We start from the raw sequence: 72,089 nt of genomic DNA, 5'->3' as shown, positions 1-72,089 counted from the left end.
AATTCAGGTTGTCTTCACTCTTCCATAATTGCTTCCAGATACATTTGCTCACAATTGAGTTTTCTCACCCTGAAACTTTAAACTCGGTTATCAAGGCATTGTTTAGGAATTGTGTAAGTTAAAGTCAAGCAGAACCTGTAAGCCTAAGGGGATGTGTAGGCTGCAAATGGCTGTGCGCCTACTCTGTACATTATGTGGTGTTTTCAACATTTCAACAATCTTCATAGTGATTTGTCAGAAGTTTGAATCGTTTGGTGCTGAGATTCCCATTGATCCCTAAAACGAGGGGACAGAAGCATGGGGTTTTACAGACTGATCCTTTATCTCCACTCTAAACAGCTTTAAAAAGTGGTATATGAAATTATAATGGAAGTATATGGGGCTAATCTAGACTTTAAAGGAAAACTCAGGGGTTGATTAAAAAAAAACTGAACTGAAGCTCCAGTTGGTGACTTCCATTTTTCTTCACTTCCTGGTTGGGGTTTCCCATGATGCACTTTGTCTCCTGTGATGTCTGACTCTGTAAAACTGTTAGATGTCTTACAACTTGTTCAGCCAATCAGAGCTGAGCATCTTGAGTCATCTGACAAAGGGAGGCTGGCTTAACAGGACTTAGACCAGTTTCCCTGATGATGATGATGATGATGATGATGATGATGATGATGATGTCATTGTTACAAAATGTCTGCCACAAAGCAGCCTGGGGTCAACAGTCTTTAGGTAAGAAGGAGTTTACTTCACTTCCTTGTAGGGGTTTGAGGAGGGAAAAATAGGGAAGGAGGGCAGATGGGTGATTGAAGCATATTACAAAGTTATATAACTTTGTAATGTGTTTCAGTTACTGGGGAAAAGATTTTAGCCGGATTATCCTTTTAATTATAATTCCGTATATTTCCCATTATAGTTGTTCAGAGTGGAGGTGAAGGGGCACAGCTCTTACAGCCAGATCACTAGGCATCTCAGCACCATCCCCCACCAACAAAAAGAGAAGCTTTGTTCCTGCCCAGTTTGAATGTTTTGACAAAACAGGAATAAACAGAATTAGTTTTAGCCATAAACTAGGACCATAGCTATTGGTTGTTCAGAGTTGGCGCTCTGTACAAGCAATAATGCGATCACATGTTCATTGCCTAGCAGGATGTAAAATAAAAGGAAAAATTTTGAAGTAAATATTGTAAAAAAAAAATTATAAAGACATTTTTTGACACCAGTAGGTTTGAAAGTTTTATTTATTTATTTTTTGCTGTATTACCCCTTTAAAGGAGAAGTCCGACGATTTATAAAATCTGGCAGCCCGCAGGGACAAGAGAGAAATTGATTGCAAGTACAAACTTACCTCTCCCCATGCCAGAGGTGAATGACGGGACCAGCCTTGGGACCCCCACCGGAAGCCATTTTCCCATGAGTTGTGATGACGTCACAACTCTGGGGAAAAAGGCTGTCCTGGCTGATTGACTGGCCGCTCAGCCAGTCAGTGACTGGAGTGGCGTCCCGCCCTAGTCACTGAATGGCTGAGTGTCCAGTTCATCCTCCAGTTTGTGGCGTGTCAGCACCGGAGATCCCGGAGCCCGGCAGGGTCCCGTGGCCGATCCCATGGCTTACTGCGCGGGGAGAGGTAAGTTCTTGTAATCAATTTCACCCCGCCAGCTGCCCCATTTTATAAATCGCGGGACTTCTCCTTTAACAACCTGTCCATTATAGGTGAGAGGGTTGGTGGAAAACTATCCTGGTCTCTCCAGATAGGATTTTTCACTTTACTGTACTCACTGAGGAAAAACGTGAAACTGATCCCTCTCCCTGTGGGCCATATGGACCACCTCTATGTATCATTCCTCTTGGATAATATTGGAAATGACAAGTTGAATCTGTATGAATATAGATACCGACTCGTCATCATAACCATCAGTAATTTCCAAAAATAATAATGACAGGAGATTCGCTATGGATTAGACTCATTATAAGAATGATCGAAAGTATGAAATATCCCGGCATTTGTTTTGATAGGGTGGAGGAAAGTGCTGGCAATATGACATTTACCAAACAGCTGTCAACTTTTACAGAATGTTCAGGAACATAATTATTAGCAGATTTTTACCCACCCAACGTAATTTTTTTATTTCTTCATTTTCTCTAGAATTAAGCTCAAAGTGTTGTATTTCAGCTTCACGGATCACTTGTTTCCCTGCATGACTAAGCGTTGTCATGTTTTGTACATCTGTGAGCCTTTATGATTGTTTCCTTTTTCCCCAGTATTTCTAGATATTGATCATTTCATCGGTTTATTAGTCCGCCCTACAAACAAGTGTACAAAATGAGAGCGAGTACAGAAACCTGCAGTCACTACTATACTATGTAGTTGGTGCGTTAGAGGAGGGACTTTTTTTTAGACTTTGAGGCTATGTTCACACACTGTACTAACAACGGCCGTTATTTGAAATTCAAATTGCATTGAAGCCTATGGACAATGGCCGGAAATTATTGACATGATCATTATTTTGACGGTCATAGCAAACAACGGCTGTTGCTCAATACATTGTGTGAACAATGGCCGTTGTTTGCATTGACTTCAATGTAAAAAATTTAATTAAGAAAAGAACGGTCTTTGTGTAAATTGAAAACAATGAGCGTTCTTTTCATAAAAGATACATTGTGTGAACATGTACTTAGGCCGTTGTTCACTTCGGGTGTGGAAGTAATTGACTTATCAATTATTTCCGGCTGTTCTGCATTAAAATCAATGCAATTTTTACTGCAACAATGGTCGTTGTTTGATGCTCACAACAACGGACATTGTTTCTGAGTGCTGAACAATGGCCGTTGTTCTTGTATTGTGTAAACATAGCCTTATTTTTTTTACTTTTTTTTTTTTTTTTAACACTTTTTAGGTCCCCTAAGGGCAGTCTTCTCCAATTCCAATCCTCCTATGTTTTGAGAATATTCCATGTAAATACATCATCTGCGAGATACTAAGGAAATCCTCAAAACTTGACCTGTTGGTGGGCCATGAGGACTGGAGTTGGAGAACAATGACGTAGGGGTCATTTATATACTCTTGCATTTAAGTGTCCCAGCACAGGTGTGTCTAGTTTTCTATGCACCTGCACAAACTAACTCACTCAGGTGCTCAAAGTGTGATGTAGGAAAAATGTATTGTTTGTTTTTCCCTACTAGGTGTTGCTGTTGTATTCTTTGTTTATATTATATTGAGCACAGCTGGAGGAAGCAATGGATTAGAGAGGACAAGACACACAGCAGTTCCTGCTGCAGTAAAACCAGGGGCTGGCTCAGGCCAGGACCATTGTCAGGGACCAAGAAACAGATATCTTTCTATGCTGTTAACCACCACTAGCATGCAGTGCTAGACCCCTCAGGAGGTAGGACTTCCTCTGAGGAGAACCTTGTTGATGTCAAGAATAGCATCTACATTACAGAGGGAAGTGTACCTTAGGCTAGGTACTTACCCCAGCAGGACAAAGTTGCAGTTAAGGCCTACGTATCTTACTTTAACGCATGGTATTCTGGGAAGTCTTGGAAAGTCTGCTCAACTTAGCACAGGGACCTGGGACCTCGTACTACACAAGCAGGACGAGTAACCCGAAAGTATAGGGCATAAGGCGGTCAGATTACAGATCTATATGTAAGTCCAAGTATATTCTTCCTCTTTTCTTGTCTACATCGCTATTCCGGCAGATTACACAGCCAACTTGGACAAAGCCCTTAAATCGCTCCTCTACTCTACTTTTACCTACAAAGTCTATTACAACTATCTTTTGTCTGCACCTTCATTTCAAAGTGTTATTATTGTCTTGTATTGCACTGAACATTTTAAGTAGACAGAAGTTATTCTTTTTAAGCTATTGGACTCTGGTCTATCATTCTGCACCTGTACCCAGGGCCGTTTTAATACATTGGTGGGCCCGGAGCACAGCCATCAAGAGTGCCCCCCTTTTCCCTTTTGGCACATGGTATAATGTACTGAATTTGCCCCCACCCTGTTTTAATAGCCCCAATACATACAGTAGTTACTTGATAACACTATTTCCACCATACAGTGATTACATATTACATGAAAACTGCACTTAACAAAACAAAGATATCACCAATGATACCATTACATAATACCTCCACATCATGACCCCTTCACTATAGACCCCTATAACAGAGTTCAGTTACATCCAGTGACTCACCAGGGACATCTTCTCCGATCAGAGCCTGTCACCTTTTCTTATTTTCTCCATCCAGCCTGGGCCACCTTGAAGTCTTCTCCTGGCTGTGAATCTTCTGTCCACAATCTGCTAGACAAATATTTTAGACTTCAACACATACAGTAGTTAGGTTCCTTGTACCACTATATAGTAGTTACACCCCTCCGTACCCCTATATAGTTACACCCCTCTGTGCCTCCATAGTTTTAAGTTGTCCCTGTAGTATATAGACCCTCGTGTGGTCCTCTAGTTATATACAGCCCTCCTGTGCGCTCCCCCATTAGTATATAGACCCCCCGTGTGCTCCCCCAGAAGTATATAGCCCCCCTGTGCACTCTCCCCAGTAGTATATAGCCCCCCTGTGCGCTATCCCCAGTAGTATATAGCCCCCCTGTGTGCTCCCCCAATAATATATTGCCCCCTTGCTGTGCACTCCCCCAATAGTATATAGCTCCCCTGTGCTCTCCCCCAATAGTATATAGCCCCCCTGTGCTCTCCCCCAATAGTATATAGACCCCTGTGATCTCCCCAATGCTATATAGCCCCCTTGCTGTGCACTCCCCTAATAGTATATAGACCCCCTGTGCTCTCCCCAATAGTATATAGCCCCCTGTGCTCTCTCCCAATAGTATATAGCCCCCTGTGCTCTCCCCAAATAGTATATAGCCCCCCTGTGTTCTCCCCCAATAGTATATATACCCCTGTGCTCTCCCCAATAGCATATACTGTATACCCCCTGTGCTCTCTCCCAATAGTATATAGCCCCCTGTGCTCTCCCCCAATAGTATTTAGCCCCCCTGTACTCTCCCTCTATAGTATATAGCCCCCCTGTGTTCTCCCCCCAATAGTATATAGCCCCCCTGTGCTCTCCCCCAATAGTATATAAACCCTCTGTGTTCTCCCCACAATAGTATATAGCCCCTCCGTGCTCTCCCCCATAGTATATAGACCCCCTGTGATTTACCCTGGCAAGTACAGGGAGACTTCAGGGGACCTCCTACTGCCTTGATTACAGCTCGACACCCCACAATGCAGCACTTATCGATTTACTTTCTTCGGGCCATGACTGCTACCGTATGTGACATTTTTAGGGTTAAACCACTGGGACTTTTTTTTTGTGGCTTAGCATAAGGTACATTTGGTTTCTGTAACCCGCTAAAGTAATACAATCCCATTTGATTCGCTAATTTGACTTATATGGAATGACCTTGCTGACCAGTTGCTGCCTGCCACAACCTCTTGTTCAACCTGGCTGCGTGTTCATTAGCTCAGCTGCGTGTATCATCAGCTCAGTTTCACAACAGTACTTTCATTTTGCTTAAAATTTTACCAGCAATTTGGATTTGTTTGAAATGAAATTTTTGGTAGGCAGATGCGGCGTAGAAGTATTGACTCCTGTCGTTTCCTGTATACTGAGCAACAAGGCACATACTGATTGCATATTAGACAGATGCATCCATCAAATTCGTTTAGTCACCCGGAAGTAAGGTCAGTGCCCCACCCATATAATGTTGTGTGAATGGTTAGTGTGTTCCTCGCGGCTTGTTCCCTGCAGGACTAGGAACTACTGTAAAAGACAGAAGTCCCTGTTTCTGTGCATAGCTTTCATGGTACCCTATTCTGCTTACCATTTGCCCAGTCCAGCAAACATGTATGGTAGCCAAGAAGGTAGGCAGCAGTATGGTGTTCATTGCCACTTGCATTTTACAATGGTTAAGCTGGGCCCTCTGCATCAATCCCAGAAAATGTTCTTGCTGGGATGTACTTGAGACTTTTTAATAAGACTTAAGTTTTTTAAATTGAAGTAAATTACAAATCTGTATAACTTTCTGACACCAATTTTTTTAGCCTGAGTACCTACATTGTACCTTGTTGCTAAGCGTGCAGGAGCAGGGACGCCTGTCTTTCAACAACAGTCCTTTCTCCTCTCTAAATCTAAATTGTCCATCATCTGGATCAAATTTCATGGCCAGTTTAAGCAGAGAAGGACATTTTGGGAGCTTGACTTATCTCTATCAGTGTGCTTTTCGAGTAGAGGAAGAAATGCTAAATACCCAATATAACTCTAGACAAACACAGGGAGAACACATAAACTCCATGCACATGGTGCCCTTGGCCAGATCCAAACACAGGCTATCAGTGCTACACGACTAACCACTGAGGCATTGTCATGTCCATATTATATCTATAGGATTTTTGCTTTAAATTAAAGCCATATTGTATTCTAAGGGCAAGTTGTGTTAAGCCAAAAGTGTGAGCCTGGGATTAATTATACAGGCCCATTCTAACCACCTGTTCATCCAGTTGGTACATTTGGAGCTACAACTGCAGACAATTATCTACGTTTTGATAAATAGGGGCTGTAAAGACCTAATTACATGGAGACCACAAAGAAGAAACATCTGTTAATGCTGACACACCTAACACCATCAGCTACAACTCCCCACAGGCCTTTCAAAGAAGATGGCTAGACGGACTTACTGAGGCTCCTAAAACTAATGAAAAAGAGTCATCTGTATAGCCGGTGAAAATGAGTAGATCAATACGAGAAGAAAACCTGTAAAGATACAGTGCAATGAACTGGGGATATGGGAGAATTTATACAATGAAGTGTACTGAGTTGTATATAAAGTGATTTTCTGGACTGTAGCTGCAAGAGTCCTTGTGTAGTTCCACCCTTACCTATAGTCATAGAAAACCATAGATAATATACTACTATATCATTAGGAAGGAATCTCTATTACCTTATAATGGAAACGTGGAGGCGTAATATTGTACTGTACTGTACTGGGTTTAACCTTTGCAGTTGTTCTCTCTTCCATTCTTTTCCATCTATCCCAGTTCTTTCAGCCAGGACTCTTCTCCTTGGAATCTGCCAGATAGACACCTTAGGCTCCCTGCAGTTCCTGCAAACTACCCATAGTGCCACAAATAGTAATAATGCCCCCTTTGCCCCAAACAGTAATAGTGCCCCCATGTACTAATAATGCGCCTTGTCACAAAATTAAAGAGTTACTCCAGCAAAAAGATTTTTCCCAGTAAAAAAAAAAAAACACATTACAAAGTTATATAACTTTGTAATATGCTTCAATCGCCTATCTGCTCCCCTTCCCTATCTCCCCCCCATAAATCCCCCACCAGGAAGTGAAGTAAACTCATTCTTACCTAATGACTGTTGACCCCAGGCTGCTCTGTGGCAGCCATTTTGTGACAATGACATCATCAAGAGGGAGGTGGGTCTAAGCCTTGTTAGACCAGCCACCCTTTGTCAGATGACACAGATTACTCAGCTCTGATTAGCTGAACAAGATGATAGCCATCTAACAGTTTTACAGAGTCAGTTAGACATCACAGGAGACAAAGTGCATCATGGGAAAGCCCCAACCAAGAAGTGAAGTAAAAATGAAGCCACCAACTGGAGCTTCAGGGACCTGCAAACAGCGGGAAATTCAAACGGAGACAGACTCTGGAGGGATGGTAAATGTAAAAACTATGTTTATGATTAGAGATGAGCGAACCGGGTTCGGGTTCGAGTCCATCCGAACCCGAGCGTTCGGTATTTGATTAGCTGGGCCTGCTGAACTTGGATAAAGCTCTAAAGTTGTCTGGAAAAACATGGATACAGCCAATGACTATATCCATGTTTTCCACATAGCCTTAGGGCTTTATCCAACTTCAGCAGCCACCGCTAATCAAATGCCGAAAGCTTGGGTTCGGATTGACTCGAGCATGCTTGAGGTTCGCTCATGTCTATTTATGATTAACTGATTGTTTTTTGTTTTTTTTTTTATCAGCGCCGAAGTACCCCTTTAAGGTGCAAAAGGTAATAGTGCTCATATACTAATGTTGTCCCGTTTTGTGATCCATTACAGTAATGTTTCCATTTTATGACCCTATACATCTGTAGTCCTTGTTTGTGCCCCCAAACAGATACATAGGTGGGATAGCTCTTATAATAGGTTGGTAGGTCCCCATTTGGTGGGTAAGTAGGCAAATGAATAAACCCCCTCATTAGGTAGTTAGGTCCCCCCCACTCCCTTTATATTACCATCTTTGTACCAAGATGGCAGGTAGGTAGGTAGATATGTCAAATTTAGGCAAAACTTTCCATAATAACACACATATTTAGTTGGTAAGTAGCTCACTCATATTAGGTTAGTCAGATCCTCTGTATTAGGTGGGTAGGTAGTCCCCATATGTAGTAAATAGTTAGGTAAGCTCCCTCTATATTAGGTAGGAAGTTAGGCCTACATTCTCCCTTTTATTTTTTGGGGGATTAATATTTTATTAATAATTTTTCAATTTTACAGTAATACAAACACAGCCGAGGGGAAGTCGGCCCACACAGACATGCAACTAAGCAGCAGTACAGTGCCGCTTAGATTTCTTGGATTTGCTTGGATTTCTCCAAGGGAAAGGATGGAAGCCAACTTCCAATTCAAAGCGATGGCATTCCTTGCGGACATCAACACGTGTAATAAGACTGTCAGGTCTTGATGGGGCAGATCATCCGTGTCTAGGGATAGCAGGGCTAAACTGGGTCCCTATGGTAACGGGTAGTGCAAGATTGTTCGGAGAAAGTCATGAATGGTGTCCCAGAATGGTGTCCTACCAGATATGCATGAGCGTGCCCAAGAGACCATTGCATCTCCAGCACACAGGGGAGCAGGTAGGGAAGATTCTGGCTATTTGTTGAGGTGTCATGTACCACCTATATAAGAGCTTTCTAAATGGCCTATGTAGCGTGATACTTTTGAGGGGAGGTCGAATAGCACTGACCACTGGTTGGGTGAAAACTGTCTTTTCAAGTCTATCTCCCATTTTGCAATGAAAGGTAGGTCAATGTCCTGTGATTACGGGGTTTTATAGGCTAGCATAATGCCTTTGGCTTTACATGATGGTTCTGTGAGGAATACTTCAAATTTAGATTTACAGTCTTTCTCTACAAATTTTTGTCCAGCTAAGCAATGTCGCAGTTGCAAGTATTTGTAAAAGTCTCTGTTAGAAATGTCATAGGATTTAACCAAGTCCTCAAATGCTTTTAAGGTACAGTATGACCTTCATATAAGTCTGCCAGTGTGTTTACACCCTTAGCTTCCCAGATGCTATAATCAGAGTCTGGTTCTAAAACTCTTATGGGGATAAGCAAAGTACAGGTAGATACTAATTTGGACTTGACTAAATCCTTATTAAATATATTAAGAACAGCAGTTATAAGAGGGGTTATGTTGGGGGGCCTATAAGAGGACAATCTAGAGGCCCACAAAAGGGCAGAGAAATTGTTTTCAGGAGAGAGGGCTGATTCCAGACCTAACCACTTCTTAGGGGGCGTTGGTACACACCACTGTCGCAATTGATCCAGTATGGACGCATAGTAATACATAACAATGTCTGGGCAGCCCAAACCAACGTGGCTAATCGGTAAGCAGAGAACCTTAGCTGACACTCTGGCCCTTTGGCCTAACCACACATATCTGTTAATAGCCTGTGGCAAATGTTTTAATTGTTCTAAGGGTAGGGGAATAGGTAAGTTCCTAAAGAAATAAAAAATCGTAGGAAGTATCATCATTTTGATGGTAGAAATGTGTCCCACCCACGAAATGGGTAAAAGGGAGTATTAACTTATTTCTTTATTTATTGCATCTAGAAGGATATTATAGTTTGTTGCTGCCATCTTTTTCAGAGGGAAAGTCAATGTGATACCCAGATATGGGACAGCATTTTCAGGCCATTGGAATGGAAATTGCTGCTTAAGTCACTAATTGAGGGGGTAACCCTAAGTTCAGTACTAATGATTTTGTGGAGTTGACCTTGTAGTAGCTTACATTACCAAATTCTTCAAGTATTTTCATAGTGGCTAGTAAGGAAGTTTCAGGGTTGGACAAAGCTAGTATTATGTCGTCCGCAAAGAGACCTACATTCTCCCTTTTAGTCCTCCCCCCGCCATGTGCAGCATAAAATGTTCAAATAAAAAAAAAGCCTACACATAGCCACTCAATCCAATCTGATGAAGACGGTACAACGATATAATGTCCTCACACTGTCTAAGCTGTGTAGCCTTAGAAGGACTCAGACGTAAAGCAGGTGCTAGTGCTTATTAAGAGCTATATTGAGCACATAGCTCCTCACCTACCCCAGAAAATGTAATCTCTAGAAAACTAGCCCACTGGAAATCTGCCCAGCTGCATTGTCATTCTAGGCCTAGATGTCAGAGGTGACCCTCAAATTTTTAAATTTTGATTTCTTAACTAAAATTTTGATCTAAGACAGTGGGGTAAAGAGAGTTTTTATATATCCTTTTCTTGACTTCTACCTTTTGAAAATTAGATTTTCTGTCCAACCAAGTGCTTGTGCCATTGCACAAAATAACCAGTAAAGGATTTAACCTTACCTCTTTGGTCAATGTATCTATATCCATGGGACCCACAAAGCTTGGGTTCTCAACTACAATTTTGATCTAAGACAGTGATGTCACCACTTTGGTCCATTTATCTATTACCATCAATACCATAGGTGATACCCCAGAGCTTGATCTCACTTTACTCCATATATTTAAATCCATTGATACAGATTATTCTATCTTTGTGTAATAAAATAGTTTTCCATATACTGTAACAGACATGTCTAAAGAGCACCAATATGAACCTCAGCCTATCTTGCATTCTAATTCATGTCTCCGTCTGGATATTTTAGGACGTCCAATAGCAAGGGTAGTTATCTAGCTGCTGAGAACATGCAAAGCATTTTTATTGGGACTCCTATCAATTGAGAATTGCGGTTCACTTCCCTTCCCAGTGTTTAATTCATTAAATTTCCTTGAAGACACCGAAGACAAGTAAAGAGCCCTGAGGTGCGTCCAGGAGACTCGGTGTTAACATTAAAAACGGCAACAATGTGCTTCTAGCAATCAGCTGTCACTAACCGTTCAACATGACTCAAAGGCAATGTGATTCTCTCTTAAAGCCCATACAAGACTGAACAGCGGTGTGCGGTTGGTTTTAATCGTGCCCTGCGCTGGGTGGTCTGGGGACTTATCCTACTTCCTATCTAATTTGCCTGCAAACGCCTTCACCTTGTCAAGGCCAATAATTATCCAGTCGGTGATGCTCAGAGCTGCCATTCCTTAAGATTGGATTAGATTGAAGAGGCAGCGGTTTGGTTCCTCGGCGTATTTTCTCAGTCAGTTAGTGTATTCACCAGGGGGTTTCGCAAGGCCTACAGCAGAGCTACACTAACTTTCTCTCCTCTTTCTTATTATGGAGCTTAATAACAGCAGGCAGTGTATTAATATGTAGGAGATCAAGAGATTATTGATTAGAATCACTTCCCTAATATCCCCTGTCTGTCATGTAGTTCAACAGCCCTTTCATGATTTTTTGTGTCAAGCCATTTAAATATTCATGACGCAGTTGCTTTGTACCTCCACGGCTGAATTTCTAATTAATCTGTCAAAAGAAATACAATATGCCCCTAAGCCTTATTATTATAAGGGTCAGCTGAAACAAAGGCGGCCTGGCTAGGCCTAAGGGGTTATTAATTATAACAATGCAGTGTTTACCTTGGTTGGTACCTGGCGTATAAATGAGCGCCGAATTAGGCTCCGTGCACTTCAGACCGTGTTTGAAGCCTTTTCGATATGCCAGACTACCATCATAATGATTGGGAGGAGAGAGCAGAGAGCTGATACATTGTAACAACATAATCAGCAATTATGGCTGGGAAACCGAGAGAGGGGGGGAGGTAGGAGGTGGAGGTGGGGGGCGGGGGGGCTGATCTCATTAGAAAAAAAAGCGTTTTTTTTTTTTTTTTCCCAATTTCTGTCAGCAGCTCCTTTCTTTAGAATTCAAATGATTCCGACTGTAAAGGTGAGCGATCGGGAATCTAATTCTAATGCAGAAAGCTGGGGCTAATTAGTAAAATAGGTTGGCTAAAATATGAATGACATTTGCTCCAGCTTGCAGCGGCCTATTAATAGAGGGTGTCAGAGCGAAACATTAAGTGTATCATTCCTCTGTCAATTTATCCGTGTCATTATTGTTGCTTTACTTCCTCTGCCACATTACGGTCACTAATTTCTTTTCCTCTTTTTTTTTTTATTCCTTTTTTTTTACGAGATTTCTAATGCAGCCCTTTAATGAACTCCAAAAACTCAACCACAACTCTAGAATTAAAATACTAGTCTCCTGTCAGTGTGACACCACCGGAGTAAAAAGTTGAACAGTATCATTCTCCTGTCAAATTATTCCTGTCATGATTTTTCTTTATACCCTGCCACATTATGCCCACTAGTTTAATTCCGTTTTTATGTGACTTGTTAATGCGAATTTTAGGTGGCTTTTAATCACCTCCAAATTTGTAGAATATCACAATAAATCATAACTGTGTCCCCTCTTATGACAATTTATTTCTATCATTATTTTTTATTTCTCTTTCCTTATTATAAGTTTTACTTTCATCTCCTCCTCTGTGACCTTTAGATTGTTGCATTTTAAAATGAAGCATATTTAAATTTTGTTCTGTGCACTGGAAAAAAAATATATACATCCGTGAAAGCTGTAGTCAACATCTGGAGAAAACAAATGGACATTACTCTTAATAGGACCTCATATGGTTGGGGGGGGGGGGGAGTAATTTGATCTGTCAAGAAATAAAAGGTTGAATGGGGTTGTCGACAAATGGTAAAGTCAAGTTTAAAAGTCCTTCTTATGAAGACAACTTTTCTTTAAGGTAGGCACTAGAGATGAGCAAACCGATTCCCGCTGTCTGCAGACTCCGTAAAGAGGGTGGATACAGCCGGAGGACCGTCTGGAAAACTGGGATACAGCCATAGCTATAGGCTGTATTCCAGTTTTCCAGGCGGTCCTCCGGCTGTATCCACCCTGTTCACGGAGCGGGCAGACAGCGGGAATCAGAAACTGAGAGTTCAGGTTCATGCGAACCCGAACCTCGGCAGGTTCGCTCATCTCTAGTAAGCACCACTGCAATCACCTGAACACTACAATTATGTGATCATTAAGTGATCATCTGTTCTATCTGCTGTCAGAGGCATAACTTGAACCTCATGATTGCCAATGCAAAATCAGTAACAGTCCTCCTCCGTCCAGGCCTTACACACTCTGCACCATGAATATGGTACTGCTACGTTCGGTGCTCCCTGAATACAATGCTGCCACAAATTATGCCACATAAAAACAATTGTTCCATACAATTGCCAATTGCCATTATAGGCTTGTTCAGCCAATCAATGGCTGCAGTGATTGGCCGAGCAGGACTATGATGTCCCAAACAGCCAAAATATAAAAGAAGGGACTTGAGCTTTATAATGCTGGTATGGGAGCGAGGAAGGAAAACGTATAGAATGTGTGTGTGTTTTCTTTTTCTTTTCTTTTTTTCCACCTCACTTAGCTTAATTAAAAAAAGATGTTCCTTAGATAACCTTTTTAATATAATACTGCCACATACTGCACCTCCTGAAAACAATAGCTCCACACACTGTGCCTCCCGAATATAACACTGCCACATACTGCACCACCTGAAAACAATAGCACCACATACTGAACCTCCTGAAAGCAATAGTTCCGCATACTGTGCCCCCTGTATATAACACTGCCATATATTGCACCTCCTGAAAAAAATAGCTCCACACACTGTGCCCCATATATATATATATATATATATATATATATATATATATATATATACATACTGCCACATACTGCGCCTCCTGAAAACAACAGCTCCACATAATGTGCCCCCTGTATATAAAACTGTCACATATTGCCCCTCCTAAAAACAATAGCTCCCTATACTTTACCCCCTGTATATAATAATGCCACAAGCTACACCTTCTAAAAATATTACTGCTACATACTATTTCCAGAGAATAGCAAAATTCAAGATGTTCCAGAAACAAATACAAATCTGCACATTTTCCTCTAAAATGATTAATAATACATACCTCGCCCCCTGAAATTCATTACAATGCCCCGAATATCAGTGATCATTGTCTGCTCAGTCCCCCAGCCAGTGATGGGACTGAGCAGGAACTTCCTCCATGTCAATACGAAAGAAGGAAATACTGCTTAGCCAGGCTTGCCAGTTTGGATGGAGATTAGGGCAGGTGAGTATTTCTGTGGGGCTTTCTTTTTTGCATTTTTATCCCATGTGGGACTACTGTTTTAATAATATTTGCTATTAATATGCCATATTAAACTATGTATAATTGTATTTACTTAGTGCCACCTGGTGTTCAGAGTGTATAACAATGTGCATGTCCACCTACTAAGCTAAATACTGGAGGACATGCATGCTGTCTCTCGCCCCACTGCTAAGTCTCTACTTTTTGATCATTTGTTTACTGCTTGATTGTCAGTAAGGGACTACAGTTTCTACAGTAGCATGGCAGTATACCTGAGAAGAGTGCTGCTGGGGAAGCAGTAGGAAGCTACTGTATACAGTCAGCTGCCAGAGGGAGAAGGAGTCTAATGCTTTCCAGAACTCACATGTTAACCCAATGTAAAAATAAAGACAAATAATGGCCATCTTTTGATAATGACAGCCGTAAATGATCATGAACATGATTTATGGTTGTCTTTATTTAAAAAAAGGGCCATTTTACACGTAAAAAGATGGTGTGTGAACAAAGCCTTAAAGTTAGAAACACTCAATTACTTCAAAACAACTACCAATAGCCTTTTCTGACTTTCAGAATAAAAATGTAGTCAAGAGAGGTGAGCAGGTATGAACACCTACAGTATATGTCTGTTGGATTCTACAACTATAGAGCGCCAAAACCCATCTGAAACCATTCTTTACTAAAAATGTTGTATCAGAGAGATCTCCAAAAGAAGTGCTAAAAAGATCGGAGGAGGTTCAACCCTATTGCTACGGAAATCAAAGGTCAGTGGAGCTCCATTGTTGTTATTGCTAACAAAAATCTATGACATGTCAGAAGACCCATTCTTGATGGATTTCCCTTTTAGGAATTATTTATCACTTACACAGCTTGTATTCATGCACAGGTTGTCAAGGGTTATATGATTAGGCTACCACTCCATGTATGTCAAGGTTTAGGTCACACACTTAGAAAGCTGTCTGAAAGGCACCCTCTACATTGCTTACAAGTATCATGAAGTGGTTCATCTTTTTCACCACTTTTCTATGAAGTCATAAGCTTTTACCTATAACTCTTCAGGAGTCTTGCTGTACTACACCTAGTAAAGCCCTTCTCTTTTACATCTATTCTAGTGAGTGTTGACAGAAAGAACTTCTTAGTATAAATTTAGAGATGAACAAACTTAAAAAGTTTGACGAATTTTAATGTGAAGTTTCGGTTCATCCAAAGCAAACTTTAAACAAGACAGCTAAATGATTCAAGGTGTATGACTGTTTTATTGTTCAAAGGATTCGCTTACCTATACCTGTTCGTGTTACCCCGGAGTCCTTCTCTGGTCCTTTCTTCTCTGGTGACAGCCTGCTCAGCCAATCACTGGCTGCTGGTGCTGTCCCGTCCCAGTCAGCAAGTCATTGGCTGAGCAGGCTTTCACCCTAGAGGCATCTGAAGACAGAGAAGACCCAATAAAGAAGAGTGTGGAGAGGAGTGAAAATCTATTTGCCTTTTAGATGTGCGCCAGCCATCTTCCCAAGCTTGTTCTGAACTTTGCAAAAAGTTCATTTCAGAAGCAAAACAAACTTTTTGCAAAGTTTGGAACTAATCTGGATTTAGGAGGCTCAGCTCGCTCATCTCCACTTTTCAGTTTCTGTACATTTGCCAACCACATCTGCTGAAAGTTTATTCCATGTGCCCACTACTTAAAAAAATATTTTCTCATCTTGCTTCTGATCTTGCCCCCAAAAAACCTCAGATCGTGGTCCTTTTTTTTTCAGATTCTTTTTAAAAACCTTATTTAGGCCTAACATATGTAACAGTTTCGATCATGTACCCTATTTGCCTTCTTTCCGCCAGACAGAAGTTTTATGGCTCACATCCTCCACCATTTTGTAGCTATTTTGTTCTATTTTATCAATATCCTTTTTTAGGTGAGCTCTCCAGAACTGGGCACAGTATTCCAGATGTGGTCTCACCAGAGCTCTATACAGCGGATCCCAATCTTCCTCTTCCTACTGGTTATACCTCTAGCTATACAGCTCAGCATACCATTATATTTATACAGCCCAGCATACCATTATACAGTCATGGAAAAAAGTTTTGAGAATTATACAAATATTAATTTTTACAAAGTCTACTGCTTCAGTTTTTAAAATGGCAATTTGCATATACTCCAGAATGTTATAAAGAGTGATCAGCTTAACAGCAATTACTTGCAAAGTCAATATTTGCCTAGAAAATGAACTTTATCCCCCAAAACACATTTCAACATCATTGCAGCCCTGCCTTAAAAGGACCAGCTAACATTGTTTCAGTGATTGCTCCATTAACACAGGTGTGGGTGTTGATGAGGACAGGGTTGGAGATCAATCTGTCATGATTAAGTAAGAATGACACCACTGGACACTTTAAAAGGAGGCTGGTGCTTGGCATCATTGTTTCTCTTCTGTTAACCATGGTTATCTCTAAAGAAACACGTGCAGTCATCATTGCACTGCACAAAAATGGCCTAACAGGGAAGAGTATCGCAGCTAGAAAGATTGCACCTCAGTCAACAATCTATCGCATCATCAAGAACTTCAAGGAGAGAGGTTCCATTGTTGCCAAAAAGGCTCCAGGGCGCACAAGAAAGACCAGCAAGCGCGAGGACCATCTCTTAAAAGTGTTTCAGCTGTGGGATTGGGCTACCAGCAGTGCAGAGCTTGCTCAGGAATGACACCAGGCAGGTGTGAGTGCATCTGTACGGATTATGAGGCGGAGACTCTTGGAGCAAGGCCTGGTCTCAAGGAGGGCCGCAAAGAAGCCACTTCTCTCCAGAAAAAACATCAGGGACAGACTGATATTCTGCAAAAGGTACAGGGAGTGGACTGCTGAGGACTGGAGTAAAATGATTTTCTCTGATGAATCCCCTTTCCGATTGTTTGGGACATCTGGAAAACAGCTTATTCGGAGAAGACGAGGTGAGCGCTACCACCAGTCTTGTCTCATGCCAACTGTAAAGCATCCTGAAACCATTCATGTGTGGGTTTGCTTCTCAGCCAAGGGAATCGGCTCTCTCACAGTCTTACCTAAAAACACAGCCATGGATAAAGAATGGTACCAGAATGTCCTCCAAGAGCAACTTCTCCCAACCATCCAAGAGCAGTTTGGCGATCAACAATAAAAAACAAAAAACAAAAGGTGCAACAGCAACCCACAGGTGTAAGGGCTTACCGTATATCCTCCTCCCAGTGTACACACAGCAAACACCCACTCTGTAGATATTAAGAATTAAAATATAATTTTTTTTATCGTAGAGTCATAGATGTGCTGCCAAAATTTCCCCTTTTTTCTGGCGATCAACAATGCCTTTTCCAGCATGATGGAGCACCTTGCCATAAAGCAAGGGTGATGACTAAATGGCTCAGGGAACAAAACAGAGATTTTAGGTCCATGGACTGGAAACCCCCCAGATCTTAATCCCATTGAGAACTTGTGGTCAATCATTAAGAGATGGTTGGACAAACAAAAACCAACAAATTCTGACAAAATGCTAGCATTGATTGTGCAAGAATGGACTGCTATCAGTCAGGATTTGGTCCAAAAGTTGATTGAGAGCATGCCAGAGAGAATTGCAGAGGTCCTGAAGAAGAAGGGTCAACACTTCAAATATTGACTTGCTGCATTAATTCATTCTGTCAATATAAGCTTTTGTTATTCATAATATGATTGCAATTATATTTCTGTATGTGATAAAAACATCTAAAAAACACGCATAAAAACCAGAGGGCAGCAGATCATGTGAAAATACAATATTTGTGCCATTCTCAAAACTTTTGGCCATGACTGTATATACATATACAGCCCAGCATACCATAATATTTTTACAGCCCAGCATACCATTATATATATTCAGCTCAGCATACCATTATATATATACAACCCAGCATAGGATTAGCCTTCCCTCCTGCCAGGTTACACTGGTGAATCATTTTAAGGCTGTCAGAAATCATTACCCCTAAATCCTTCTCTATGTTGAGTTGTCAACACAGATCTGCCGATATGATACTTGGATAGAGGATTCCTTCTCCCAAGGTACATTATTTTACATTTGGAAATATTGAACTTCAATTTACATTGTTTTGACTATTTACCTAGTGAAGCTAAATCATTTTCCATATTACTGACACCTCCAGGAATATTAACCCTATTGCAAACCTTTGTGTCATCAGCAAACATACAAACCTTACCAACCAAACCTTCTCCTATGTCACTATCCTTACCTACCAAACCTTCTCCTATGTCACTATCCTTACCTACCAAACCTTCTCCTATATCACTATCCTTACCAACCAAACCTTCTCCTATGTCACTATCCTTACCTACAAAACCTTCTCCTATGTCACTATCCTTACCTACCAAACCTTCCCCTATGTCACTATCCTTACCCACTAAACCTTTTCCTATGTCACTAACCTTACCTACCAAACCTTCTCCTATGTCACTATCCTTACCTACCAAACCTTCCCCTATGTCATTATCCTTACCTACCAAACCTTCTCCTATATCACAAATCCACTGAACTATTCATGAATAAAGTCCAATTGTCACTAACTTCTCAATCAGTACTAATTGGGAAATGTATCAAAGGCTTTGCTAAAGTCCAGATAGGCGATATCAACAGCACCACTTTCATTCAACACTTTTTTGACACAGTCAAAGAAATGAATTAGATTGGACATGATCTGCCCTCAGTAGAGACATGCTGGTTTAGATTCATTAAGATGATTTTTAGATGATCTATTGACATCTTTATTATTTATTTATTTATTTATTTATTTATTTATTTATTTGTTATTTCCATCCTTTTCCCTACCACAGATGTCAGGCTAACTAGCCTGTAGCTACTGGCCCCAACTCCCATTCTTGTGAATAGGTACAACATTGGCCATTCTCCAATCATCAGGGCCATTTTCTGCTATGAAGGGTTTCTTATATAGATCTGTTGTGGGGCAACAATCATATATCACAGTTCTTTAGCCCCTTTAGGTCAGCAAGGCGTTTAAATACGTTCCTACTGCCGATGCCTCATGCAGTAGGTATGTATATAAACGTTCCTGCTGTGAAGGGGTTTTAATGTGTGCAAGGCTGTTTCAGTGTGAGCAGCTCTGCACACAATTAATGTTCCTGGAGCCATACATAATTTCTGGCAGCCGCAGTTACTCTTTAACCCCTTAAGGTCCAAGCCAATTTTCGTTTTTGCGCTTTTGCTTTTTCCATTTTATGTTTAAAAGTCCATAGCGCTTGCATTTTTTCACCTAGAGACTTATATGAGCGCTTATTTTTTGCGAAACCAATTGTACTTTGCAATTACAGGCATAATTTTTCCATAAAATATGTTGTGAAACCGGAAAAAAATCATTTGCGCTGTCAAATTGAAAAAAAAACGAATTTGTTTTGATTTCGGGGAGTTTTGCATTTACGCCGTCCGTCCTATGGTAAAACTGACTTGTTATGCATGTTCCTCAAGTCGTTACGATTACTATGATATATAACATGTATAACTTATATTGTATCGGATGGCCTGTAAAAAATTCAAACCATTATTAACAAATATATGTCACTTAAAATCGCTCCATTCCCAGGCTTATAGCGCTTTTATCCTTTGGTCTATGGGGCTGTGTGAGGTGTCAGTTTTTGCGCCATGATGCGTTCTTTCTACCGGTACCTTGATTGCGCATATACGACTTTTTGATCGCTTTTTATTACATTTTTTCTGGATTTGATGCGACCAAAAATGCGCAATTTTGCACTTTGGGATTTTTTTGCGCTTACGCCGTTTACCGTGCGAGATCAGGAATGTGATTAATTAATAGTTCGGGCGATTACGCGCGCGGCGATACTAAATATGTTTATTTATTTATTTATTTATTTATATTTATAAAATGGGAAAAGGGGGGTGATTTGGACTTTTATTAGGGGAGGGGATTTTTTATTAATAAAAACACTTTTTTACTTTTTTTTTTACATGGACTAGAAGCCCCACTGGGGGCTTGTATATACATAGCACTGATCTCTCATAGAGATCAATGCTGTGTATATACACAGCAAAGATCCATGAGATCGGTCATAGATTGCTATGGCCTGCTGCAGGCCATAGCAATCTACTGCCGAGCCGGGATCAGCGTCATTCCGACGCTGAGGCCCGGCACGGCCAGAAGAACGGATCTCCCCCCCCCGCGATCGCATCGCGGGGGGGAGATCCGACCCACTAGACACCAGGGATGTTGTGCATAAAGCACTTCAATGCAGCTGTCAGGTTTGACAGCTGCATTGAAGTGCTTAATTAGCCAGCGCGGCAACGGAACCCACGCCGGCTAACAGAGGCACTGCCCGGCTGCACGTGTCAGCCGGGATCAGAGCCGTTCAGAGCGGGGTCCCGGCGGGACCCCGCTCTGAACACCCCCCGCGGCGCCATGACGTATCAGATACGTCATGGGTCGCTAAGGGGTTAAACACTGATCTATAGAACTTGTGGTATTTAAAGATCTCACTGACAGCATAGCTACCTGTGACTTGCCTGACTGCGGGGTCATCCAACCTGCTGGATCAGCAATATTCTCATAGAGTCTACCTTTAGTCAGACTCTATGGGAAGATTATCGATAATAACATAGCAAAAACATAGCACTGATCAGCATTCGCAATGATCCCTACAGGGACTTAAAAAGTGTAAAAATAAAAATTTTAAAAGTTTAAAAAAAACCTACCCCAATAAAAGTTTAAATCACCCCCTTTTCCAATACACAAAAATATGTATGGAAAAAAAAAACATTCTTTTTCACCAATGTGATACCAATAAAAACTATAGATCATGGAAAAAAAATTATGCCCCAACCAGCCCTTTAGATGGAATAAAATAGGAGTGTTATGGCTTTTTCACAGAGATTTAAATTGTTCAGATGCTTTGCCTAGCATGTACGACTTGCAGCAGGAGATCGGCTCCATAGAGTTACAAAGGTGCCCATCTACCTGCATGCCAATCAAAACAAGTCTATTTTGAAATGTCTACATTAATCCAAAAAAAAACAACAACAACAACAACAACAAAATACATTTAGTGTAAACATAGATTAGTTAAGCATGACGATCTGCATAGGTTACACATCTAGTTATGTCTATTCTTGAAGTAATGATTTTATTATATAATATACTGGATATACAGTAACAAGGCCTACTTTTGTGTTGCAGAATATGATCATAAAATATAGTTTGCATTTCTATATAATCATTCGTATGGTCATCGGATATAGAATCTACATGTATGACCTCTACATTGGCCTTAAGAGACAAAAAAAGGAGTATTGGAGGCATTCAGGATTGAATCTATTAAGTTAGAACAGTACTTCTGGTAATGTTCTAATATTCTGAACGGGCAGATGTCTCACAGATGGCTGAGTGCTGTATGTCCTTCAACCTAAGTGACCTTGGGTAGACTTTTATGTTTTCTTGCCTATGAAAAAAAGAACCAGCTTGTGGAAGTAGAATATACGGCACCTCTTCCCGTACAGCCTGGTTGTGAATTAAAGTTAGCAAATTACCAAAGGAAGCTTCTAGAAGAAACATGACATTGTATTTCCTTTTTCTGTCTATTATTTAAAAGCTGACAAGAAATATTACATCTTAAAGCTCTAGACTGCAATTAATTAGTTAGCACTGTATTGTCTGCATATGTAGAAAGAGCTTAACGGCTGTAAGAAAGAAACATCCTTTTGAAATGAACCTAGTAAAATTTGATATTGGGAATGTCCTCTATCCTTAGTGTACGTTGTCAATCGTCAGATGCTCGAATGTATTTTTTTATTTATTTTTTTTCCCCCAAGCCGTAACAAAAAGTCATCTTCTGATCGAGGGTTTTTGCGTTATCTTAGAGGCCCTGATCTTTCTTCAGGGTTCTCAGTCGGAAATTCTTAAAATTGTGGCTTTAAAAGAACAATGGTTCAAAAAAGTGTAGCGTAGAGGTAGAGATGGAACGTCTCTTATGGCTTCGAAATAAGTTGTAACATGAGTTTCATTTGATTATGTGACACAGTGGGAGTTATACGCATGCTTTATAAGAACTAAAATGTACGGGAACAAAATATATATCTTTGAGATGAAAGTTAAAAAAAAAGACCAGTTGGGAGCAGATGCTGCTACATCATATGGCTGCACACAACAGAGAAATAGAAAATGTAAAAAATAAAATAAAATTCATGACTTGTTGTGGAAGGGTTGAACTACCAAAAAGTATCTCTACGGGGTTCATATGTTCACTTGGTTGTCTGCTTTGTTCTAGTGCCCCAAAATATGCTGCTCGATCCAGGGTCAGCCTTAGAGTTGTATGTCTTATGTGGGTAAGCCATCAATGCTTAAAGCGAATGCACCATCAGGTAAATCATTTTAGGTTTTTACGTGAATAGACCGGCACCGATGCAGGAATGTCAATGCTACAGTCTTTTTTTTTTTTAACCATGGCCCAGTTCCCGTGCACGGCACTGGTCTATTCCCATGCCGCATCACAGAGGGGAGATCGTCATGGGAGGGGGGGGGGGGGGGGGGAGTTGAGCCAGTGCCTGGGAATAGACTGGTGCTGTGTGCTAAAACCAAGCTGCTGTTCAAAAAAAGCACTGCGGCACCAGCTTCCTTGGTTGGCACTGGTCTATTCATGTAAAAATTTTAAGCGATGTACCGGTACATTTACTTTAAAAATGACCCATTGTTAATTTTTTATGTTAAAAATATTTTTTTCTCTCATTTTTCGTTGTTCTATATTTTAAATAATCATTAAAGTGAGCTTGTACCTACAATCTGCCCACCCCAAACCGCTTGTACCTTCAGATAGCTGCTTTTAATCCAAGATCTGTCCTGGGGTCCGTTCGACAGTGATGCAGTTATTGTCTTAAAAAACAACTTTTAAACTTGCAGCCTGTGCCAAACTGGCGTGGCCTAGAGTTTTTGTGCATTAGGCTGGCACAACCTCTCCGTCCCTCCTCTTCACCCTTCTCATCATTAGGAATGTTCCAGGGAGGTATTCTCCTATTCATCAGCTGTGAGAACACGGCACATGGGCTAGATCGTTAAGGCACCTGTGCAGTGTTCACTGCAGAGGAATAGGAAAAATCTTGCCAGTGCCATTCCTAATGATGAAGAGGGTGGGGAGGAGGGATGGAGGGGTGGTGCAAAGTTAGGGCACAGATACTCTTGGCCACGGCAGTTTGACACAGGACTGCAAGTTTAAAAGTTGTTTTTAGGACAATAACTGCATCACCTGTCGAACGGACCCCAGGACAGATCTTGGATTAAAAGCAGCTATCCGAAGGTACAAGTGGTTTGGGGGGGACAGATTGTGGGTACAGAGTCGCTTTAACTCATACAGTTGCAGTTTCCATTCTGGCCACTAGGCCACCAAGCTGAAACTTTCTGTTCCAAGCAGTGCCCTCCTTATTGACACACAACAGGAGTACAACAAAGGTGAAATCAGTATATAGCTAAAAGAGGCAAAAGAGGAAACAAAACAACTCAGTGTCCCCCTCTCTGTACAGTGGTACTCTATTTTGATAAGGTAGAGCACCACAGAAAGTGCATATGACAGCAAAAACCCCTGTCAATGACAAGAGTCTCTGTTTGTATAGATAGTTTAAATGGCCTCCTATGCCAATAGTGCAGAGTGACACCTATCCGTATCACACCACAAAAAGCTTGTACACCTATTGGTATTGCACCCACTTGGTGCAAAGATGTGCTTGGTGAGTGCAAATAGAATGCTGCACTGGTGGTTACATCTGTATGGCAGTAATGATTTATGCATTGCTCAGTCATTCACTACATTAGCTCAACAAGGCCATCGGCACCTGGTCAAGCAAATGTGTATAGTGATAGACACTTTACACTATTGAGGTAGGGTACAAATGACAATGCCAGTGTATGCATTGAAACACACACTACTGTGCACATGGTCCAGCTAATGTGTATGGTCTTTTCAGTCTACATAAGGTGCCACCATGTAAAGTACGTACTGTAGACAGCAGTGATGGGAGTGTATTCATTGTTTCTCACTCACTACTGTACATTTGCTGGTGCTAGTACATAATTTGTGGTCAGGGCTCAAGATATCTCAATGGGCCGGGTATTCCCCAGTCCTCGTTCTTAGAATTAGATAAAACAATATACTGTACATTCAAAGGATTGTAGTAAGTATTGGGGAAAAATTTTCAGTCCAGATTTATTATGTTCAATTAAAGTATTTAACATTCATCTGTCTGTCACCCATTCTGCTTCTCTGTAATTTATCTCTCTAGGTTTCTTCTACATGACACTTATAATTTGTTCTCCCTCCTAACTTTGTACTGACTTATATGACAGAAGTAATTTGTTCTCTATTTTCACTCCACTAACTTAACTCTGAAAATGTCTACTAATAACTTACAGGACGTGAAATATGACTTTTAGGCTTCAAACACTTTTTCTTATTGAGGCATGCTCCATAGGAGGTTATAGTATGGAACAATTCTCTTCTTCACCCATTGCTTATGGGGGAGAGTAATGTGTAGAGCATAGTCAGTATGAAGCATTATAAGGCAAAACGTGGGGTGACTATGACTCCATAGCTGCCAATGTACAGTTTCATGCATGCAGCCTTTGGCTGAGAAATAACGGTCATTGTTATGAAGTATGGCCGTTGTTTTTACATAGTGTGAACCTATTATCACAGCAATGGTCCACAACAAAGGAACACAAGTACGAAGAGTCCTCAAAAATCAATATATTCACAGAATAATCGTCCCTAATGGGTGCACCACTCTACCTCTTCTTACTCATGGAGTAGCGGGGTGATCGCCCTAAAAAGTTCTACCCCTGACGTCTTCTCCTCTACACTAACCCTACCTATGCTCCCGACATGTGTTTCGTCAATGCGCATCAGGGGAGTACGCATCAGGCGGATAATCCTGGGGTAAACAAACTATAACGGCAAAAGAATGAAGGGTATCAATCGCAGCGTCCTGACAGTGGTCAGGTGACGCTAGACTCACGTGGCCCGGTAGCCAGGTTCACATATGGCAACAGCGTATGGCTCCAGCCAAGACTTCCCACGGTGAGGGTCAGTGAGGATAGTGTGAACCTAGCCTTTAAATGCGAACAAGGCCTTACTTGAAATGTTCTGTTTTCAAGATAAATATATTGTCAGGATATTTCAGTTTCGCAGTTATGTCCGTCATTAATACCTAGTGGCGTCTCATCATTTATGGATTATGGAAGTCCGGGAAAGTAAAAGAGAGAGACATTATTATTAATAAGAGGAATGATTTCATAGTCAATTGTACAAAGAATTAAACTAGAACTCCCTGATTAATAAATGGTTACATCAGAAGTCACTATATACAGATTAAATATACATGGAGTGCAGCTCAACTTTGGTTCTTGATGTCTTATCCTCTCTGTTTAAAGTAGGAATGGGGAACCTTTGGCCCTCCAGATATTGCAAAACTATAACTGCCATCATGGCTGGACAACCGAAGGTTCCCCCTCCCTGGATTAAAGGTAAGCCTGAAGCTTCCGGGCCCCTGTGCAGTATCTATAATGGCACCCCCACCTACCATGTGCCATTTATAATACTGCTGTCAACAGACAGAGGAGCCTTCGGTTCCCTTTTAGGTATCAGTTTAGCCGTCAGCTTATATGAGAATGTCTCAAATCTTTAGTGTACTCTGTTCTGGCATTTGATTTACTACCACTGTCTTATTTATAGACAGTAATAAACTTAGACCAAATAATCCAAAAGTGTCAGTGTTGCCGACTTTTTGGTAAATCTGTTGCATTTGTAGACTCTGTAGTGTGAGTTTAGAACAGCTATTAGTGACCAGCAGAAATTACAGGAAGTGAGGGCAGGGCTTAGCATGTTCTATGTGCAGGAGAAAGAGAAGCTGAGAAAACCTTGGCTATGTACATGCAGGCTGTCTGCTCCAGATGATCCAAACTGTTCCTCAAAAGTAAATCAAGGCTTCTATCTCATCTTTCTTTACCTAAAAAGCTGAGGGCAGCTGTCCCTTTGGTAAATACCAGTGTACCTACTACTGTATGTTCACAGTGCTCAAGTGTTATCTCCTCTCCATCCTTCATTTTGTCCTCAACATCAGCAACATCAGTTTAGTTTAACATTTTCCTTTCTGTAATGCTGCTGCTCTTCTTTCCTTATTTGCTCACATGCCACCTTGCAAACTGAGCACATCAGTAACCCCTTCTCCCTCCCCATGCCATTTATAGTACTGGACTATGTAAATCATCACCTCAACACAGTGCTGGCCTGTCCCATGCAGATTCACCAGCACTTTTTCATGGCATAGGAGATAGGAGTGAATTCTTTGTTGTGATTGGACAGATAAATAAGGGAAAGGAAGTACTTATGACAAACAGTCCAGCCCAGGTCCCACCCCCTGAAATGGAGAGAATGATAAATAGTTGTTCACTAGGACTCTGGGTGGCTTAATAACAGCAAGGAGAGCGCAGCTCTGAAGGATTAATCTAACAAACCCCAAGAGGTTTTTAAAAATCTTTTGAAATTGACAGGTACACTTTAACATGTCACAGTCGGTGTCTTTGAAAGAGGTCATGCTCTAGAATGTGTTCACTCCTTAAATTCCCCGAAATGGTAATGTTGGTCTTCAAGTGGAATTCATAAATTATCACTTAGCAAAGGACTACAATCAACATAATAAATGTATCTGTGGAAACACAAAGCTTGCATATAATAAATTAACTATTGCTACGTCCATGTCATTTAAATATAAATTAACAGAGAAAAAAAAAACGGCTTTTTATTCCTGACTATACAATGCATAGTGCCTAAATACTTAATTAGAATGACACAGCTAATTAATAAGTTTTTTCCAATTATAAATTAACTCAGGATCAGAACTCTGGCTTTGCATGTAATTTCCTATAATAGCAAAAGCTAGAGAAAAACATGTCTCCTACCAACCGTAACTTTGAAAAAAAAAAACATACTCAAGTTCTCAGTGGGTTTAGACTTTTCAGTAAATTATCTCTGTGGGGACTTTTTATTATTGTTTATTCATTATTTTCCATTATTTTCCATTTTTCTTTCGAAAAAATAGGCTGGAATAACGTTCCTTTATCTGAATAAGTGATTGGGAAAAAATATATATATTTCTAAAGTAATGCCAAGGGAAGAGAGCTCCAGAGCAGGGCCCCCACATCCTCCAACCTCTGTCCACTTCGTATTACAACCAAGGTCATAGTGTTGTACTAGAGTATCAAAGGACTCTTCGATGGGTCCAGCGCTTTACACTATAAAGAGTAACCTGACCCTGAACATCCAACAGAAACAACCCCATGTGGAACTGAATTAGCAACCAATCTCTTGGGCCTTCATGTTATGACTTGATGCCAATCTTTAGGGCCTTCGTGTTATAACTTGGTTCCCTTGATCAAACCATATAGACCTAACTAAGGATATATCCTACGGTGTGCATTGATCATGGTCCAAAATAGTGGATGTCCACATAGTTACATAGTTACATAGTTACATAGTTAATACGGTTGAAAAAAAACACATGTCCATCAAGTTCAACCAAGGAGGGGATGGATACAGGGAAGGGGGAGGGGCGATAGGTTCTATACATATGCATTTATATTATTTTGCTCTAAGAACTTGTCTAGGCCGGTTTTGAAGCCCTCTACTGTTTTTGCTGTGACCAGATCCTGGGGTAGACTGTTCCACAGATTCACAGTTCTCATGGTAAAGAAGACTTGTCGCCTCCGGAGATTGAACCTTTTTTTCTCTAAGCGGAGGCAGTGCCCTCTTGTCCTTTGAGGGGTTTTTACCTGGAACATCTTTTCCCCATATCTCTTGTAGGGGCCATTTATATATTTAAATAAGTTAATCATATCTCCCCTTAAACGTCTCTTCTCCAGACTAAACAAATGTTCATATTTTCTACATTTCTGACCAATGGCAGCTTCAACTTCCCAAGACCTCTAATGGGACTGTATGGTGTCCGGCACCAAGACATTGGCTGCAGATCTCTTAAGTACTGTAAGTTGTGAGGTTTTCATGACTTAGACTTGTTTTTCCATATATGTTCATTAGGATTGAGATAGGGATGGTCCAAACCGAGTTCGGTTCGGGTTCGTACGAACCCGAACTCTCGGTAATGATTCCTGCAGTCTGCCCGCTCCGTGCAGCTCGCGGATCCAGCGGGAGGACCGCCTGGAAAACTGGGATACAGCCATAGCCATAGGCCGTATCCCAGTTTTCCATGCGGTCCTCCCATTGTATCCACCCGCTTCACGGAGCGGGCAGACAGTGGGAATCTGATGCCGAGCGTTCGGTTTCATACGATTGAGATTGAGATCTGGGGAATTTGGAGAACAAGTTATCACCTTTAATTCTTTATCATGTGCTTTAAACCAACAGGGTACATTATCTTATTGAAAGAGGCCACTGCTACTAGGAATTATGACTTTATGTCATAAAGGGGAACTTGAATACAATCAAACCGTTAGAAGAGAAATGCAGCGACCGGAACAACCTGGTTTACATTGAGTATTTGGCAACGCTGTAACGGAAACCCCAATGGAAGCAGGAGAATAAGTAAAGATGAAATCAACCAGATAAAAGTCACTGGTAATGTAACAGCACTAGAAATGAGTGAACCGGGTTCAGGTTTGAGTCCATTCGAACCCGAACGTTCGATATTCGATTAGCTGGGTCTGCTGAACTTAGATAAAGCTCTAAGGTTGTCTGGAAAACATGGATACAGCCAATGACTATATCCATGTTTTCCACACAGCCCTAGGGCTTTATCCAACTTCAGCAGCCACCGCTAATCAAATGCGGAAAGTTCGGGTTCGGATCGACTAGAGCATGCTCGAGGTTCGCTCATCTCTAACCAGCACATAAGAATAGCGGCACTCACCAGACTTTCTCTTCAATCTTTATTGTAGCCAAAGACACATGGAGTTACACCAGGCAAAGATACAGGTGAGGGAGGACGTACAAAGGTACAATCAGCGACAGACCTTTTGTGTGCAAGGGCACTTGATCACGGCTTTATTTGGCTTGCAACAATGTTTAGGTAGGTGGTAGGGATAAAAGTTTCTCAGGAGAACATTTACCGCAGTAATATACTTTTTCCGGCTTGTCTTCTTCCCAAGGTTCCTATGGTACGATATTCTTTTTTTTCCTTACAAGAATGGATGAACTTTAAGCATCTACAGTATAACCCTGTCGTTTACTTACCAGTTGTCTTTCTCTGAGCCATTTTTGGTGGATACTAAGCAATTCCTACCAGTAAAACCCCACAAGACTTTGTTGTTTTGGAGATGCAGCCTTTGTCTAAGTTGCTCAGATTCTTTCAACATCAACTTCAAGAGCTGCTTGGTCACTCACTGCCTAATATACGCCACCATTGGCATATATTAATTGGCTGATAGGTATACATAGTATAGATGTGTTTTAAGCACTATGGGGGGGAGCACTAAGAGAAGGTATAACAGAAGACATATGACGTATGCCCTTGCATACTATATACATATACATAAATAAACAAAAACAAAACAGAAAAATGATGGGATGTTCCCGCACTGCGCTGATTTATACAATTTTACCCAGACAGACACTTATCTCTTTAGCAATAAGCCACTGTAATTAAAGGTGGGGATGTGAGAGAGTTCAGTCTCTGGCAACATGTCACATAGCTGGCTGCCTAAATTCCTTGGTGGTTTATCAAAGACCGTTCCTTTAATATGGAGATTACACTTATGTACTTGTCTGAACTTGAAAGGCATTTTCCTAATTTACTTATTAATGAGATGTTAATCTATTTGTACGGCACGTCACAAGTTTGGAGCGCAAAAAATAAAAAAATAAAATTATTTGCAATTTACCCAGCCAATAAACCCAATAATTTAAATGAAAAATAATAAATTTGGCTTTTCACATCCGTTCTGTTAAAAATTGATACAGTCTATGTTAAATTTATTAATATTGCTTGCTGTCATTCAGTTTGCAGCTCTAACCGAAATATAACTTGACAGCGGCCGCATTAAAGATGTATGCCATTGTATTCAACAAAGATTAATGAAGCCCAGTAAAAATAGCTGTAAAGGAGAAAGTGATCCGAATGTAAAATCAGTGAATTAAATGAGGCCTTGCATACCATTTGTTAATATGCATGAGGAGGGAGTCAGCAAATGAAAATGTCTTTCTGCGAAGTTCATTTGGGAATGTTGCAATATTGTCTGAATATCAGCCAACTATTGAACAGCAGCTTAATAAATCTCAAGTATGGTTACGAACTGTGCATGTTTTTCATGAAAAAGCTCTCTACTGTTCATTTAGAACCAGCCAGGTCTTAGCCAAGAAAAAAAAAAAGAATTTTTAAAAACTTATTCCCCAGTGATTTTTTTTTTGCCTTCTTTTTTTTTTTTTTGCCACCGGCGCTCAATGGCTTTACACAAAAGAACTCTTCTTTTTGTCTTAGGTTATATTCAGAATTTAGATGAAAAATAATTAACAGAAGGCTTGTGCTAAACTGCTGGCTAAGGATTTGATGATATCGTTGGTTTTAATGGAATGGGAAACAGCGTTGGATGAGAATGTTTGTTTGTGTTTACTAAGTTTGAGGATAGTGACATGAAACTTCCCCAATTCAAATGAGATAAAAATTATAGAACAGGCATGTTAGGTGACGTGTTCAATATTAATTATGTAAAAAAAATTGTTAAAAACTTTGCAGATAGGTTGCGCTTTAGAAGTAACAATATTTTATTTGGGCTTTCAAAGAAGCACAGATAATTTTTTTATTTCTGAACAGAATGGCCTCCATGCTCATGTGATCTCACCCCATGTGACCTTTGGTTATAGGGTTTCATGAAGGACCACATTCATCGTGATTGGCATCAGTGTCAGATCTGAAAGACAGAATTCACTGGCATGTTGTATTGATTAAAGCTGAATCTGTGTCAAGGAGTGGAAAATATGGGTTTAAAAATATTTAGTGTTGTTGAAAACCAAGGGGGGACATTTGAAGCATTTGCATAGCTACAGCACCACCTATCAGTAACATTTTGAACAAAACATTTTTGTTCAAAAATAAGCAAAAAGTAGGGACAGATTCTTATGTACTATGGGTATTCTTACCTAGAGGCAATGATCCTTGGGACAAATGGCTATATAGTAGAACAATGCAATTGAGCATGTAGTTATCTCCATCAAATTCACCCTTTAACTTCACTATGGAAGGCAAATGAAGGCACAGAGGACTTCACAGAGGAAGGAAAAAAACATTATAGGGCAGAGGCAAATTGCCCAATACTAATTGGGCATATTCCCAATCCAAATAGGATATATAATATAGGATATCCACACCTGTTCAGATTTCTGCACCATCTTCCCTCCGTAGGGTATGGTGAAGGAGGGGTGTTCAGCTATGATCTTGTACTTTTTTGGTTTCTTGTTGTATTTTTTTCTGAACACAGCTCTATTCCTTCTACTGTAGTAATTGAATCTCCACCACACCCATCTCTTTCATGGCTTAGTTCCTCTGGCCTTAAAATAGTTACCACTTTTGTTTCTCCTGTTCCGTCCTGTGTGTGGCTGGAATATAAGCGATGGGGCCAAGCATGTCTTGGGCAGGTTTCTGACATCCAACAAACAGTTCCAGACTCTAGTGCTCGCTATTAGTCTCATTTGAGCGGTTCCTTCTGTATGTAAAATCCTGTGTATTCTGACCCTTTGCCACTGACGTAGCTACCATAGGGGCAGAGAACGCGGTCGCTATGGGGCCTGGTGTAGCAGAGGGCCGGGGCCACCTTGGGAAAGCAAGTGTCCCACTGATCCCCGGACTGTGACAGTATGTCACAGCACGTACCCCCCCCCCCCCCCCCCGAGAGGGGCAGTGCGGGTCAGCCGGAGGAGTGGCGGAAGTAAGCCGTAGGTGGGTGGTGTGGGGTGCGCGGCACAGGCACGCTGGAGAGGGGTAGACGTTGGGTGGGCAGGCTGCAGAGGGGTAGTGTGGTGCCGGCGGCCTACAGCCGCTTAACAGCGCCGCCGCTGACCTGCCCCCGCCCCTTCCACTAAGCGTCCCATTCTCCCCCCGGCAAGGCATGGAGCTCCCCGGTCTCTGGAGGCGGCCGCAGGGACTACAGGAGAGGGTGATCGCACTGCTGCAGGTTCTGGAGCTGTACAGCGGGATCGCGAGGTTCAGTGCAGACCCTTGATCCTACTGTACAGCTCCCGGACCTGCAGCGGCGCGATCACCTTCTTCTGTAGTCCCTGCGGCCGCCTCCAGAGACCGGGGGCTCCATGTCTGGCCGGGAGGAGAACATGTGTGTGGAGGTGAGAGGAGGAGGAGGTGTATGTGCCCTCCTGCTCCAATCACCCCTAGCTGCCCCAGTCCCCCTCAATGTCCCTCCAGTCACCATATTCCCCCTCAGTCACCCCAGTACATTCAGTGTCCCCCCCAGTCCCCATATTCCCCCTCAGTCACCTCCAGTCCATTCAGTGTCCCCCCCAGTCACCATATTCCCCCTAAGTCACCTCCAGTCCATTCAGTGTCCCCCCAGTCACCATATTCCCCCCTCAGTCACCCCAGTCCATTCAGTGTCCCCCCCAGTCACCATATTCCCCCCTCATTCACCCCAGTCCATTCAGTGTACCCCCCAGTCACCATATTCCCCCCTCAGTCACCCCAGTCCATTCAGTGTCCCCCCCAGTCACCCTAGTCCATTCAGTGTCCCCCCAGTCACCCTAGTCCACTCAGTGTCACCCTTAGTCACCATATTCCCCCTCAGTCACCTCCAGTCCATTCAGTGCCCCACCAGTCACCATATTTCCCCTCAGTCACCTCCAGTCCATTCAGTGTCCCCCTAGTCACCATATTCCCCCCTCAGTCACCCCAGTTCATTCAGTGTCACCCCAGTCCATTCAGTGTCACCTACAGTCACCATATTCCCCCCTCAGTCACCCCAGTCCATTCAGTGCCCCCCAGTCACCATATTTCCCCTCAGACACCCCAGTCCATTCAGTGTACCCCCAGTCCATTCAGTGTCCCCCCAGTCACCCCAGTCCATTCAGTGTCCCCCCCCAGTCACCATATTCCCCCTCAGTCACCCCAGTCCATTCAGTGTCCCCCCCAGTCACCCCAGTCCATTCAGTGTCCCCCAGTCACCCCAGTCCATTCAGTGTCCCCCCAGTCCCCTTCAGTGTCCCCCCAGTCCCCTTCAGTGCCCTCCCTCAATCTACAACTACACCGCTCATCCACTATACCTCCACTACTACTACTACACCGCTCATCCACTATACCTCCACTACTACTACTCCCCTCATCCACTATACCTCCACTACTACTACTACACCCCTCATCCACTATACCTCCACTACTACTACTACTAATACACCCCTCATCCACTATACCTCCACTACTACTACTACACCCCTCATCCACTATACCTCCACTACTACTACACCCCTCATCCACTATACCTCAACTACTACTACTACACCCCTCATCCACTATTCCTCCACTACTACTACTACACCCCTCATCCACTATACCTCCACTACTACTACACCCCTCATCCACTATACCTCAACTACTACTACTACTACACCCCTCATCCACTATACCTACACTACTACTACTACACCCATTATCCACTATGCCCCTACTACTACTACTACAGCCCTCATCCACTATACCTCAACTACTACTACACCCCTCATCCACTATACCTCCACTACTACTACTACACCCCTCATCCACTATACCTCCACTACTACTACAGCCCTTATCCACTATACCTCAACTACTACTACTACTACACCCCTCATCCACTATACCTCCACTACTACTACTACTACACCCCTCATCCACTATACCTCCACTACTACTACTACTACACCCCTCATCCACTATACATCCACTACTACTACTACACCCCTCATCCACTATACCTCCACTACTACTACTACTACACCCCTCATCCACTATACCTCCACTACTACTACTACACCCCTCATCCACTATACCTCAACTACTACTACTACACACCTCATCCACTATACCTCCACTACTACTACACCCCTCATCCACTATACCTCCACTACTACTACACCCCTTATCCACTATACCTCCACTACTACTACTACACCCCTTATCCACTATACCTCCACTACTACTACACCCCTCATCCACTATACCTCCACTACTACTACTACACCCCTTATCCACTATACCTCCACTACTACTACACCCCTCATCCACTATACCTCCACTACTACTACTACTACTACTACTACTACACCCCTCATCCACTATACCTCTACTACTACAGTCTACCTAGTTAGAGGCACAAACAAGATCTACTATATTAGCCCTACTATCAAGTTGCATAATTTGTATGTACACTGTCACTTTCCCTATGGTCTGATGCGTTTAGCTGTTGCGTAACCCAGGGCAGCTGTGGGGCCCTATACAAAGAGCTGACACTCCACTGAGGTCCCCATCACCTGCAGCCTAACAAGCCTAGCCTAGCCATATGTATATAATATTCTCATATATACTGTACATTATACACTCACCGGCCACTTTATTAGGTACACCATGCTAGTAATGGGTTGGACCCCCTTTTGCCTTCAGAACTGCCTCAATTCTTTGTGGCATAGATTCAACAAGGTGCTGGAAGCTTCCTCAGAGATTTTGGTCCATATTGACATGATGGCATCACACATTGCCGGCTGCACATCCATGATGCGAATCTCCCGTTCCACCACATCCCAAAGATGCTCTTTTGGATTGAGATCTGGTGACTGTGGAGGCCATTTGAGTACAGTGAACTCATTGTCATGTTCAAGAAACCAGTCTGAGATGATTCTAGCTTTATGACATGGCGCATTATCCTGCTGAAAGTAGCCATCATATGTTGGGTACATTGTGGTCATAAAGGGTTGGACATGGTCAGCAACAATACTCAGGTAGGCTGTGGCGTTGCAACGATGCTCAATTGGTACCAAGGGGCCCAAAGAGTGCCAAGAAAATATTCCCCACACCATGACACCACCACCACCAGCCTGAACCGTTGATACAAGGCAGGATGGATCCATGCTTTCATGTTGTTGACGCCAAATTCTGACCCTACCATCCGAATGTCGCAGCAGAAATCGAGACTCATCAGACCAGGCAACGTTTTTCCAATCTTCTACTGTCCAATTTCGATGAGCTTGTGCAAATTGTAGCCTCAGTTTCCTGTTCTTAGCTGAAAGGAGTGGCACCCGGTGTGGTCTTCTGCTGCTGTAGCCCATCTGCCTCAAAGTTGGAGGTACTGTGCGTTCAGAGATGCTCTTCTGCCTACCTTGGTTGTAACGGTTGGCTATTTGAGTCACTGTTGCCTTTCTATCAGCTCGAACCAGTCTGCCCATTCTCCTCTGACCTCTGGCATCAACAAGGCATTTCCGCCCACAGAACTGCCGCTCACTGGATGTTTTTTCTTTTTCGGACCATTCTCTGTAAACCCTAGAGATGGTTGTGCGTGAAAATCCCAGCAGATCAGCAGTTTCTGAAATACTCAGACCAGCCCTTCTGGCACCAACAACCATGCCACGTTCAAAGGCCCTCAAATCACCTTTCTTCCCCATACTGATGCTCGGTTTGAACTGCAGGAGATTGTCTTGACCATGTCTACATGCCTAAATGCACTGAGTTGCCGCCATGTGATTGGCTGATTAGAAATTAAGTGGTAACGTGCAGTTGGACAGGTGTACCTAATAAAGTGGCCGGTGAGTGTATATGAGGATATTACTGTAAATACATATGGGAGAGGTATAAATGCATATAGGAAGGTATTATATACACAGTAGAGGGGTAATATACCCTCATATAAATCCCTCTCAAATGTATATATATCTCCTATACAGTATGTATATCCTGTAAGGATATTAATGTATATACATAGGGGAGAGGTATATATGATGGTATTATATGCATATATATATATATATATATATATATATATATATATATATATATATATATATGGGTATAATATACATATGAGAGGGGTATATATGAGGGTATATTATACCCCTCTAATTTGTATATAATACCCTCATCTTTGCATATAATACCATCATATATACCTCTCCCATATGTATATACAGTAATATCCTCATATATACAGTATATAAAGATTTTATAAACTTTTGAGAGGGGTAAATATGAGGGTATTATATTCTTATTAGATGGGTATCTCTAATATGCATATATACCCCTCTCATATGTATATAATACCCTTATGTATATCCCATTGCATTGTAGCACCTCCGCTAGAAAGATCCTCCCTCCCCCACCCTGGGACGCATCTGGGGGGGGGGGGCACACAGTTTTTTGCTATGGGGCCCCATGAATCCTAGCTACGCCCCTGCCCTTTGCTATTGCTATTGGACCACTCTCCTAGTTCTTATTTTGTACTTTGTTGCCCGATCTGACCCATGGCTTGATTACCACCTGTATTTGTTTATCTTGTCTGTGTTTTGTTTTCACCTTTGGTGCAAGAAGAGCATGTCGCTCTACCACTTAGGGTAGTTGTGGCAAGTAGGTTGGGATAGCTTTATTACCCACTGTCCTTGTCTTCCCCCTTCCTCCTGGTTGGACTGCAACAGCCATTGGAGTAACAAATTACCCATCAAATTGTCAAAAATACTCTATATAGGCATCATAGGGAGCTGGCGTGGAGCCTATGGGGGCAGCTTAGGAGGTTTCCATGGATATTCCTAATGGGCAGTGTAAACTTATGGTAAGTGCTTCCTATGGGAGCCATCACAAAAAAATATAATAATAATAATAATAATAATAATAATAATAATAATAATAATAATAATCTGACATTAATCTACCCATCTAAAAGGATCCTAGCTAGGATCCAAGGGGGCATCCCCCCTACTCCCCCACCCAGCCATCTTATAAAAAAAGAATAGAAAGTGTGGGGGGGGGGGACTCAACTGGCATACTGGTTCCTTTGATGTATACATTATCTGATTTGCACAAATCTAGAGGATCAAGGATACTACGGCAAGTAATAATAATAAAAACAGCTTGTTATTTAGATGCACTCACGTTTTCTAAATCATCTTTACAGTATTGAGGATTCCTTATAGTCATTATAGGTTCATCTAGCTTACAGGCCTTGTGTATGATCTTCAGTAGGATTGTGTAAAAACAAGACTTAAAGGAGTCACAGCAGGGAAGTTGCCTGTAATATGTGTCAGGAAACACAATTTGTGCTTGTATTATTAAGAAGCATCAGGTTGCCTCTTGGATGTCACCGTTTCTTCTTAAAAGCAGCTCAACAGCAAATTGATATAACCTTTCATATAGGCAGACTATAAAGAAACCACCAGCAGTACGTGTCTATAGTATTTTAATGTGCCCTGTTTTTTATGCTCAGTTTATGGTAAATGTTTTCACAGCTATTTTACAATAAATAGTATGGCAAAAATGTATTTTACACATATAGAGGTGTCTATCTGTATCTTTCTGCAAATGGAGGTTAGGTTAGGAAGGTTACAATATAGAGTTGACTTAGAGTAATTGTTCCCTTCATGCCAGACTTATAATAAAGCCCAAAACAGTAGAGCAGGCAGTCCCATAGTATAAGATGGGTAACCCATTAAAATGTTTATTTAATCCAAAGACTAGGGGAAAAGTAGCTGATCACTAGGGGCTTAAACACTAGGGCTCCCCTACTGGGAGACCCAGTTTTCCATTAGAATAAAGTAGTGATTCACCAATGTACAACACCGCTCAATTAATTTTATATAGGAGCCATGTAAACAGTGTTTAGCTGTTTCTGGCACCTTCCATATCGAATGAATGGAGTGGTGGCATATGTGCACATCCCAATGGTAGAATGGGGCCCCCATTCTCAAGATCATAGGAAAGACCATGATCCGCTAGTTATTCCCTTTTCTCTAGATATGGAAAAAACTAGGGGAAACCCAATTGAAGTGCCAGGTTCTGTTAACAAGGCTGGAAAATAAATAGAACAATCAATAAAGGATAAAAGGAGGCACTTACCAGCAGTGTGTTCAGACCATCCGGCTTTTATTGCTGTGCGCAGGGGGAGCGGGGGAGACAAGGTGGGTGACCGCAGTTTCGCGGCTTTGTGCCGCTTTGACGAACCCTCTATAATTAGATAGATGTCCTGAGATTCTAGATTAAATTCTAGATTAAATGTTTTGACTCCTCCATAGAGATGAGCGAGCACTTTCTAACAAGTATACTACTCACTCAAATATCGGGCTACTTCAAAGTGCTCATTGCTTGAGCGAGTACCTGGTGCTCCACTCAGCCAATCAATGGCTGCAGCTGTGTCCCTCCTCAGCCTTTCCCTGGCTGAGCAGCAATAGTGAAGATAGCTAGCAGTAAGTATACGTTTTCTGCTTCCCTTCTCCCCAACAGAGCACAGTCTGGCCCCCAGGGGGTTAAGTTAAGCCAGAATATCACTTTCAAGTTTACCAAGTACCACCTGCTCTGCTGAGCAGGATGCACCTGGTTAAATGCTTGAGTGGTGTCCCATTGTTTTCAATGGGGTGCGTTACTCAAGTAAAAGACAAACATTGAAAAATGCTCGACTCAAGTAATGATCACTAGAGCATTTTTGTGCTTGATCAACTCAACAAATTTTAATATTGTGGTTAAAGGCTAACATGCAAAGTTCATTCTCTTTGGGGCCACTAACTTATCTAAGGCAAACGTGAGGCTGGACACATCTGTGAACTTTTAAAAGGGTTTTATTGCCTACAAGGAATCTCCTAACTGATCACTCTTCTGCATTTGTAACTCTGGGACAAAGCTATTTTATTATAGATTTCCTTCAAGATGTAAGACACTGTTGTCATGTCAGAACTTGGAACCGTGTTTACAACAGAACAGCTCAGTTCATTATTTCATTATTGCTTCGACTAATATATAACTTCTTCCATTTTACACTGACATCTCATTACAAATCCATCACCCCTCCATGAATAGAATTTATATGTTTATTGTAATATGTGGCCAATATATTTCTAGATTTCATTACAGAATAGCAGCAGAACTCCGGAATTGTGAATCTTCTTACTTCCTGTGATGTGAAATTCTCACCTCTTACCATTTATATGCTCAGTTGTTGCCTAGCTTAAAAATTGACACCTCAATGGGAGTCCTGAAAAAGAGAGACAAAACAATATTAGAGGGTGTCACCTACCTAAGTGGTGCCAATATATGGATGACAAATGATGAGAAACAGCCATCAGACTACATGCTGAGCCATGGAAATGGGATCCTCACTTCCTTTTAAATGTGATTCAGTATCACTTCACATGCTTTATTATATAGTAATATTATTCTAATCTTCATTATAGCCCAATCAATGATACATTAACCTAAGAACCGTACAGTAATTTGACTTAATATAAAAAGTATGAAAGTATCAAGTAGAGACTGTTTTCACATTATTATGAGGTGTTCCAAGTGCAAAAAAGGAGAGAATTCTTAAATAGATTAGAAAGTTTTATGATGATTCATAAAATGATTACTTTATAATGTAACATTTTTGGGTGTATAAAGAATGACTGTTTTTTTGTTTGTTTGTTTGTTTGTTTGTTTTATAAATATATAATTTAAATATATAGACAAAAAAAATGAAAGTGCAACAGTATATATACTCCCCCCAGCATACACACAATAAAAACCTGCTCTATGGATATTAGATATAGATTTTGATATAGCTTTTTAAAAAAAAATATCTGTAGATCAGGTTTTTATTGTGTGTATGCCAGGGGATTTTACATGGTAAGCACTTGCACCTAAAGGTTGCTGTTGCAATTTCTGTTTTTTTTTTTTTAAAGTGTACCTGTCGTTATAATTTTCAAAATCTAAATCAACAGTAAGTCTAAATATAAAGCAAGTTTGCAATACACATTCATTACACAGGAATAAACACAGGAATTCCGGCCAGTACAGAGAGTCACGCCTCAATGTGTCCGTCAATCACATGACTGCCTTCTCTCTGTGGCCTGGGATACACAGGACTTCCTGTTTTCTGACTGTTTTCTGAGACAAAAAAAGTCAGAAAACAGGAAGCGCCGTGTTCTCCATAATAACTAAAAATAAAATAATGAATGTTAATTGAAAACTGTCTTTATATCACATCTACTGTTGATTAACGTTTTGAAAGTTTTAATGACAGTGACAGAGGCAATATGAACAGAGGCATAGAGGTGCGGCCTATTTTTCCTTTTCTTCTGTTGTATGTTGGGAGTGTGGCTACCTCCTGTTGGCTTGAACTCCACCCATGTCTCATGGATGTTATACATTTGGATTCTATCTGCCCAGTTGTGGGCTTATTTAGCCACGAAGAGGCTATTGTTAGTGTGAATTCTAGAGTAGGACCATGTCTCTGGCAACACTTTAACGTGGTGACATGGTACACTCTGATCAAATAATTTGCTTAGATCCTCATTTTAATACCTATAGAGCAGGTTTCTATTGTGTGTACACCGGGGAGAGTATGTACGGTATGCACTTGCCCGTGTGCGTTGTTGTTGCGCTTTCTGTCTTTTTTATATGTACTTAAGCCACATGCAGCGGGCAACCTGTGAACAGAGGCATAGAGGTTTGTTTTTTGTTTTTTTTTTATTTATTTTATTTTATATACCTGAGCCATTTAACCTTTATTTAATTTGGGCAAATAGTAATAATAATTTCCACATATTTTGTGTATTGCATTTCCAACTAGATTTCGCGTTTATATGGTTGAGAATTTGTGATTTATACTATAGGTGATTTCTTTATGTTTGAATGCTCCCTCAATGAACCAGCCTTAGAACTGTCTGCGTAATGCAGATACACAAGGGTGGGGTGAGGAACCATGGGGGGCTACGACAAAAGTTGAATGCTTCTGAGTAGATATGAGCGCAACTAGAGCATGTTGAGTCGGATCACTTGGCAGTTGAATACCAACAAAGTTAAATGCAGCCTTAGGGAGTCCAGGAAAACATGGATACAGTCTTCTGGCTTTTTATATGTCCTTCTGCGCTTCTTATAAAAAATACTTTTATTCGCTGAGGCAAAGTGCCAAAGGGGTGTTTCCATGCTGCTGAACTGCTGAGGGCTGTAACACCTTCTCACTCCCCTTCCATACCTGACCCTGCTTGGTGTTTGGCTTCCAGATGACAGTCAATAAAGAAGGAATAGGGATAAGAAGGGGAGCGAGTAAGCATTTCTGTTTGCAGCAGTTCAGGAGCTTGGGAAATCTTCTTTGATACATTATACCAGAGAATAAAAAATTTTTTCTACATTATGGAGGCACAGACAAGTATTTGAAGGGTTCCATATATCACCTTAAGAGCTATCTAACTGTGTTAGCCATTTGGAATGTGAATTGCAATAAAATTATTCTACCACTTCATAAAGCACTGGTAAGTCTACATCTAGAGTATTTAGTCTAGATTTTGGAGAGCCAATTCATATAGAGTATACCAGGGAGCTAAAGAGAATTCAAAGAGAGACAACAAATACTGGAGCTGTATAGAAGGTCTTTATATATATACTGTATATATATAAAAAAAAAAAACTTTTTTTTCAAATTAACTGGTATCCGAAAGTTATATAGACTTCCATTATATAAATTACTTTGTAAATTACCTCTACTTCTCCAGTATTCCAGTAAGTCATGTATTCTTTCCAGTCTGACACAGTGCTCTCCGCTGCCACTTCTGTCTGTGACCAGAACTGTCCAGTGCAGTAGCAAATCCCCATAGAAAACTTTTAGTTGACAGCAGAGAACAATGTGTCAGACTGGAAAGAATACATTACTTCCCCAGGACATACAGCAGCTGATAAGTACTCGAAGACTGGAGATTAAAAAAGAAAGAAAAAGTAATTTACAAATCTATATAACTTTCTGTTAGTTGATAGTTGATTTAAAAAAAAAAAAAAGAAAAGAAAAAAAGAAAACAAATTCTGGCATTCCCCTTTAAATAGTAATGCCATTCGCTTTGCAATTGAGGATTTGTACAAAGACAAATCAATGGGTAATACAACTTATTTACATTAAATACATAAAGTACAGATCCTCAATACAAAATAAGGGATCATTCGCATCACATTATCCAACGTTGAGCTAAATCTATTTTTATATACTGCAGAATTTTTACGGTAATAGCTTACAGAGTCTTTTTGAATTAAAGCTGATGTATCCCTTTAAAAATATATAGCAATATTAGATGTTAGAATCTTCATTGCACTCCATTGTAATCCCATAGACAAAAACATGTGCACAGAAGAATGGTGCAAGTTGGATTTTAGAGCGTAGATAAGAGCGAATGAAGGAAAAGTCTAGAAAGATTATATACAGTAACACGTACATCATGTACATTGAGAGGGATGAGGCTCTATTGATTCCAATGAATAGTGACTGACAACTTTTACAAACAAGTACAGATTGACACAGTGGATGTCCACTGGTCCTCACGGGGGCCTTGACAAGAATAGAAGCCTAATGATGATCTTGTCATTACCTGTAAGATACTCAGTGGGAGTGATTAATCACTTTCTCTATAGAGTTCCTGAAGAAACCTTACAAGACAGTTTTCACTGTCAAGATTCTTATTGAGTCAACTCAATGGATAAGACAAGAAAAAAAAAGAAGAAAATGCCCATCAATCTATTACAGTCCTATTGTCGCAAATATTTTCAGATAGAAAGTGTCCAGAATTTGGTTATAAACCAAAGTGATCAGCATTATATATATGTGGCTGCACAGTCATTTCAGAGGAGCAGAAGTCTCCATAGTACTTTACTTGTGTATAATCCTTTTTAAATTATAAAAATAAACTGGTTTAAATAAAGTATATTAACCTTAAGTTATAAGATTGGATTTTCTTTTTAGTGGAAAAGTGATAACAGTGAGCAAAAGAAGTCACAAGAGGCAAAAAATACGTACAACATAAACAACGGTTAAAAACCGATTGTCAAAATTTTGTGGTTTTGACAGAGCTTTGTGTTGAAGTTTAGCCGGTTGTACAATTAAGTGAGTCAAATGTAAGTACAAATTTAGATTTTCATAAAAAAAAAAAAAAAAAGCCATTTATAGAGTACCTGTCACCAAAGCGAGAGTGCAACTGCAGCACCATCCACTCCCTGGCTGGCCACTTATTCTGAGCACGTAGTGTCATAGACTTATATGGTCTTAAAAAGATGTTAAGGATATACAGCCGAGGAGTACTGTATATGGCAAGGCTGTTTCACTCTCTCCCCAGCTACCCACTGTGATCAATACATTTTGACATGTCTGGTGACATGACATGTCAAAAGTTATTTTTGAAAACAGGTACTCTTTAACTGATCTCATGGCTTACAGAGAGCTGTCAATACTAGTGATGAGCGAATAGTGAGATATTCGAATATTCGATATTCGTACGAATATCCCACGAATATTCGAATATTCGATTGAATATTCGATCCCATTAAAGTCTATGGGAACAAGTATTCGATTAGTGAAAAACAACTATTTGACCATTTGGAGGGTAAAACCAGAAGCTGGGGGATTTGAACGCTTATCGAATATTTATCCAATATTCGCGGGATATTCGTATGAATATCGAATATCGAATATCTATTCGATCGAACAGTATTCGCTCATCACTAGTTAATACTGTGTGAGTCATGGGTGGAAGAAGCAGAACTCACAGGATTTCTCTATGTACGAGCAGCATTAGCAGGACTCACAGGCTTTATGTATGAACAGAGTAAGCAGGACTCACAGGCTTTCTCTGTGTAGGAGCAGAGTAAGCAAGACTCACAGGCTTTCTCTGTGTATGAGCAGAGTAAGCAGGACTCACAAGCTTTCTTTGTGTATGAGCAGAATAAGCAGGACTCACAGGATTTCTCTGTGTATGAGCAGAGTAAGCAGGACTCACTGGCTTTCTCTGTGTAAGAGCAGAATAAGCAGGACTCACAGGCTTTCTCTGTGTATGAGCAGAGTAAGCAGGACTCACAGGCTTTCTCTGTGTATGAGCAGAGTAAGCAGGACTCACAGGCTTTCTCTGTGTAAGAGCAGAGTAAGCAGGACTCACAGGCTTTCTTTGTGTATGAGCAGAGTAAGCAGGACTCACAGGCTTTCTCTGTGTATGAGCAGAGTAAGCAGGACTTACAGGCTTTCTTTGTGTATGAGCAGAGTAAGCAGGACTCACAGGCTTTCTCTATGTAAGAGCAGAGTAAGCAGGACTCACTGGCTTTCTCTGTGTAAGAGCAGAGTAAGCAGGACTCACTGGCTTTCTCTGTGTAAGAGCAGAATAAGCAGGACTCACAGGCTTTCTCTGTGTAGGAGCAGAGTAAGCAGGACTCACAGGCTTTCTCTGTGTAGGAGCAGAGTAAGCAGGACTCACAGGCTTGCTCTGAGAATGAGCAGAGTAACCAGAGCTCAAAAGCCTCAAATTTACCATATTGAAAAAAAATCAATATACAATGATACATTGGCAGTAGAGATGAACACAACTCGAGCTTGCTAGAGTCCAACTGTTTGGCATTTGAATACCGGTAGTTGAAGAAGTTGGATGCAGCCCTAGGGATGGCCTACAGCTATAGGCCATAGGAATCATCAATTGCCAGAGCAAGCCAAGTATAACATCATCTATCTTTGGAAGCTGTCAATGTCCACTGCTGCTCCATTCAGAGAGCAGCTTCAGAAGTCCGGTTCACTAGATAGTGATGGATAGGACCGCCACAGTCATACAATTTCCTGTATTCTCTGGATAGAGGATAAGTGTCAGTGGTGGTAAAGCTCTTTTATCCTGCCCTTGTATCCGTAATTTTTTCTTTTTCAGTAATTTGTTATAAATTTAGTTTCCTTTTTATTGAAAGGCTGCTCTTAATGGGAGTGCCATCTTCCATCATCTTCCTTATCAGGATGATTAAGAAGGGTCCCAAATGGAGGGCTATCCTATACGTTATGCATAGGCGCTGATAGGGCTTGTAGACAAGGGATGTCTTGATCATAACCTGCTGGGATTAAGAGAATTTCTGCTTTTCAATGTTTTTTCTCTGTCAGTTTATGTCTGTAGTCTCCTGAAAAGCCTTCAGGAAATTATAATTCTCCATAACTCTGATAGCTATTAGTACATTACTTTTGCAGATAAGGCAAGCATCTCCTACAATAACAATATAATATTCATGTAATGTCTTCCTTAAATATTCCCTAATATTCCTTAAAGTGACACCATGAAAAAAATGTATTCATTAAAAATTAGTGTAAAAAAGTCGTAATTCTCGCACCACGCTGTAAATTTTTGCTTAATTCTCTCAAGTTTTTGAAAGAATTAGGGATAGTCACACATCTTTGAGCAAAAAAAGCTATTTCTTTAAAAAAAAAAAATTAGACAATTTGACATCAAAGCCTGCACAAAAAATAATTGATAAATTTTAAGAGCTCCCTCTTCGGCTTCAGCAGCTGGACAGCGCAGTTCAGGGATTTTAATGGGGCAGCCAACAATGAAGCACAGTAAAAGCTCTGGGGATGTCAATGCTAAAATGAGTGTACTGCAGATTAACCTGGGCTGTGTTTGTCAGATGTAGCAGAGCTCAGTTTGTTATATGGTACTATGATGGTATTTTGGCATTAAATAACAAATTCAGCTCAGCTACATCTGTATGGTTGCATACTCCGTTTTTTTTCAGAGCTACAGAGCTTCTTAGCCTTAATAAAGGAAGGGAAACAAAAGACGTATTTTCATCTCCTGCGTCGCCTTTTGAATATGGAGACGGATATAAAGCATGAGGCAGCATGTCAGAATCTCTCACCGTTACCATTTAAATACACAACAAAGCACATGTGTTGAGAGGCAAAATAAAAAAATAAATGATCACTTGCAAATTAGATATTCTTATGGCCGCCTAGAATTATACTTCAGGACGGAGGGCTCAATTTCCCAATCTCAGGTGTATGATTAAAATCAATTAAATCAGTCTTCCAATGTCAGAGGCAAGATTCTCCTGACAAATGAAATTATGCAAAAAAAGTGTTCTCTTCACTCTCCTCAGCACCAATCACATCCACAAATGAGATTAAAATTCTCAGCTCTGGGATTTCAAAGTGATATTTTCTATAAGAACATGAAAAGTCCCAGGAACTTTGTAGTCTGTGGTGGTGAGATTTTGATAGCCTGTGAATGTTAGATATGTTCATTTCATCACTATCTAAAGTGAAAAGTTAAACAGAGAAGTTTAACTATGCCTGAGTCATATACATTTTATAGGAAATTTGCATTTTTCATGGCAGGAAGCTTTCCACTTTAGAAGCAATGGAAAAAAAACTACAATATTATTCTTAAACAGATAAAAATATTATCGTTATGATTTTTACATTTATTATTATTATTATTATTTTCTATTTTTATTATTATTATTACTGTTATTTTATTTGTATTATCAGTAGAATTTGGAAATAATAGATAAAATGTTTATAATGCGCTGTTTTTTTAAGATAACTTTAAAAAAAAAAAAAAAATAACGTATTTGAGTATTATAAGGCTATGTTCACACAACGTATATTTTCCTAAAACCACAGCTGTTGTACAATGGCCGTGATTTATGAGAAAATATACATGACATTGCTGCCTATGGAATCCTGGCCGGAGTGTATACACATAGATCCCTAGCAGCGCCATAAACAACTGATGTCAGTTTTCTGCGGCCGCTATTCATTGAATAGCGGCCACAGAAAAACCGCAAAAAGATAATCCGGCCGGTACTGCAGTACTGGCCTGGATGATCTTTTCAGAGACCAGCTGTTCTGTGACCCGGCCGGTCTCTTACTATGTATGAACATAGCCTAATATAATAAGGCTGGGGCTACACAGTGACTTTGGCAACAATATGGTTTGCACAGCCACAGATCGTCATGTCTAACTTCAGTAATCATGTGGCATTACAGATTAGTGATGAGCAAGCACTAAAATGCTTGAGTGCTTGTTACTGGAGCTGAGCATTTTTCAATGTATGAGTACCTGACTTGATTAACGAACTCCATTGAAATCAATGTGAGACTCTAGCATTTTACCAGGTGCCCCCCCTTCAAGGGATGAAATATACAAAAGATTAATAGAAGAAATTAGTGATGAGCGAATAGTGAGATATTTGAATATTCGATCGAATATTCGATCCTATTAAAGTCTATGGGAACAAGTATTCGATTAGTGAAAAACATCTACTCGACCATTTGGAGGTTAAAACAGGAAGCTGGGGGATTTGAACGCTTATCAAATATTTATCGAATATTCGCGGGATATCCGTACGAATATCGAATATTCGAATATCTCACTGTTTGATCGAATATCTATTCGATCGAACAGTATTCGCTCATCACTAGAAGAAATGCAATAGGTTACTGCGGCGGGCTGGAGATATAACCAATTATTCGGAGGCAGTTACTGAAGATGTATTGCCACTTTTACCCGAGGGGTGCTTGGTTGGTTGGTTCTAAAGAGCAATCTCTCATTTGAGACCGCCAACAATTAGCCAGAGCACAGAGAAGCTACAAAGGGTGGGGAACTCTCTTTCAGGTATACAGCATCTCCATGGATTATGTGGACAGCCCCTTGAAGCAGTATTCCACCCAAGAGTTAAAAAATAAAATGCTACCAAACCTAGCTGGTTTTACCAAGTTCCCCTCAGCATTTTGAGCTATCTCTGCATTAACATTTTTTTCATAGCAGTCTAAATTCAAGATGGTGCCGGTGGGAAAACATTTTCCAGAATGTATTGCACCTGAAACCAACTGTCAAGTATCCGCCTCATCTTTTAGAGTCTGCTCATCATTGGCTTAGTCTGCTTCTGCTTTAGGCTATGTTCACAGGCTGTACAAACAACAGCCTTTATTTGGCACTCAAAACAACGGTCATTGTTTTGAGTATCAAACAACAGCCATCATCTTAAATGCAAATTGCATTGAAGTCTATGGACAACGTCCGGAAATAATTGACATGATCATTATTTTGACGGCTGTAACAAACAATGAATGTTGTGAAAATTGAAAAGAATGGCCGTTCTTTCATAAAAGGTATGTTGTGTGAACATAGCCTTACACTGTAAACAAAATATCTATCTATTTATCTATCTATCTATCTATCTATCTATCTATCTATCTATCTATCTATCTAGATTAGAAAGAAAGAAAGAAAGAAAGAGAGAGATCAAACAATTGTGTTTTCTTTCTCCTATACTGCTCAGGAGGCTGTTACTGCTACAAATGAGGTGTTACAGCTTGACTGGCAACAGACCTGACTCCCAGAGCTGTGCGGGCTGTGGCTGCTAGAGAGGATGATGGCAGAGGGATGCTCAGTGTCCCTCCAGTGCCCTGTGTCCCTTAGTGTCCCCCTGCCATTATCCTCTCCAGCAGCCACAGCCAGCACAGCTCTGGGAGTCGGGTCGTGACATCACCATTTTATTCAGGAAGTGAAGCCTTGATGCAGTAGTAAGTGCAGGGGAAAAGAGCACTTTATAAGCATTTCCCGTAATATGTGTATGTGGTGTCCTACCACGGGTGTTACAGTTATATACACCCTTCGCAAAAGTCTGTACTTATTGTACTTGTGTGGTGATGAAAGCAGTACTAAAGTTTCACCACTAGATTTCACTGTGTTATATATGTGCATTTGGAAGTTGCACAGCTGAAGGATGTAAAGAGTTATTGTTTCTTTATGTGTTATATGAATCTACACACCAGTAGGAATCTGTCTTTCTTCTCTCCTATCAGCTCTCTCCTTATTTCTTCTGTTGCACTCTTCACCCACTCACAGCGCACATTAGTTACATTAGGGAAGTAAGTCACATGGGTGGAGAAGGTGCAGAGGTCTTTCGTGTTGGGCATTGTGGAGGAAGGATGCAAGCTAGCTAGCTCTCCACAGTGGTCTTATCTGGGCCCTGACCCTCTGCCAGGTCTCTGTACCCCTCAAGGGTTAGTCTTAGCTAGAACCTTGTATGGGAGGGATGGCACTCAGTTTTCTTCTCAGTAACGCTACACAGCACTATGCACTGTTAAACCCCTCTTAGGAGAGGACAAGCCAGAGACAACCTAAACCCACGCCATGGACTAGGAGAAGTAACAGAGCAGGACAGTCTCCACTGAAGCCAAAGAGCTAGGAACTGATCTAGATAGAGCAAAGTTGCAGTAAGCCTATGAACTCTATCTCGCAGCGCGGGTGTCAGCAGGCAACCCTCAGCATTCCGCTCATGCCAGGTAACAAGGTCTGGGGCCTGTGTAACCCTCTAGGAAGGTTCAGCCGAGTCTAGTGGGCATAAGGTGGTGTGAAGACTATTCAAGGTCAATACACGGGCACAGGTGTTCTTAGTTCTTAGTAGTGTTCTAAGTATTCTACCTAATCCTCCAACAACCAGGCAGAGCACAATACTGCCTGGGTTGGGACTCTCACAGCATCCTCCTCTCCAATACTCTGCTTCTTTGTATCAAACAGAACCCTACTCAGTCGGCACGACTATATCTTATACCATATCCCTACTACAGATTTGGTTGCTGTATTGTCAAGTATTTGTCTGGAACTATTGTCAAGTATATTATCAAGTACTTTATCAAGAGAATCTTATAACCTACTGCAAGCAAGCACATTCTAGTAAACACCAAGCTTATTTAAGTTAACATGACTGCGATTTTTCTGTTTCCACTGACACAGTACACACCATAACCTTGGGACACTTCCCCTTTCTGTGGGTGGCAGTTCTGGAGGGTCACTACACCACTCTGGCCATCCGTGATCACTCTAACCCAATGGACCCTGTAGCAACCTGGCAGGACACTGACCACAGGATAAAAAGGTACAACCGGCCTTGTAAGTGGAGTCACACTTCACCATCTAGCAAGTGACACAAAAACATCACCCCCGTAGGCTCACACCAGGGCCGTTTCTAGGTAATTTGAACTACAGGGCGAACTTTGCTAAAAGCGCCCGCCCCCCCTATCACGTGATGTTGGGGGGGGTTACTAGGAAGAAGCAGTGTGGGTATTATGGCATGTAGAAGTGTTATTCAACCCTTTTCAGCTGGGGTAAAGAAAAATCATTCAGTGACTCACAGGTGACGTTGTCTTCTGAGGCGTCATTTTCCTTTTCCTCTCCTTCTGACCCGGACCACCATGATGATCTCTTGCAGCTACGTTTCATCTCTTCTGAACCTGCCAGACAAACATCTTAGGCTCCGCACTTTTACAACTTCCACTTTTTTGTGTCATGTGCATTAAAGTCAGTAGGTATGTGGGTTTCCCCTATTACTATATATGGGGGCACTACTGTTCCCCCATATAGTAATAATGCCTCCTGCTGTACCACTATGCTACCCCCATAGTAATGATCCCCCTGTGCTCTGCCCCATATTAAAAATCCCCCCTATGCTGTCCCCATATCAATAATCCCCCCTATGCTGACCCCATATCAATAATCCCCCTGTGCTGCACCCCCATAGTAATAATCCCCCTGTGCTGCACCCCCCTAGTAATAATACCCCTGTGCTCTATCCCCATATTAATAATCCCCCCCTGTGCTCTATCCCCATAATAATAATCCCCCTGTGCTCTATCCCCATATAAATAATCCCCCCTGTGCTTCCCCCATATTAATAATCCCCCCTGTGCTGCCCCCATATTAATAATCCACCTGTGGTTTGCCCCCCCATAGTAATAACCCCCCTTTGCTCCCCCCATATCAATAATCCCCCCTGTCCTCTATCCCCATATTAATAATCCCTCCTGTGCTCCCCCCATAGTAATAAACCCCCCTATGCTCCCCCCCTTAGTTATAACCTCCTGTGCTCCCCCCATATCAATATTCCCCCCTGCGCTCCCCCGCCCCCAATATTAATAATCCACCTGTAGTCTGCCCCCATAGTAATTAAATCCCCCCTGTGCTGTCCCCATAGTAAAAATTCCAACCCCCCCCATGCTCTGCTCCATAGTAATAATCACCGCTGTACTGCCCCCATAATAACATTACCCCCCCAGTGCCCCCCCTTCATCGCCTAACACACACACACACACAAAAAAAAACATTATACTCACCTTAAAACATTCAGAGAGTCCCTCTCTCCTCTTCTCTTTCAGCCTGCGAGGAGCAGGCCGCCGTACACATCTTCTCCCTCCAGCAGGCACAGGGATATGACGTCACTGCGCCTGCTAGAGTGAGATAATGTGTGAGGGGGTGGCAGCGGCAACCTGACAGGTGATCAGTGCTCGGTTAGAGCGCCTTCCGGGGGGCTGCGGGACAGGTGAGGGGGCTGGCAGCCGCGCAGTCTGGGGGGGCTGCGGGCGTTCGGCTGGTCGGGCTACCGGTCGTCAGGACAGGTGAGGGGGCGGGCTTTCGGCCAGTCGGGAGGCTGGTCTGCACAGGTGGTGGTGGGCCGCGGGGCGCACGCAGCAAAGTGAGGTGAGGTCTGGGGGATGCCACCAGCGCCCCCAAGCTGTCGGCGCCCCGTGCGGTCGCCCGGCCCGCCCGCCTCTAGAAACGGCCATGGCTCACACCATATGTATATTGGTGATTTGTATAACTTTTGGGGGGCAATACAATACTTCAATAAAAAATTTCGCCTGACTTCTCCTTTAACACACTGTGTGCATCAGACCGCCGTCATTTTATTGAGTTCAATGCACTGCATTGAGGTTGATTGAAATGCGGTAATAACGGATGTCATTTTGTACTCTGTGTGAACATAACCTAAAGGGAAAACAACATATGTTTAGAAGACTCTAATTTTACCCTTTCAGTAAATCTTAATTGTGTTCAATATGCAAATTAAGGGTTTTGGGGCACTGCTGCAGGACTACTGCCCTCCGCCCTAATCGCTGTTGAGCACTACCCCTAAATATCTGTAGGAGAGAGGGGTATTGGTGCATTGAGTGCAGTAGAACTTTTTTTTTTTTTTTTATCACAAAGGCACATCTCCCAAATTGTATATGTTCTCCTACAAATGGTATATTCAAAAGAATTTTGAGAAATACAATTTAAGAATTGAAAGCTGAGCTGTGATTGCTCGCTATAGGCAACAAATAGACTCTTACTATAAGACAGCATGATAAATTTCCTCCCACAGATCCCAAATATACAATATAAGGCTATGTTTACACAATGTAAGTAAATTTAAAATTTTAAATTTTAAATGTGCTGCAGGCTAAGGGAATCCCAGCCAGAGTGTATACACATAGTATACACTCCGGCCGGGATTGCTAGCGGCGATGAACAGCGGCCACAGAAAACCCTGTCAGTTCACGCAATGGAGCGTGCGGCTCCGGCAGCACGCTCCATTGTGAGCAGCAGGAAACTTGGATGCTGGAGCATACGGATGCGTATTTATTAGGTCAGACACAATTCACCTATGTTCACACTACGGGTGACAGAAGTGAGTAGCATGGCTCCTTCTCAAACCTCCCCCCCCCCACCACGGTCTGAATGTGGCTGCTAGAGGTGGCCAGAGGGCCATAAACAGCCAAACCAGCTGTGTTACACAATTTGTGTGACTGGCATTCAATTTAATTGGTGTTACACAGTTGGTATAGACTAGAGATGAGCAGACTGAATTGCACAAAGCAAGATTAGTTACAAACTCTGCAAAAAATTCTGTTTGTTACAGAACCAAACTTTTTGCAAAGTTCGTAGCAAAGAACCTATGCTTGCCTGTCCACACTCCCCAAGTGTCCTCCTACGGGTCTCCGGTGTCCTCCACTGATCAAAGACACCTTCCTTCCTGAGACGAGAGTGACAGCTCCTCAGCCAATCATTGAGTGACTGAGACAGGACAGTACTGTGGTCAGTGATTAGTAAGCGGGCTGTCACTCTTGTCTCTCGTTAGGAAGTGGAGCCGCTGGGGACACTGGAGACTTGTAGGAGGATAGCCGTGGAGTGTGGACATGTAAGTAGACATAAGCGAACTTGCTAAACCACACTAAAACAGCAAAAGACCTGCAATTGTTTAGCTGTTTTGTACGGTTTATTTAAGGCATGGGTCTCAAACTCGCGGCCCTCCAGCTGTTGCAAAACTACAATTCCCATCATGCCTGGGACAGCCAAAGCTTGCTTTGGTTGTCCCAGGCATGATGGGAATTGTAGTTTTGCAACAGCTGGAGGGCCGCGAGTTTGAGACCCCTGATTTAAGGTTCACACAAACCCAAACTTTGCTTCGAAGTACGGCGAACCTGCCGACCCGAACTTTTAAAAAGTTTGCTGATCTCTAGTGTAAAGCACCCATGAGCAAGGCTTTCTGCACGCCTCCCATTTAAGTTACCATAGCTGTCTTTTACTTCCCCTAGAGGTTGCAAACTGACTAGAGAGGGCCAAGACCCGTGTTTAGAGAAGATGGAAATACCCCTTGAAGAAACCTTGCATGCTGTGATACTCTATGTACTGTTGTTTGGAATAATGTAGTTGACCTAAGTTTTCAGTATGGGAAAAGATATACAGTACTGGCATACTACTAGTGTTCTATGGGAAATGCCTGTCAGCTCATACACACGAAACCCTTCCAATAAATGCCAACTTAACATTTTCACCAGGTTTTCCCACTATGGGGAGTATTAGCATATTGCTAGTGTATGCCATCTTCCTAATTGGTGAAGGGCCAACAGCTGGGACCCCCACCATCCTCTGAATATAGGGACTGCAATGCTAAGTGCTCATACTACTTCACTGATTTTTCCCTGCACAGTAATGCCACCAGCCATATGCAGAGATCTACAACACAACCTCATTCACTTGACATCTGTCCCTTCATTTTTTGAATCAGTGAACGTTCCAGAGGTCGGACCCCTATAGATCAGAATTATAATGGGAATACACTTTTAACCCCTAGAGGACAGGGCCAAATTTGACTTGAAAGAAATATATATATATTTTTTTCCTCTTTGGATTCTGGTGGTTTGACATGTTGTATTAAATATATGTAGATTATTTTAAATTTATTATTATAAAACTGTGCATTTGAGTTGTTGGATTTTTTTTAACCCCTTAAGGACCGGGCCAATTGTCACTTTTGCGTTTTCGCTTTTTCTTCACCTTTTAAGACCCATAACTCTTTCATTTTTCCACCTACAGGGCCATGTGAGGGCTTGTTTTTTTTTCAGGAGCAGGTGCACTTTGTAATGGCATATTTCAATCTGCCATAAATTGAATAATGGAACCCCCAAAATCTCAATTATGGGGTGAACTTGGGTCAAAAAAATGTGATTCTGCTAATTTTAGGGGCTTCCATGTTTACATAATGCACTTTACGGTAAAACTGACGTTTTTTCTTTATTCTATAGGTCGGTCTGAACACAGCGATATGCAGGTTTACTAGGTATTCTAACCTTTTACTATTTTTATTAGCAGTAAAACAAAATTTTTGCAAATAGGCATATTTGGAATGGCCCTATTGTAACTCATATAGCGCATTTATATTTTCACCTACGGTGTCGTATGGAGTGTAATTTTTTGCGTCATGATCTCTAGTTTTTATTAGTATAATTTATTTCTAGATCAAACGTACTGATCGCTTTATATAAATTTTTTTATCCGTAAAATGTCATTAAAAAAGCGTTTTTTTACCGCTTTTTGTTCACGCCGTTCACGGTACGGGAAAATAATTGTTTTATTTTAATAGATCGGACAATTACACAGACACGCTGTGAGGATCCCGAGCACTATATGACCGGCGATGCTCCGGTCACTTATACTTAAACGCCGGGGTTAACCTTGATGGTTAAGGGGTTAATGGCAGGCGGCCGTGCAATCGCAGCAGCCTGCCATTGAGGGTGAGGGGCTGGCTGCAGATAGAAGCCAGTCCTTACCAGTTACGGAGCGAGCTCAGCTCTTGAGCTTGCTCCATAGCCCAGGACCCCAGCAGGGCGTACATTTACGCCCTCCTGCGTTAAAGCTCAGGCAGTGGGGGTGTAAATGTACGCCCATGGTCATTAAGGGATTAACATAAAGTAATTTTTTTATGTTCGTTATAGTCCGACAACCATGGGGTCATTTAATTGAGCCCTGGGTTTGTCAGCCCATGCCACGTATGAGCCCTAATGGGGGATATAATTACAGGGATGTTTCCATGTTGACTTTGGTATTTAAAATATAAAAACAACAGAAATCAATGGTTTACCAATTTCTGCCAAAATTGCAGAACTGTGGTTATGTATTGCAGCCACAGCCCTATTCTCAATTTCAAGGATATCGTACTAGTGCCTGTGTGATCAATATAATCTTACTACTGTCTACTACTAAAAATGATCATCTCGGGTAGATTCACCAACATTGACTTACAGACTTGACTTAAATATGATGGCTGATTTGGATTTGTACAGGAACAGGGACATTGGGCAGCAATACATGATATGCCTTGTCTCTAAGATAACATACAAGGTGCCGAACACCAGGTCCAAGGATTGTAGTTATTGTAAGCTAAATTCATTTACCTCTAGGTGGTTATACATGTTCACTGGGCGGCAAGAAATACTCCTGCCATTTGACGTAATCCCTGCTCCTGTACATACTTTCTTTGGTGCCCTAAGTGATCGGCTGCAAAAGTGAGTAAGCAAATTGCTTTTTACCACCTTGCAACCTCACACACAAGTAAATGTTAACTGAGCAGCAAGGAATACGTATGCTTCATCCATATGGTCACACTTGTCATAAACTGGCAAGTAGTTAAAAGGGTTATCCAGGCTTAGAAAAGTTCCATTGAAGTAAAAAAAAAGTACCACACACAACCTTAGGACAGGGATGGCGTAGTTGCTCTGTTTTTTCTAATCCTGGATAAAGCCTTTAAGGCTCCGTTCACACAGAGTAAAACTGGCGGAATTCTGTGGCGGAGAATTGTACATGTTCATTCTTCCGCGTGGAGAGAGGAGGCATGCGAGGCTCCCATAGACTACCAGTGTGACGCGGAGGCTGGCGGGATTCTGCAGTGGAGAATTCCGTTGCGGAATTCCCCAGTTTTATTCCGTGTGAATGGAGCCTTATAGTCAAATGTATTCCAGTGGCAGATGTATGTATTGTATGTATAGATACACAGTTAGGCTCTGTTCACAAAACGTTATTTTTGAGTAAAGAACGGACGCTGATTGCAATGGAATCAGTGTCCGTTCTTTACTCCAGGGGTGGCAATGCATTAAAGTCAATGAAATGCCGTCCGCTGTATTCACACATCATTATTTTAATGCCCGTTCTTTAGAATGGGCCTTAAAATAATGTACCTGCCTATTAAAAGGGTTATCCAGCACTACAAAAACATGGCCACTTTTCCCCCTCTCTTGTCTCCAGTTTGGGTGGGGTTTCAAACTCAGTTCCATTGAAGTAAATGGAGCTTAATTGCAAACCACACCTGAACTGGAGACAAGAGAGGGGGAAAAGTGGCCATGTTTTTGTAGCGCTGGATAACCCCTTTAATGTACAGCTTCTAGAAATAATAGCTGTTCACACAATGTGAAGTCGGCCGGCAGCCGTACTTTACATTGAAGTGAATGGTTAATTGATTTGCGGGCACACCTGATGGTGCCCACAAGTGAATTATAAAAAAAGAACTTTTCTGCAGCTGATTAGACTAAATGCAGCCTGGCGGTCAACAGTTTAACAGCGCCCGCTGCTATGCAATGGATGTTGTTAAACGTAGTGTGAACATAGCCTTACATTTCAACCATGAGGGTATGTCCACACTGAGTAATTTTGATGGAAACTCCGTTGTGTAATTCTCAGTTCGCGCCCGCTCGTGGACTCTGGCGGGTGCGCATCTCCACCAGTGTCATAGACTCCATTCTATGCACGGGTGGATTCTTTCATCCGTCCAAAGAATGATCAACTTAGGCGGGCGCGAGCTGAGAATTCCGCAACTGCGTTTCCGTCAAAATTACTCAGTGTTTACATACCCTAACTGTCGAAAGTGCTAGCATGTGGCCTAAGAATGAAAATATAAAAAAATATACATTAAGCTAAAATACTAGCAATAATGTATGTATACATTACATGCCAAAGCTCACTAGTATATTACAATGGTAGGTGCACAATATAAAAGAAAGTTTTACACAACTCCTACTCTTAAATGTTAAAAAAAAAATTCTAGTTCAGATATTATCAATTGAATTTATGGCATCTAATTATCGTCTATATTGAGGATCTAATTTTGCAGTTCTGCGGCCTGTTCCAGTGCACGCGTGATCCTCTTTATTACTGTAAAGTTATGTTTAGAAGCCTGCGTTCCCTTGTGAGAAAATAGGACAACAATCCACAAGAGGGAGCTTAAACTCCGGAACTTTTTTTTTTTTTTATGACTATATGTTTTTATTGCATCTTTTTCATTTGAAATAAAGGGCAAAAATAATTTTTATTTAATTTATTATTTTAAGCTTTTTTTTTTCTACTTGTTTATTTATTTATTTATCATTGTAAAAATTCCATCCTTTCTATCCCTATCGTTTGATTCCTAGAACCTTGTAAATATTTCATAACTTAAAATGGAAAGCAATGCTTAGCCCTAATTGCTTGTGATTAAATATGCTAATTACATTTTGGAATATTAATGACACATACGGCACCGCAGTACTAAGTGGTTTAATTATGCAGTGACACAACATGGCAAAAAAAAAAGGGAAAAAAATTGGTTATAAAAAAAAATATGCTGTAGTTTATAAAAATATATGACTACAGTCGATATTGTTTCCAATAAATCTTTTTTTTTAAAAAAAATAATTTTTATATATTTTTCTGAAAATGTTTTTCTTAAAGCCCGGGCTGTTTCTCTACTTCTAGTGACTTCATGTAGTTAAGTTACTTAATTAGCATCTATAACAAGTTCAAGTATTTACGCAATAAAAAAACGCCGGCTGTGTGTGTGATTTCTTTCGCCACGCAGCTGTAGATGGAAATTACCAATTGCCTTTGACTTTTGTAGCAAAACATTGCCAATGTTTTCTGTTCTCACATACTTCCATTCGGCTTCATCCATAATTAACTAATTACAAGCACCCATACAAAAACCATATATTTTCCCAACATTCCCATATGCCGTACTTGAAAACATTGACTGACTCATTAACATATGAATATGGGGAAGACGGATGGAGAACACATACAATATGCAGATATAAGTGTTACGTATTCCGTCTCTCAATTATATCAACATCTTTAATTATTCAAGGAAACTTGCTTGTTAATATTTACCACTATTGTTTGGGTATCTTAAGCTTTTTATTCATTTATTTATTTTTCTTTCTTTTTCTTTTTTTAATTTATTTTTAAACATGTGTAAAATAATTGTTACCATTATGAATTCTATGTTGTTTTATTATTTTTTTTATAAAGAAAAGGGCTGTTTATTTTATTCATTCATTTTAGTGCGTGTACGTGCTGTGTATTCATTTTTATATACATTTTTTTTTAGGCTTTTTTTAACCACATTTTCGCAAGTTTGGCCTTATAAAATAGATTTTTTTTACTCCTTTGGTCTAATTTAAACTTTTTTTTAGAGGTTTTATTGCTTGAGTAAAAGCCACATTTTTATTTATTTATTTATTTTTTAGTTTTGGTGGCTTTTTTCTCCCCAAAATGCATTTTAGTACTTTACCTGCAATCGTCTGTGTTTCAACGTTTTTTTCAGCTCCGTTTGATGACGTCCGTCAATTTGAGTCTAAAATAACGGACGTCATTTAGCTGCCTGGCCTCCTCTGGCTATGTTCACACAACGACCAAAAAAGAAAAAAAAGCGTCCGCTTTTTGTATTTAAAAAGACATTACAGTATTTTTATTGGCTTGACTAAAATGCATTGAAGTTTATGGAATAACGGGCGTCTTTTTTTACATCGTATTGAATGCGTCCGCCTCAAAAGACGTCTGTCATCCAATACAATGTGAAAAAAACGTCCGTTATTCCATAGACTTAAATGCATTTTAGTCAAGCCAGTTAAAATGATGCGGGCGTCTTTTTAAACACAAAAAGTGGACGCCTTTTTCCTTTTTTGGACGTTGTGTGAACATAGACCCTTTAGTGCAATGACGGCTGTTGGTACATTATTCTAGTTTGGGTTACTTATTTGCCTTTGGGTGCGGCTTAATTGAAAAGTCCATTGAATTTAATATTAAAAACGGAGAAAGAACGGTGACAAAAGAAAAACTGTGTGTGAATAACTAATAAAAAACGTCCACTGTTTGCAAAAGACGTCCAAAACAGTTGTTATGATCGATATTTTGACGTCCACGGTGATAACGTCCGTTATTCGATACATTGAGTGCATTGGATATCCGTCTTTTTATTGACTTCAATGCATTGCATTGCAGTCAGTTAAATCGTTGCAATAACAGACGTTATTTTAAATTACAAAATCGTCCGCCTTTTCTCTATTTTTGACGTTGTGTGAACAAAGCCTTTATTTGTTTTATCTGTGTTTCTTCCAGTAATGTTTTTATTGGAGATGATGATGATGCATTTAAATAACGTTGGCTGAAGAATTTGGATGCAGCCCATAGCTATGTTCACACTAAGTAAAAAAATTATGTCCATTATTGCTGCATTTTAATTGACCTCAATGGAATGAATTAATTAATAGCATCTATCTATTATCTATCTATCTTTTATTTCTAGAGGCTGTCTTCACACACACTGTTTACCTTCCGTTGATGCATTTTTGCAGCAATTTTGACATTATTTTGCAGCCAATTCCAAAATCTCTGTAACATAATGCCATCAAAATTGTGGCTAAATCGTGCTATTTTACAGCGATTGTGCAATTTGCAGCAATATAGCATAAAAATCACTGCAAAATTGCACCATTAAGGCAAAATAAACGCCATGTGTGAACACAGCCGAAGGGGGAAGCCTTTGTTAAAGCGATGACAAACCTGATGAATCCACTTACCGTTAAATTCCAATGAATTCTCTATCGTAAGTTATACCACTATAATCAATTTTACATTGACCTTCTATGATGACAAGAACAGATAGATAGATAGATAGATAGATAGATAGATAGATAGATAGATAGATAGATAGGAGATAGAGAGATAGATAGATAGATAGATAGATAGATAGATAGATAGATAGATAGTAAAGATCTTTGGTAAAGCCAATGTTGGCATTTAGTGCACAGCAAGCCCATTTACTGATCTTCGCCATCAGGTGATGTTGCTTCATTTACACTGCCCAGGAACATGCACTGATGTGGAAACAGTCCATGAACTATACCATCTGCTGCTCAGAAGATGGGACTCCAGCCAGATTACCTATTTAATAATTACAATTCTGATTTTCACAATGATACGGTGCTGAAATGTCTACAGAACGAAGCTCTTTAAAAATATGCCTCTCGCAAGCACAAGGTACATTCAGATAGGGTATAATAATATAACGCTGAACATAAAGCAATAAAAAGCTAATGTTAAGGAATTATAATAAGAGCAAAATTAGGCCATCAATGTGTATGTTGTATCACATTGAGGGTATGCCTAATGGTTATGTTTATATCTATTGTCAGTTATCACGGCTGAATGTCTCCCTGTTAAGCTGTACATACATTTCGGATTTTTTCGTTTGGATGAGCTTTCATTTCATAAACAACTTATTCCTGCGGATTCCCCCCTTTATACTGTGTGGGGGACTGTTATTAACACTGGTGTACTCGTATGCTAGTCTTAAAGGGAACCTGTCACCCCCCGTGCCGGGGTGACAGGCTCCCGACCCCCCGTTAGAGCCCCCTATACTTACCTAATCCCGCCGGGTCCCGCTTCTGGATTCGGTCGGGTCCCGGAGATCTCAGCCGCTGCAGCCCGGCGCGCGCGCTGACAGATGAGTCCAACGCTCATAGAGAATGACGGAGCGCTGGACTCTCCTGTCATTCTCTATGGGTGTTGGAATCATCTCTCAGCGCGCGTGCCGGGCTGCAGTGGCTGAGATCTCCGGGACCCGACCGAATCCAGAAGCGGGACCCGGCGGGATGAGGTAAGTATAGGGGTCTCTAACGGGGGGTCGGGAGCCTGTCACCCCGGTACGGGGGGTGACAGGTTCCCTTTAAATAAAGCCCCACACCTATTTACCCCGATGTAGCGCCGTCCCAAGGATTGCTCAGAAATCTACACCTTCGGCCTTATTCACACATCCCATAAAGTTGTCCGTAATTGCGGATCCTTAATCCCGGTTCAACTTAGAGCACATTGATTAATATTGGGATTTTCACACAGTTCGTTTGAATTTTTATCCGTAATCCGTTCCATAAAAAAAAAAAAAAAGGACATATCCTTGTACAGATTGTGATTGTGGTACGGACTACCAATTGAAGTCTATGGGATCCATATTTATTACTGACATCATAGATAAAAACAAGGATTAAGTCATAGATTAAAAAAAACCCGAGCAAATCTAAGCAAACTAGTACTGTCCACATTTTACGGAAATTGATGCAATTATGGAAGATTTTCTACGGATCATGGATTAAAAATAGCGGGAGGTTTTGCGTCCAAGAAAAATCAATGAACGTGTGATTGAGGCCTTCCTGCTACCAATCTGATGCATGATTGTATCTATACATTCCAGAGACACTAACAACATGGCTGCCATGGGGAGGTTAATAAGGAGGGTTGGAACCCTGATTGGTCCCTTCGCAATATAAATGGAGAATTCCAGCCTAATGTAGGGATTGGATCATAATAAAGAAGTTATACTTACCTATCCCAGCACCCTTTCAGCGTATCGCCACTGCTCACTGTAAGGCTGGGTTCACACTGCGTTTTCAGCATACGTTTAACGGATCTGTTTTTTGTTTTTTTTTAAGGACAAAAAAATTGTGTCAGCAACGTTTTTGTGTCTGTAAAAAAAACGGATCCGTTTTTTTTATAATGGAAGTCAATGGAAAAACGGATCAAAACGGATGCACACAAATGCATCCGTTTTTTGCAATCCGTTTTTCATCCGTTTTTTGCAAAAAAATGGATGAAAAAAACGGATTGCAAAAACGCAGTGTGAACCCAGTCTAACCTGTTGGTCTCCTGTAGCAAATAGTCCTGAGATGTCATGATGGTGACTGAGGTGGAACACCTCTACAGTTGTTGACCTTCTGAGGGGGTAGTTCCTGCTTGATCATGATGTCACAGGGACTGGAAGAAAACTAGAGACTGGAGGTTGACGATAAGCTGGTGGCACTGTGCTATGGAGGCATGGAGACTGGTAAGTATTTTATTATGTTTATTATGTTTTTTGTTTTGTTTTTTAACATTTGGATACAGTTGTCGTTTAAGTATCAAGAACCTATGTAGAATTCCTCTCTTGAAATTTAATGCATCGATAACAAACAATGCTTTGGGAATTGGGCCAATGATCATGGAAAGGGCATCAATTTCTTTGGACCTTAGGGTCATAACCAGGCCCAGTTTCATCTCCACTATGGAGACCCCTATCAACATTACAACACTACATTGCCCAGAGCTAAAATACATTCAATCCACAAAGAATAGCCATTCCTATATCATAGCACAACCAAAAATGCATAAAGTTATGTCATTCATTTACTTAAGCGAAATCAAATTCTCCTCCACATTTATCTTCCCTCATCTACCATTACAATACAAATAATATATTCCATTTCCTCCACTATGTTTTTTTCCTTAATTTGTTTTCCTTCAAAGAGGTTTTGCATCTGATGATTTATATAAAAGCGTTAACAGTTGCCAGATGGTCCTGGTCTTTCACATGTTTTCAGTCTAAGCGCGCTCGCCTTCCTCGCTCCTCAATAAGCAGGTTTAACCACTTTTTGCTGTGGGAATACGCTATTTGGCCCTTCTGCATTTGTTAAACTAAAGTTATTTTAGTCTATTTCAAGAATGCAAAGTGTCCTGCCAACATGTTTTTTTCATTTCGAAAACAATGTGAATGTGGGAAACACAATATAAAAATCTAATAAAATAACTAGGCCAGTGCCAGATTTCCCCTTCTAAAACAGATACGTCTTACAGTGTATTCTACCGATCGTGTTGATCGCCGTCCGGTGTGCCAGAAAATCTTAAAATTTAATACAGGATGAGAAGGACAACCAGTCCGAGTCTAAGTTACTTTTGATTTACATTTATCATCCAATTTTCCAGCAGAAACAATAAGATACTGTAATACGAAAATGTAAAAAAAAAAAATCACAAAACAAGCAAAACTATAAAGGCAGCCAAAAGCCAATATTTAATGTCATAAATTTAATAACAGCATATTGTAAGGCTTTAGTCTATTTGATATACCATTCTGGAATTCTCTCTTTTTTTTTTTTTTTTTGTAACTCGCCTCCATGAGAAAACCCGATTCTTTTTAAAGGAATTTTGTTTTTAATTAATATTTGTAAAAGAAAAAAAATATGATATACTATATAAAACCCAACACACTCCTATACACTGTGATTGTAGAGATTTGTATAGTTTCTTAGATAGTGCTTACTACACTGACCGTAGACACGTGTCCTCCTGGACCACTATTAATGTCCCCTGAAGAATATATCTCTGTTTTGGACAATCCTTTCAGCTTAGGGCCCTCATAAATATTACAAGAAATTGGCCAAATAGCCAATTTTGGTGGGCCTGAGCAACTGTCTAATGTATATGAGGGTCTTCTGACACTCCCTTAATAGGCTAGGACCAGGCATGTTGGTTTTTAGCTGTCTGATTCTTCTGCTATGGAAGAGACAAGCTGCCACTAGTCCTTTCTCCTAATCTAGTCCTTTCTCCTTTCAGAACAAATGAGCACTCAGCCAAACCAAAAGTTAGAGTATATGGAGGGATCAGGAGATATGGCTGTCGGCTAAACAAATCACATGTACAGTATAGGCTATTTTACCTCTGAGGAAGCGGAAATGTCCCCAAAACTCGTTATTGCTTTTTATTGTGTTTTCATGCATTTAAACTAACCCATGGAGTGCCAGGAGATCTGCTGGTGGTGCCAATCAAAGGTCTTTTTTTTTTTTAAGATTTTCTTTGTGAATTCTGAGTGATGGTCTCCATCTTGTTTAAGTCGCTGACCCCTTACAGCTTGACCCATATGCACCCTAGTTCAGTGTTACCTTTATTGTGAGTGATATGCCTACTAATGTCTAATAAAGGTAAGAGTGCAACAGCGGAGATTTGCAAAGTGGGACACACTCTTTGATCCACAGGGTGAAACAATACGTTATCCTTAGATTTTTTTTTTCTTCCCTCTCTATACAATATCATAAGGTTGCCTGCTATTAGGACCTCTAATAAATTAAACAATTCTCATTGCACTGAAGTGGTAAGGATTCATCTTGAGAGGAGTCCTAAAGAGTATGTGGAGGCTTAAAGGCCATTTATACTCCATTGATAAAACATATAAGCAAAGTAGCTAGTAAAGAAGTTTCTCCCTGGTGCCATCTGTTGGAGATAGCATCCCGACATGCCAATGCTTGACTTCATTCGGAAGCTGTAGATCATGACCAGGAATTTAAAAGCCAAGGCAAAATCTCTCGCAAAAGGGTTACCCATCTGTAGACAGTTGTTTTGGGGTTCATTCTATATAGCAGGCAACCTTCTTTGCCTTTCTTCAACATGCCTCTAGTCTTCAGCTCACTGCCACTCTCTTTAATAGGGAAGCCTATCCAAGCCTACCATTCACCAATGCTTCCAATGTCCCAGCCTGTACCAATTTCCACCACACTACAAACATCCAGACAGGCCTTGAGACCCACTACTTCACAGACCATCATCAGCTACAAAAGACGCTGCAAGCAAACCATCCATCTTCTGTTCTATTGGTGACCTACCATCTGCTCCTCCCAGAGGCCAAATTTATACAGTATGGTAACTCAGCACACCAGGATCACACCATAGTGTTACTGTGAATCTGTCAGCGGTTTTGAGCTACCAAAACTCCTGACAGTCACAGAAAGAAGTCAGAGAGGTGTGGAATCAAATCTTGGGTCTCAGTCAAGAAAACAGCCTAAGCTTCAGCCATCACACATGTCCAATAAGTTGGCTATTTTTCTATGCATGGAGTCTCCTGCATGGAGAACCTTCCTGACCCCTCCCTTCTGCAATGATCGACAGCATGAGCAGTCTTCTGATTGGCCCAAGTTGTCAATCATACACAAAAGATGAGACAAGAAAATTTGTCAATGGAGGAAGCGCCATGCATGGAAGACGAGCCTGCCTTTTTGACTCCTATGGCAGCAGCCAGGATAGTGGCTTTGACCCATATGACAGCAGACACAACAGTGGTTCCACTACCCTCCCGGACATCTTTCTTGGGCTATCAGCCAAATGCTCTCTGCTGCCACCTCTGTCCATGACAGGAACTGTCCAGAACAGGAGAGGTTTTCAATGGAGATTTGTTACTGCTCTGGACAGTTCCTGACACGGACAGAGGTGGCAGCAGAGAGCAGCCTAAAAAGAAATCAATGTTCCCTGCAGGACATGCAGCAGCTGATAAGTATGGGAAGACTTGAGATTTTTAAATAGAAGTAAACTACAAATCTATATAACTTTCTGAAACCAGTTTATTTGAAAGAAGATTTTCGCCGGAGTACCCCTTTAATGTGAACAAAGCCTAACCCAGGCTACACCCACTCTCATCTATTCCTCCATTGTGCTACTCAGGGAACCTCAGCCTGGAAACTCTTTTGCACACAGATTTACTCTAAATCTCTTTCCAGGGCTCCAAGCTGCAAACAAGGTATTCCTTACAGCGTGTGATAGAGTCTAGCTTGTGCCAATCCAGATGTGGCACAGAGGGCCCACAACTAGGTTCATAACAGGGTAAAGCGAAATTAATAATTAATAATAAAGTTAATAGAAAATGCCTGGTCGTGTTCACGAAGCCTGCAGGATGAGAATTTTAAGAACTGTTTTATTAAATGTTAGTCTCAAAGATTGGCTAGCACTGTGAGCCATAAAAACATAAAGCACATAAGAAAACATATTTTGTGACAGCATTACCTAACCTATATATTGGAAGATATTGTATTACAGTGTTTTATAAATGCAATAAATGTTCGCCATAGAAGCGCGGTCCATCATGAAAACGAATGCTTTCACTTATGGAAATGCAGAAGTATCAACATAATATATTTAGTGTTCTGCACATATCGCTAAAAGTGTTTTATAAGGAAAAGACAACACATTAAAGGGAAAGATTTTGCTAAGACAACAGTTGTTGGTGAGCCATATGTCTGGTGTTTACAGGGAAGAGCAAATTAATAATTTATTGTTCATAAGGCTGGCGATGTGGACCGTTGTTAAACTGAAGCGTAAAAACAGCATAAAATCCAGGATGCTCCGTCCTCCCCGATCTGCTTCTTATAGTCAGAATGTTGCTGTCTGCTCTCCTTACAATGGCTCTAATATAATAATAGTAAAACATCAATAGCCATAGCCTATAGCCATTTCTAGTAGCTAGAAAGTGTTAAAATACTATAGAACACTAACATAACTCTACTCTAACCTTCTCTTCTTTTTTTTTTGTGAATTGTATAGTGGTTTTTTTTCAGATACTTTGTAGTTTTTTTTTGTTAATTATTATAATTCTCTATTTAATTCTCTATCTTAATTTATCTATTTATCTACAGTATCTATCTATTATCTATCTATCTATCTATCTATCTATCTACCTATCTCCTATCTATCATCTATCTATCTATCTATCTATCTATCTATCTATCTATCTATCTATCTCCTATCTATCTTCTATCTATCTATTATCTATCTATCTATCTCCTATCTATCATCTATCTATCTATCTATCTATCTATCTCCTATCTATCTATCTATCTATCTATCTATCTATCTCCTATCTATCTTCTATCTATCTATTATCTATCTATCTATCTCCTATCTCCTATCTATCTATCTATCTATCAATCTATCTATCTATCTATCTATCTATCTATCTATCTATCTATTTATCTATCTATTACCTATCTATCTCCTATCTATCTATCTCCTATCTATCTATCTTCTATCTATCTATCTATCTCCTATCTATCTATCTATCTATCTATCTCCTATCTATCTCCTATCTATCTATCTATCTATCTATCTATCTATCTATCTATCTATCTATCTATCTATCTAATGAAAGAATTCCGCAGCACAACCATGTGGTGAAAAAATCCAAAATTGTGTTTATTCCATGTCAGTAGAAAATTCCATGCAACGTTTCTGTCTCTTCTCGAGACCTTTCTCAAGCATAAACATAGTGAGTAACACATCCATTTTATACACACGTGAAGTCAGCTACAATTGATTGTCAATCAATGTGACGTCATAGTAAAAGTGAAATCGTTCACAATATAGGGTCCAGAAGGACAAAGTGTACATTGGTATACAATTGCTTGTGCATTTATATATACATATCACACAAAACCATAGTGAAAAAAGTGCTACATTTAAAATAATATGTAGTTTGCTGGGCGGAGTCAGCCACCACTCTCCACTGCTATTGGTTCTTCATTCACATGCCTTCATTACAGGACGTCATCTCCCTGGTGTAAAAAAACCTCTCTGTGCAGGTGTGTGCAGACTCTCACTCTGCTCCTCCCTGTGGGTAGATACATGGGAGGACCTATGGGGGCTCGCTTCTGTAGCTCCAATCTCAGTAGGTAAATATGTTATTATACGGTCATGCTGAGAATTAGTACAACATCTGTGATCTTCAAGGAGCAGGGGCCATAATATGTACAACTAGCACATTCAAACGGACTGTCACTATTTGGAACTCCATCCTTCAAACTTCGGGTTATCCGGCCTGACGCTCTTAGCTTCGTGTTCACACACAGCGCTAGAGCGAAAGTGTTCCTGGGTATCTCAAACACCCTACAAACATTGACAGTAATATTCAGTTTACACTGACACAGTCTTACAAGGAGATCAATTTCTTGGATGTAAAACTTACATTAGAGGACAATTTATTGAGAACAAACCTATATAGAAAGGAAACAGATACCAATATGTGTCTTCATTTTTCTAGCTGTCACCCTAGGCCAATGGTCCGCAGCCTACCCTATAGTCAAATGATAAGGGCTAAAAGAATTACAGACTCACCTGATAGACTGGAGTCCGCGCTGCGGGAGATGGTGGGGGATTTCCAGGAGAGGGGGTACCCCAGAGACCTGTTGATGAGACATAGAGATAGAATATATGAGTTGGACAGTACACGTACAAGAGAGAAAAAAAACAGAATACCGTTTGTATCCTCTTACAATGACTTATCCCCTAAAATAACAAACATCATCAGACATCATTGGGGAATTGTGAGTAACAGTTTCCAAATGATTGAAGAATTTCAATGCCCACCACTTATGTCTTATAGAAGGAGTGGTAATTTGAGAGATAAGTTGGTCAAATCGGACTTACATAAAAAAGAGAGAACAGGACAGGGATTCCTTATGGTTAAAAATAAGGGGTCATTTCCATGCAGACAGTGTATCACTTGCACCTATATGCACAAAGGGAATGAATTTATACATCCACACACGAGTAAAAAATATGATATTAAGTTTTATCTTACCTGCACGTCCAAATGGATAATTTATGTTCTCTGGTGCCCATGCCAGCTACTATATGTGGGGGAGACCACTTGCGAGATGCGTACCCGACTTAATCAGCACCGATATTCCATCAGACAGAGGAGAGAAGATCTCCCTGTCTCGAAACATTTTACCGAATTGAAACACAGTGAGAGGGATTTAAAATTTATGATCATAGATCATATTCCCCCATTAACAAGGGGAGGTGATCGAGTGACAGCACTGAAGAAAAGGGAATTACTATGGATTTTTCGGTTGGATACTCTACAGCCAAAGGGTCTTAATGTGGAGTTTAAAATTAATACGTATATGTATAAGTGAATAATATATTATTTTGTTTTGGGGGGTGATTTGTCCTGAACGTACCCCAACATGACGGTCTTGTACTTTGATATTATTTGAGTAATCACATTCTTTCTCTTTTAATTTTTTTAGAATGATCAAGACTGAGCGTGAGGACTCCACCACAACCCACTGCTGACCAGTAATATCAGGATGGGGTTAATTCCAACTACGGGGTTAGTACATTGATATAGTACAATAGGACTTTCCACAACTTAATATTGGGTTTGGGCAGGTATGGGAATCTCCCACTCTGTTTGTAGGGTGTTTGAGATACCCAGGAACACTTTCGCTCTAGCGCTGTGTGTGAACACGAAGCTAAGAGCGTCAGGCCGGATAACCCGAAGTTTGAAGGATGGAGTTCCAAATAGTGACAGTCCGTTTGAATGTGCTAGTTGTACATATTATGGCCCCTGCTCCTTGAAGATCACAGATGTTGTACTAATTCTCAGCATGACCGTATAATAACATATTTACCTACTGAGATTGGAGCTACAGAAGCGAGCCCCCATAGGTCCTCCCATGTATCTACCCACAGGGATGGGCAGAGTGAGAGTCTGCACACACCTGCACAGAGAGGTTTTTTTACACCAGGGAGATGACGTCCTGTAATGAAGGCATGTGAATGAAGAACCAATAGCAGTGGAGAGTGGTGGCTGACTCCGCCCAGCAAACTACATATTATTTTAAATGTAGCACTTTTTTCACTATGGTTTTGTGTGATATGTATATATAAATGCACAAGCAATTGTATACCAATGTACACTTTGTCCTTCTGGACCCTATATTGTGAACGATTTCACTTTTACTATGACGTCACATTGATTGACAATCAATTGTAGCTGACTTCACGTGTGTATAAAATGGATGTGTTACTCACTATGTTTATGCTTGAGAAAGGTCTCGAGAAGAGACAGAAACGTTGCATGGAATTTTCTACTGACATGGAATAAACACAATTTTGGATTTTTTCACCACATGGTTGTGCTGCGGAATTCTTTCATTATTTACGGGGAGACGTGGATTCGGTCTCCAGCTGCTGGCACCCTTACACCAGTCTGAACAGAGTGCACTTCAAACTGGACGTTTTATCTATCTATCTATCTATCTATCTATCTTCTATCTATCTATCTATCTATCTATCTATCTATCTATCTATCTATCTATCTATCTATCTCCTATCTATCTTCTATCTATTATCTATCTATCTCCTATCTATCTATCTATCTATCTATCTATCTATCAATCTATCTATTATCTATCTATCTCCTATCTATCTATCTATCTATCTATCTATCTCCTATCTATCTATCTATCTATCTATCTATCTATCTATCTATCTATCTATCTACCTATTATCTATCTATCTATTTATTATCTATCTATCTATCTATCTATCTATCTATCTATCTATCTATCTATCTATCTAACTAACTATCGATCTCCTAAAAATCTGACACAGTGCTCTCTGCTGCCACCTCTGTCCCAGACAAGAACTGTCCAGAGCAGTAGCAAATCTCAATAGAGAACCTCTCCTGCTCTGGACAGTTCCTGTCTTGGACAGAGGTGATGCAGAGAGCACTGTGTCAGGCTGGAAAGATTACCATTTCCTGCAAAGCATACGGCAGCTGATAAGTACTGGATGACTGAAAATTTTTAAATAGAAGTGAATTACAAATCTATATAACTTGCCGAAACCAGTTTATTTGAAAGAATAAGATTTAGAATGGATAACCCCTTTTACCTCTGGTGCCTAGATGATTGACATCTTGTCTTTACACTTAAGCCCCTATTACACGGGGCGATTCAGGTTAGCACTCACTTACTCCTCTTTTCTCATTCGCTGCCAGCGCGAGCGGATGAGAGCCAGGGGGGAGGGGCTGCCCAGGTAATCGCTAGATCGTCCAGGCAGCCCATAGAAAATAGCGGAGGTCTGCTGCTATCACTGCTATCTAGATCGTTGAGCTTTCAACATGTTGAAAGACATTGATCAGCTGACATCATGCATGCTCATCAGCTGATCATTGTTTTCTTTTTCATGAGACAATTATCATCCGTAGCGGCCGATATCAATTGAATGTGGCTGATAATCGTTTCCTGTAATAGGACCTTTACTCTTTCTAGCTTCTGGACCTCTGGTTCAATCACGTACTGGACCAGACCCCTGACCTCCTATATATACTTCCTCAGTCTGTTAACCTTTTGCCAGCTATTAGTCTTTTCTTGTAGAGCGTGCTAGCGTATCTTGTGTTCACCTCCCTTACCTGACTTTGGCTTCCTGTACATTGACCTTGCTTCTTAGATTCTGATTTTGTACAGCGTTACTTGTTTGGTTTTGGCCTCAGCCTGTTTGACCTCCCATGTGTTTGCTTGTCTTGTCTCTGTTCCGTGTTTCACTTTGTTGCAGGTAAGGGGCAGTCTCTGTGGTTGTCTGCAGTCACTTCAGACTGTTCAAGGCAAGTAGGCAGCAACAGTGGGCCATGACAAGTATACAATTTGATTCCTATTCCAGTATCTACTATAGTCAAGTAAGGGCCATATAACTGTTGTAAAACCACAATTCCCACTGTGATGAGCGAGTGTGGACCTACTGTATTGCTCAACTGGTCTGACTTTGGGCTTCACACCTTATTCCACTCGAGAATATAGAAGCTTTACTTTTGCAACTTGAGGACACCAGGTCCCTCCACAAGTGTGGTCCCAGTGTGCGCAGCAGCTGGTTCCCAAGGACCAGACAGAGTTGGTGCAAGGCACCAAGGAACAGGTCAGGAAATCATAGTCAGCATGGAGAGTCAGTGCAGTACCAGGGATGAGACGGGTATTACATAACACGCA

General features: G+C 40.9%; 1 long non-coding RNA gene across 1 annotated transcript; it reads left to right on the top strand.

Moving 5' to 3' along the window:
• The first annotated feature begins 15,000 nt into the window (after window positions 1-15,000).
• On the top strand, window positions 15,001-29,453 carry LOC138798466 (uncharacterized). The gene is made up of 3 exons (XR_011364085.1): window positions 15,001-15,104; window positions 28,768-28,977; window positions 29,298-29,453. It is a non-coding gene; the product is annotated as an uncharacterized lncRNA (long non-coding RNA).
• Window positions 29,454-72,089: the final 42,636 nt, after the last annotated feature.

Source organism: Dendropsophus ebraccatus, chromosome 8 (genome assembly GCF_027789765.1).
Source record: "Dendropsophus ebraccatus isolate aDenEbr1 chromosome 8, aDenEbr1.pat, whole genome shotgun sequence".
Lineage (NCBI taxonomy): Eukaryota > Metazoa > Chordata > Amphibia > Anura > Hylidae > Dendropsophus > Dendropsophus ebraccatus.
This window is presented reverse-complemented; position numbering and strand designations above follow the sequence as displayed.